A 72,089-nucleotide genomic window follows, 5' to 3' on the forward strand; every position below is an offset into this window, starting at 1 on the left:
AACCCACAATAAAATTTAAAGTGTAAGAAAATCCAATCCTGAGATGCTTGATCCTCAACATCTCTATTCTCTGTGTTTAAAGAAAGTCCATTTTCTAAAATTTTATCCTAATATTTCTTATACTGTCCGTCATAACATTTGTATGTGATATGTGTGTCAAACCACTCTGGGCTGGAAAAAGCAGGGAATACATGGAATAGTCTGCTGCCACACTACCAACTTTGACAAAAATACTGTTTGAGTCCCAGATTCCTCTGGGTTCAACAACATTTACCTGGTTGTTACCCAAGCCCTGACCCAGGCAAAACACAGTGCCTGATTCTATAAGTTTATCATCCACTTTGTTCCCAAGTTCCCCCATAAGTGGTATTAAAAACAGATGGTTTGTTCTGCTTTCCCTTATTGCTGTGTAGGTGTCAAGGTATTTGATCAACTGCACTGGCATGAGTAGGATTTACTTGTATTATAAAACTAATGAGCTTTTACTTACACTGAGGCAACACAGCAGCAGTACTAAAAATCTCACAGTTTCAACATACAATAACTAATACTGAAGTTTCAAGGCTTCTTAGAGAGCAGATCCAATCCTCTGGATTCAAACTTGACAACCTGCTTAAATCAAACTCCAAGTCTGGCATACATACAGATAAGCTTTCTTTTTGGCCTTCCCTGGAGAGGAGAGTCTAGTTCTCTATCCATATGAATAACACCAGCTGGGTTTGGGTCTTAAATCAATGCAAATTCCTTGGCACGTTGTATCTAGGTCTACATTTCTCATCATACCTTCTATTTAGAAATACAAGGGAGGAAAATGAAAACTACATGGATCCAGGTGAAACCAGATGAAAACTATTGACTGTTAAACTTCTGCTCCAATTTTTTTTGCTTATCTCTGTGGTGGATTAACATTGGTTGAAAGACAAGAACCCACCAAACCTCTATATCATCCCCCCTCCTCATGTGGGCAATGCAGAGAAAGTATAACCAAAGGCTTGTGGGTTGAGACAAGAAAAGGAAGATCACTCACCAATTATTGTAATGGGCAAAACAGACTTTACTTGGAGAAATTGGAGACGAGAGACCAACTTTATCTAGGGTCAGAGGAAATATTAAGTATTTGTTCTACAGATTAGTGCATAAGACCACACAAGGTTATTTTACATTGTGAGAAGTTTCCAACAACACAAATCATCTCTCTTCATTGTGGGATCCTTTGCAGGTAGGATTGTTAATTAACTTGGGATCTGCTTACAGAGAGGAGCAAGAGTTACTATAATGACAAGTTGAAGAGGTAAGTAATAGAAATATGAGAGTCTGAGAGTATGTCAAATCCAGGTGTCCTGCAGGGTATGAAGTACGGGTGTTGTTACAAAGAGAAACTCTTGAATCCCAAGTGTTATGAGACTCCAAGGTGGTAGAATCTTAATATCCAGGTCTTGAAGATGTCACACTGAAACCCAGAAGATTAAGTGTCTATTCATTTGGTTTGTTGAATAATTCTGTAAAATAGCGATGCTGTCATTAATGATCAAGGAAATCACATATGTAGGGATATAATCACAGAACTCTAAATCCTTCTTGGGTATATATCAGAGGTAATGGAGAGATAACTCACAAAGATTAGAAACAGATGAAAGTGAGTCTTAGAACTTATTGGAGAATATTCTATCCTCCTCGTGTCTGCTAATCCCTCTGTCAAAAATAATGAAAAATTTCACTTATATAGCCAAAGAACTTCAGAATTTGTGTGTTTGTCCAGAAGTGAATATTCTACAAAACCCAGATGTTTTCCTTGCACAAAAATCAATGTTTCGGGTTTTTTAATGTAGATTAAAAAAAAATATCAAAAGCATAAAATGCTCTGTTTTACTCAAGGTGAAGAGTAACACTTGAAGAAACAAAAGAAATGCAAAAGTTGATCAGAAACTAAGGGTATATTATCTGAACTGACATGCCTGTTCCGCTCTTTGCTGAGAAAACTTGTACAGGGTTACATTCCACTACCCAAATTTTCCCAAACTACCAAAACAGTGTGTAAACAAGAGTATTACCATTATGATTTTTGTCCATAATCTGAAGCAAAGGTATTGAAGTCTCTTTAGGGGGGAAAAAATCATTGAAAACCAAAAATGGATGGGAAAATAAATTTAGAAGGAATTAGGAGCTCAATTTTTTGTGTGATCCTGGAGGGCATGAATAATGAGGAACATGACCAGCAATAAGTATGTGTTGTGAAGAAAGAGGAATTACACACAGTGAGGCAAGAAAGGCACAGAGGGAATCAATGTAAATCAGTTAGGAAATTTTATACTGGTTTCAGGGGAATCCTCCTGACAGCCAGACCTGTTTGTCTATTACTGAGCTCCCAAATAAAGCCCCGTTTCTGAAGCCTGTCTCAGCTCTGATAGATGTCTCCTGGGAATGTTCATCTCTTGCATGGAAGTGAAGGTCACCTTAAGTAATATTTTTCCCTAGTTTGTTGATGTGCACTGACCAGAACCGTTGAGATATTTAAGCCTAAGTCCTGAGGGCAGCACTTTACATCCCTTTTACCATTCTAGAAGGACTGTTTAACCAAAAATTATTTCAACTCAAGACCTCATAACAAACTTGGGTCACCAAGATGATTAGTGGGGTGAAGCACCTACGAGGAAAGGCTGAGAGAATTGGGATTGTTCAGCCTTGAAAGGGAAGGCTTAGGAGTGGCCTAATTGTGGCCTTTCAGTACCTGAAGGGAGCCTATGAAAAGGAGAGAGATTTTTTTTTACAAGACCATGTGGTGCAGGACAAGTGGGAATGGCTTCAAACTGAAAGAGGGCAGGTTTAGATTAGATATTAGGAAGAAATTCTTCACTGCGAGGGTGGTGAGGCACCGAAACAGGTTGCCCAGAGAAGTTATGGCTGCCCCATCCCTGGAAATGTTCAAGACCAGGTCAGATGGGGCTTTGAGCAACCTGGTCTAGCGGAAGGTGTTGTTGTCCATGTCAGGGGGATTAGAACTAAATGATCTTTAATGTCCCTTCCAAACCAAGCTGTTCTATAGTTCTATGATTCTATGAACTTCAGATATAAGATAGGTGATTTCTGTATTAAACAGGATAGTTATACTTAATCTGAGTGAAGATCAATGCTTTTGTTGCTGAGGAACTCTTTTTTAAGGAGAGTCTAAATTTAAGGGAGATTGAAAAAAAATAATCCTTACCGTTCTTTGAATTCAGTTGTTGTCTGTCCCATGACAATAGTAAATTAAGCATCTAAAACACTACAGCAAATGTATTTAAACCAACTGAAACAGCAAAGAATAACCTCATAGGCTTCAGCTCACTCTTACAAGAGTCCTATTGCCCTTATAAGGGGCCTTAGTCCATGCTCAACTTGAAGGTTGCCTTTGTTTTGCCTTCTGACCCAGAACTGTCTCAGACAGCTCTGCTCCTTTTGTGAGCAAAAGCCTAACTGTACTTTCCCTATATAAGAAATGAGGATAATTTGTCATTGTCTTGCTAAGGCTCTATGCCCAATATTGTCTCTGACTGAAAGCTCATGAATTCAGAAGATTGACATTGGCACCATCATATATCTTCCCTTTTAAGTCAAATATTTTCCCATAAATATTTTGGAGAGTGTCAAGCCTAACTAGATTTTAGAAATTAAACTAAAGGGTGAGTAATTTAGAAAATGTCTATTTTAACAATTTTGATTGATATATTTTAGCTCTGACATTTCAAACTTTCTGAAATTAAACTTGTTAAATTTTGCTATATATATTTAAGATCAGAAAGAAATACTGAATACCTGCACTGAAGTTTTCCATAATTATGAGGGAGAGAAAAACCCCAAACCCAAAGAACCAACAACTGAAGTTGTATTTCAGGTAGAAAGACACATTATTTGGTTTTCATTTCATAACAATCATTGAATACCCCAGTTCTTTCACAGATTTAAAATTAAGACATATTAGTTTCACAGACAGAAAGGCTTCCTTATGTAAAATCCTGGAAAGACACCCAAAAAAGGCCATGTCTGAGGCTCATCCATTCAATATGTCTTCTTTTTCCAAACTACTTTGTGGTTGTTACTGTCAGAGAATGCCACATGGATTTTCAGAGGTGCAGATGCTTTCCCATTGCTTACTAAATCTGAAAGTAGTATTATTCCTTTTTTCAGCTGAGGTAATGGCTTTTGCCTTGGTAGAAGAAGCAGCTGGATATGAATACTCAGGTATTCCTTGTCTTTCCCAGCTCTAACCCACTGCCACCCTACCTTACCCACGGTGTTTGGATTTTGTTTGTTTTCCAGGACTAGAAAAGGGAGAAAGTAAATGGGGAAGGATTACACATGGGTAATAATCAAATCATTAGGGTGCCTGGAAAAAGCACAGCCCATGAGCCTGAAAAGGTCATGGAGAAATCTGGCCAGAAGTTATTCATAAAACAACAGAGAGGACAAATTGCCTCTAAGGCCATGACTTACCCTGCTGGACCACTTAGCTCTTCCTCATTCTCACTACCTTCCTACCATGCACCACTGTCAAAGAGTTTTGTACATAGAGCACATAAAAGCAGCTGTGTTCTTCTGGGGGTACCTATGGACATAGAGGAGCTACAGCTGTTTTAGTCTCCTGTGTCAACACTATGTGTTGACCAGTCATAGAGCAGGACTCCATAAATCCTTACACAAATTGTAGCTGCCTACACCCCTCCAGTCCTGAGACATTGGTAACCAGGAACCACCCAATACTTGTGCAGTCTTGCTTTTGGCAAGAACAGAGCAATCCCCAAGACATAGTAAGTGTCAAATAACCCCATGGTTACACAAGCCACTGCCACACCTCCGGCTCTACAGAGGGTATTGCTGAAGGAGGGATGATAAATGGATCTGAGACATGTCTGCCCCAACGTGCTGGAAGACTGAGATGAGTTTGCAGAGATACAGGGTGTCTCTTGAACACAATATTCATTAAATTTTCTTTCTTGTCATCTTTACCCAAGAAAATCTCGTGTGAATTGCTTAAAGAGATATTGTGTGAAAAGCTGGTTAAGTATTGCAAAATTGGTCTCTGAAAAACATTGTTCTGCATAAAGAGAAAATGGAGATGACTGTTTGCTTGGTAAGCAAAGGAGGAAGACTAGGTCTTCTCAGTTCAGGTGAGAGTTTTCTCTCTTTCTCTTTAAAAAAAAAACAACAAACAACCAGCTTGAGTTAAAGATGTTGTTATTAAAGTGGCAATTATATAGTCCCACTTTAGATTTAGAAGGGGTCTGTAAATTGCTTTCATGGTGCTTTCAAACCAGCTGGTTTGGCTATGTTGGCTGACTGTCTAAGTTATTAGTGAATGATTTGGCACACCATTTATCACTGTGCACTAGCATTGCCTGCTTTGGCAAGAGATTTTGCTTCCTTAAGGAATTTCCTGTTCTGCAAATCAGAGTTTAATACCAACCAAACACCATCCATCAAGACTAAAGTCTGCCTTACACAGCATGAATTACATTATTACATTCATTTCCAATGATAAGTCTCCTGAATGTCTTGGTTGTTTTTACCGTATACTCATTTTAGGAAAGTAAAGCAATTCTTCAGAATGAGTTTTCAATTTATACGCTTGAATAGTTTAAATTCCTCTCCAGCAATACATAACACGTTGGTACTATGCTCTGTATCTAATTCAGGCTGCTTGGATATTAAGACAGTAACCACTTGAGTATTGTCACAGGTGCTTAGAGATTGAGGACAATCTTAGAATTAAAATCACTCTCAACAAGTTTTGCATTTGATAAAGTTAAGGCTGACATGAAGACAAACCCAGGAACAGTGGAAAAATAAAATACTATATGCTTTCCCTTAGTATGTTCTAGAGAAAATAAAAGCTTTCTAAGTGTTTTCAGTCTGACCGATGTTGACACAGCACACTGTTTATGAGAAATGTCATTCTAACTGCATTGCAGTTACTGCCATCACCTGAGGTCTCATTAGAGAGTAACTCAGGATTTGAAGGAACAGATGAATTTATGTGCAGCCCCAATATATTTTCATGATGATAACTCCTGATACAAAATTGAATGACAGGCTTCCAGCACTACAGCATGCGTCACATGCTTTAAAAACGGAGTGGCAATGTAAAACCACCCCAAATACAGCAGGCTCCTGCAGAGTTGAGGCTGAAAGGGTCATGCAACATGCACACACTCAAAACCTGGAGTCACGGGTCTACTGAAAGTATCATCTTTCAGAGAACTGAAAATGAGATTGTTTGCCACTTACAGTAATTTTAAATTTGTCAACAAACAAATTATTGATCCTTGTACTGAGAAAAAATTCGATACAAGTCACCCTGCTACTTAAATTCATATTGATGTGTCAATTCTATGTACTGTTCATAGCCATTTTTTTGCCATAATGTCCCTATACATCTGGTAAAATTCATTTTAGGGATAGCTTCTTGAGACAAAGGAAGCATTCTTTCAAATGCAAAATGAATAGTTTTGAAATGAATTTATTTTAAACTAAAATAAAAAATAAACACAAACAACCCCCCTCCGATTTTCTATGCTGTTTGTATGACAAACAACTTTTTTTAATCCAGTGTTCTTGTTAACAGTGAACTACATACTCAATTTCCAAATAACAGTTTGGACCTTTTCACTGCAGGTCAGATATTCTTCAGGGAATTTTTTTGTTTGCTTTGTTTCAAAGCAAAATCTCAACCAAACCTCCCCGAATTATTGCGGGTGGTTGTTATGGTTATTTCTTCTGGATTTCAGAATGTAGAAATGGCAATGTAATTCAGTCTTTGTGTTGTAAAAGGTAGAAGAAGCAAGAAAGTTCTTCCTTCTTCGTGGAAATATTTAGATTTGATTCCAGGTTTGTGGTTGATGGCAGCATTTACAGTGAGGGCAGGACGCAGCTCTGGACCTGCCTATGACAACCAAAGCTCTCAGAATCTTCTGTTCAAAGTCTGTTACTCACAGAGTAGTGGAGGTAGATGTAGAGGAGTTCTGGAAATAGTTCCCTTCCCAGTGGAGTTCCCTACTAGTGGAGTAGTAGGAGAGGTAGACAGTTAGTGCCACTTCCGGGCAGTTTTTGACCAATGTCTCTATGTGCATGTACAAGGCTTTTTTTTTAAATCTGCTTTAGAAATACATTTATGTCCTTTGGTACTCAAGTCAGAACTCGAGCAGCTTTCAAGGATGCCAGGCAAATATTTCATTTTTTAAATTTTTACTAAGTTATGCTGTATCATAGGATACAGAGAAAGAAGAACAGAGTTGAAGAAATAGATCTGGATATCCAGATACTACTATTTTTCACCTCTACCACAGGCTTCACATAAATTTAACCAAATATTATTCTTTCTGTCTGAAAAATCTTCCAACGACCTGGAGACACTTAATAAGGAGATACTTGTACAAGTCAAGATAGTTGTAGAAATTTCTGATGGGTTGGGTATATACTAGGAATAGTCCAATTTGAAACCCTCACTGTATCCTCTGGCATTGGGGTGACTCCTCATAGGCGAGTTTTTATTTTTCTGTCACCTGGCTGACAGAGGACCCCAGTGTCCTCTCACCAGCCATTTTGATTATCCAGCTGCCCAGGTCCCCAGGGAACCCTGTGGATTAAGGTCAAGAAATTAGGAATGGGAGGAATGGGGGAAATGGAGAGAGGGAAGCAATCTTTCAGTTGCCCATAAAAGTGGTCATTACACAGTTTCCATGCTCTGATGTTTTATTCCCATTCTCAGGCAAGTTAATACCTTTCTCTGAACCAGCTAATACAGATGGAACACACAAGCAAACAAAAGTCAAATATCAAAATCAGACATGTTTGGGGGCATGTATGTTGGTATTATAAAAGTTGCTACCTCTCCTAATAAACTTTTCTCATTCCCATTCATAAACCTTCCCAATTGCAGACTCACTATTCCTGCTTCCATGCTTGTGCAGAGTGGAAACAAAACTAAATGAGCATGTACAGTAGTGCATAGCACACAAATCAGGTTCATGAACATCACCTGCTCATGTCATCAACACAGGGATTTTTTGGGGAAAAGTCATCTTCCTCTTCTCACAGTAAATGACTTCATAATGCCAACAAAACAGATAGCCTTATCAAAAAAATCTTGCAAACTGGCAATTTCAGTAACACCAAAGTGTTCTCAGGTAACTGAAAGCTCAGGTCAACAGTCTGCAAGAGCAGTAACATTTTATATTCACCAACCATTACTACTTGCTAGCTGAAGTTTCAAGGTGAAATGGAATTTCTTTTGTGATGTAGCCACAAACTTAATTTTCAAGAAACATCTAAGATAACCTTGCTAGCATATTACATCAGTGCTAATTAATAGCTATTACTTGTTTTAGTGGAAAATAAATCAAATCGAGTATAGACCAAATTTTTCAAGGGATATATATTCAAGTATCTGTTTTTACCACCATTAAATTTGTCTACTCTGTTTATGTATCTTCATGGTTCTCTTAATGAAGACCATAAAACAAAGATATAATTGAGCCAGTGGCAGGAAGAAAACTGCCCTTTAACAATTTTAATAGCTTCTGAGCAAACCCACACAGTGATAACCAGCCACATGGACAGTCCAGGACTTAATAGATAGCTGTGGTAATGGTATTCCAATAGCAGCACGCTGTATGAGACACTCCTGAATTCCATGATAACTGCTGAGTAGGCATGAGCTTTTAAAGGTCCAGCTTAGCAGAATGCTTTAAAGCATCCTTACTCTTAAGCAGTAAATTTAATAAAGCTGCTCAAATGCTTGAAATTGCACAAATAATTGCCATGCTAAGCCATTAACTGATGCACTACACTTAAATGCAGGTTTGAGCCCTAGGCCTTCAGAAAACGTGCTCAGACCACAGGATGTTGGGGTTTTTTTCTCCATCTATACTACCAAGTCAGTAGTGAAATGAGATAGCTCATATTGTTCTTAGGAAACATCACTCTCCGGTGGACTAGGCTTCCAGGAGTGTCCTGGAAAGGCAATAATTGCTTCCCTGGAGCTCTTTCCTCTTGCTAACATAACCCAATATGTAGTTGGCCCTATGTGACTCAAGGATACATTATTCATTTATGCTCCACTGGGACCCCAAAGTCCTCTTCTCTTGCTTAGTCAGTCATCCCTCTGCCTGCACTGGTTCACAGGGTCTGTGTAGGACTTTTCCTTTGTCTTCCTCGAATTTCTTGAGGTTCCTGTCAGCCCATTTCTTCAGCTTGTCAAGACCCACATGAGTGACAGTTCTACTCTCCACCATTCTCTCTAATTTGGTTTCATCTACACACATGTGACACTTGTATTCTGTCTGTCATCCAGGTCAGTGGTGAAAATGCTAATTGTTATTGGTTCCAGCACTGAGCCCTCATAATATGCAAGCACTAAAGTTCTAAACTCTGCTTTTCCCCAGATGGATGTAGTGAGGATTTGTGCAACAGAGCCTGAAGTGTTCTCATGTACATCCTGCGAGCTGTGCACCTACCAAAGACAAATACCTCAACTCATCTCTGCTAAACTGAGATGCATGCCACCTAACTTCACCTGGTTAAAATCAGAGTTGGTATTATCATCACACCTAAATTCAGTAGCAGAAGTTTAAGTTGCAGACACCTGATTTAACAGTCTACAATGCTATTGCTGTCAAAGGGAACTAGTCAGTAGAACTGTTGGAGCTCAGGCTGCTAGTCATGAGACAGGATGTATCCAAGCATAAACTGAATGCCAACAGCTCTCATCACCTGGTCTTCCCCAGTGCCAAAGAGAAGATCAAGATGGAGTGTTTGGATGCAAGTCATAACTAACCAGACCAAAGATACAATGCTTTAAGTGCCCATTTACATGTTGCCTGTATATCACCCTCCCTTTGCTGACTACACACTTGCCTTTTGGATGCACAGTCAAAAAGAATGAAACCTGCTCAGAGTCTGCCAGTGTGACAAATGGGAAAGAAAGTCCTACTTCCACATCAGGTCTTTATGAAAGTAACTGAGGGTGTTTATTTCTGGAAACACCTGCCTAGCGTTTATTTTCACGTATACGTCTGCATTTCGGAGGTGCTAATAACTTGCCCTCATTGTAATTTAGCAAAGCTTGACATGCATCCTCCCTCTTCTGAAGATGTCTTACCCTCTTTATTCAGGGCTCTTTACCTGTAGTGAAGTGCTCTGCTACTTAATTTAAAAGATTAAGCTTAATAAATAGAGTCATGTTTATGCTTAGTAGATTGTGAGATGGAAAGCTTCTTCTTTGGCAGTAAGCATAATTTGCCCAATTTTACCCTCTTGATAGGGAAGCCCAGCAATTTCAGCTAGAAAAGTCCTAGGAATAAACCTCTATCTCTTGCTAGAGATAACAGAATGGCAAACAGCTCTAGTGTTTCAGGATTCTTCATTCCCTGTTGTTTTCGCACTCCTTTGCAATCATTAAGATAACTGCAATGATTGCTCTGATTTTTATTTTTATTTTATTTTCTTTTATTAGGCACTATACAAACACGTGCTAAGTAGAGAGAAAATGCAAAATGTACACAGGAACAACTGGCCGTTTCTTACTATCTGCATGAGCTAGGTGAAAATACAAATAACCAGACTCCCTCACCATGTGTCAGGGACCAGGTTGAGTTTGACTGTAGTTGCTCCCCCGATTGCTGTGCATGTAGCCTCGGCAGCAACCTTGGCTTTGCAAAACTATCATCTCCTGCAGTTCACTGAGGTGAAATAAGGATGCAGAACTATCTCTGTTGCTTCAGATTCCAGACCTTTTTTGTCCCTCTAGCCAATAAAAATTTAATCTTACCTTGCTCTTAGGTGACACACGCTTTATTATTCCCAGTAAAAGCAAGAGGACTTAATTGGTTAATTATTATTGTCTATCACACCTTGTCTTTCAGTTCTACCACCACTTCATTCAGAAAATGAACATAGCTTTAATATAGTTCTAAAAAGATAAAGATGGAATGTGAATTATTTAACATTGATTTCTGATTCAGTAAATATGCATATTTTTAAAGATCTTATCACGAGCTATGCTTCTAGTTGGTCAAAAGCTAGCTAAGGTCAATTCCGCATATTTATTTTTCCTTCAAAATTAATTGAATTAATTTCTGTGTATCTATCCTGCACTACTCATATCTTTTCTATCTATTAAGATGCCAGCAGAAAAGTAATTGCAAACCCAAAACAGCGTTTTATATCTCCCATCTCACCCTACTTATACTCTGAGTCAGCAAAAAGAATTTCAAAATAAATCAAAGGCTTCCCACTTGCTTATGGCGAGGCAAATCACATTACATTAAAGCCATCTTTCAAACTCTTCTACTAACTCAGATGAGAATATTAAAATAAACCCAATTTCAAATTCCAGTCTTGGTAAGTCAATAAAAGGAGGTATCTTGGTATTTTTAAATTTTATTTTGTCATGGCATTCAAATGTTTTTTACTGAGTGTCTTATTTGTAACAAAAAGATGGGGGTTTTTTGTATGGAAAAATGTCTTCATACCATATTAAAGTATCTGGACAATGATTACTAGTTTGACCTTTGTAAAACGTCATCCCTGCAGAACTGTAATGATACTTCCTCAACTCCTACTATTTTTTGTTGCTCCTCTTCTTTTTTCCCACTATTTCTTCACTATCATAGCTGAGTGAACATTTAACAGAGCATCAGAGAGGGACAAAAAAGCTGTAGACCTTCTCTCCAAATTATGTGATGAAGAGATGTTCTGCTAATACACAGCCCTCCTCTTCATCTCCCTGGTGAAACAGGGAGTTGCAGCCTAATGTCATACCTGCTTTTTTTTTTGCCTCCAAGGCAGGGGCTATCAAAATCTCATTGACAGAAGTCACCTGTATGAGCCAACATGAAGAAGCAATGAGAATGTCATACATTTTTGCATTGAAATAGGTCCACAAATTTTGCCCAGCTCTGATATGAAGTCAGTGCTTGAACGAACACTGCTTTGCATCCTTAACTATAAAAGCTGTAACCTGCACAAGTCTGATAACAGCTCACAGTTAATGCTGAAATATTTTTTCCAGCTTGCAAGCAATTCCTTTAAAGAAGAAAATTGAAGAGCAGACATTAACACCAATAACTTTGCTTTCCATCCGTCCTGTGGCTTGGTGCTCACTGGCACTGCTAGAGAAGAAATCCCACATTTCTGAGTGCAAAATAAGACTGACTGCGTGAAATCAACAGCATTCCACTGGGATACAAGTCAAACCCTTTATGACAGCAGCAGTTAGCCACAGTGATTGTTTTTTTGTTAAACCAAAGTTCACCCTGTTTTATTAATTCGTTTTGCTCTTAAAGAAAAAGGTTTCAAGCTCATAAGAGTCCAAGTTCTGGAACACTCTTTCTCATCCAAATACCAAGATGACAGACTGAGCATCTAAAGGCTTTCCTCCCACTCCATCTCTCCAGAGACTTGCTAAGACTTTGCAGCTGAAATTAAACGAGCTACACCGTAGTTTTATATGTAGCTTGTCACCAGTAGCCTAAGTAATGAAGACACCCGCTGGTTGCTCACCACCCAGGCATCAGAGAGTTCTCTGCTGGCATCGATTTTAATTAGTTCATTGCAATGTCTTTTGTCTTCTCATACTCCTTTCATCAGGAAACCTTCACCCATACTCCTTTCAGCATAACACTCTGCAGATCTTGAACAGTGCTGAGCTGCAGCTGGCTCAGAATTGGACCCCTTGTGTTCAGAAACTCCACTACTGAAGGCAGAGCAATAGAGCAATTGCCCTCTCTTTTGCCCTACTTATTTCCATGAAGTATAAATGGTTCACATACCTTGCAAATCATCTACATTCTATAGAATCTACATTAAAAATATCTGACCTCATTGAAAAGCAAATATTTCAGTCTCTGATACTGAACAGTCCAAATGCATTACTGGATGAGTGAACTGCAGCTCCCCATCGTAACAATTTTCACCATGTGCCATGTATTTATAAAAGCCCTTTTCCTAACAATAGACAAGATGTGGTGCATTTGATCACATGCAAGCCACTTCCTTCCAGAAAAAAACTTTAGTGGGAAAAGAAATTTTGCAATATACAAAAAAATCTATGACCACCACAATCTGACACAGACAGAAAGGAACAAATGAATCACAGCATGAGAATACCTGCAAGAGGGTACAGTGATGCACAGCCCCAGTGCCTGTAGTCAAATACCTGTGAAGACTTTGTGGCTTGTTAACAACAGAGATATGAACTGTCTATGGCTGTACTTTAGAAAGGATTGGGAAGACCTATCTGCAGCCTGTTGCTTTGCTGTTTAAGGCTCATATTCTGCAGCACTAGAAGGATCAGGAATGCCTGTACTGCCAATTAAAAAAGGGGTCAAGGAGACATTTCAAACACTGAGCCCTGGCTACCCACACTTAATGATTTTGGACTATTACAGCTAGTTCTGCTATCATAAATCTTATTTTTTGAAGGAGGCTATTTCTAGCTTAGAGCAGACTGTGATGTTTAGCAATTGTTCACCTCCAGGAAAAGGCTTGTTCTGTCTTCAGAGACCTCCCCAAAGTGTTCTCCAAACGGTCTCTGGCAATGCCCGGGACAAGAAAGGATTATATCCTTGAAGAGTGGCTCCAGGAGGGCTTTCCGGAGACAGGCTATCAAATTAAAAAATACATTACCAAGAAGAATAAGACAATTAAAATCCATTTCAGAGACTGACGATTTGAGAACGCAAAAAACACAAACAAGGAAAACTTGAACACTGATGATGATACATGTGTATCTGCAAGCAGCCAGTGCCTGGGAAAGGAAGACACTCAGAAGCTGCTTTATGTAGCTGCCTTGGGCATTTAATAGCTTTCAGTTACCTCAGTTAGAGATGGAGAAATATAAACATGCATAACATTTTTGAGCAACACTCCCTATAAAAATAAAATTTATGAATACAGTGTGTTCTGCAGAGTGAAAAAAAAATGGAAGGAGCAGAGGGGGCTTTGTGAGTGATCTGGGGCTGAAGAGCCAGTTGTGATGTTTGTTAGTGGTTGACAGGAGAGCAGACCTTCCCTTGGTGCTGGTGTGAAATACTCAGGCAACAGCTGCAAATTACAGGGATCTGCTGGCCACGTTGGTAATCAGATTTATTTCTTGTCTGCAGAAGTAATTGTGTTGGCTCAATGGATGGGAGAAAAACTGCAATATACTCAGCAGGAGTCAGGATGGCGGGAAGCTCTTTTACCTGGCTTTCTGCCTATAGCTCCACCTGAGAAACGGAGAGAGATGGCGAGACAGGCTCTATCAGTCTCTGGGAGACCTGATGAAAAGCATTTCAAATTTGCCACATGAAGGAACTAACTCATTCCCATCTTCCATTTCTGTAATAGAGTTCGGAATTGCAGCCTGTTTTCCCCAAGCCTCATGCCAGTGACTCACTTAGAGGAGGAACAGATTTCTCCCAGAGAGGAAGAGCAGAACAGCCTGCTTCCAGGCAGAGCCATGTTACCCCAAACCTTCAGTCTTGTGAAATTTGATGTATATTCTTTTCCAACCATTTTTTTTTTTGATTCCCCAGAGGGTCTGAAAAGCAAAAATTAGTGCTTAAAAGGAAAAAAAAACTTCCAAGAATAAAATAACAGACAAAAATTGTTTGTTTGTTTTTTCATAAAACTAAAACAAAACAAGTCTGCTGTTTAGGAAAACCTCTAGGAGAGAAAACATTTTTCAAATTACACCCATGAGGTATTTTTGCTATGAAGTTGTTTCGGTGAAAGAAGGACTTCAGCTGTTTTGTCTTGAAGAACTGAGAGTTAGCGTGAAACCTCCTAAACCAACACAACAGACTGAATGGGCAGAAGTGCACGAAACAGAGCTGTTGAGCAGAAAAACCAGCAATTTGCTTATAGAAACTCAGTCATGTTCAGGCACCACAGTCTGGCAGCTGACAATCTGAAGCTGAGTCACCTTTTTCCAGATATCCATCGCATAGAATCGCAGAATCAAAGAATCATTTATGTTGAAAAATACATCTAAGATAATTGAGTTCAACCATTAACTTAAAACTGTCAGGTTCATCACTAAACCACGTCCCTAATCTCCTCCACCCTTACACTGGAGGTGGGTGTCCCCTCCATGAAGTATGGCTGTACCTGTAGCCATTTCATTCCCCGTTTCTGTCAAAACCACCAGGGTTAAGACAAAAACTAAACCATAACCAAAGCAACCACATATACTGCTTTTAAATATGTTTGTTACACTATTTTCTTTGGGCAGGAGTGGCTGAGGAGAGGTGAGGTGTTCATGCACGCCTTTGAGGAGCTAGCAACTTCTGTGGTGGGACAAGATGGAGTAGCAGAAGCTGGTGATACATTAACCTCAACCTCATCAATGTCTATAAGCATCTGAAGAGGGGGTGCCAAAAGGATGGAGCCAGGCTCTTCTTGATGGTGCCAAGCAATAACACAAGAGGCGATGAACAAAAACTGAGGCGTAGAAATTTCCGCCTGAATATGAAGAACTTCTTTACTGTATGGGTGACTGTGGACTGGAACAGGTTGTCCAGAGAGGTTGTGGAGTCTCTCCCTCACTGGAGATATTCAAGAGCTGACTGGACATAATCCTGTGCCATGTGCTCTGGGATGACCCTGCCTGAGCAGAGAGGTTGGACCAGATGGCCCAGGTGGTCCCTTCCAACCTGACCCATTCTGTAAATCAGTGATTCCGTGAACCTTCAGTAGCACGTGGTTCTGCCTCAAGGTGGTGCAAAGTTCCCTGGGTTTTTTTTTTTGACCCAGAAGTTAATATACCATGTAACAGACAGCTTGCTCCCTCATTTGGTCTTTGCTAGAAAGAATTCATCCCACTGGGTACAGTCTGATTTTTTCAGCAGACTTTGACATTTATCCACCTACCTCTCCCAAAACCAACTTAGCCTTCTAAGGATCATAATAAATCATCACAATAACAACTCCTTCTTTCTTGCCACCTTTGAGCAATTGGACCTTCTTCTGAGCCCTCCATCCCTACCCAGTTATCTCAAAATCCTCTAAGGATTAATCCAGGAGAAGAACTTCTAGGAAAGCATTAACAATTTTGCTATTATTCTAGGCACTAAACCCTTTCAATAGCTGCACTGCTTTTTGAGGACTATCTCATCATCTACCTTCATCAAGTACCCAGGGGGCCAAACCATGCATTAGGTGTTTTACAGAAATAGAAACAAATTCCATCTCCTACATCAGTTAACAAAGCAAGAGATATCCGATGGATACAGATGTCAACTGGGTATGAAGAAATAACAAGACATTCTTCATGAACACAATAGTGAGTAGAAGGTCTCTAGTAATCCAAGTACTAAATTAATTGGCAGAAAGGATTATATTCCTGTTCTTTAACCTGTCAGCCATACAAGTAATTCATCATATTTCAGACCTTGATTTAACTTATGAGACATATTAATTCCAAGCTGCAATGCTGTTCTGTATTAGTCACTGCTCCTAGAATTTCTTATGATACCAATTAAGCCCTGAGATTCTCAAATTCCCTAAGTCATCCACTGTGTTTATATTACGGGACATAGGATTTCAGTTGAGCTGCCAGATCATTATTGTTCACACTCAGACTATGGGATAACGAGCTATCACTGCTTGCCTCAGGTGATTCCTGAGCTAGGAGGCACCAGGAGAAGAGCTGTCATGTATAGCTGATGGCATTGCCTCACCATGGCAGCATTTAGGAGAGGTTGTCATAAGGAGAAGACCAAAACTCTAGGACAAAAACCAAAATGAAAATTCAAGGACAGAGTGCCAGGGACCTGAATTACTTATTTTCTCTTAGTAGTGGAAATAATTAGGCTCACATTTTTGTTAGCAGAGCACTAGACAGTAGATCAGTCATCATTTCTCCCAAGTAATATTTGACTCACAAAGTGGAAGAAACATCATCATCTCATGGGCAAAAAACAAACAGAAGTATCTTTTCAGTCTTGGATGTACTTACTGAGCTGGTACATTCTCCTGTCTTTGTACCTAGAAACAAGCAAACCCCATCTGCCAACAATTGGTTCTATCCTGCCTGTTGGGGGTTTTTTGTTTTGTTGTGGTTTTTTTTTTTCATAAACTCAGTCTGAGGTTATACGGAAGATACCCCCAAGACATCTCTTGTTTTTAAGGATCTTTGCAATTCTATCCTTTTCTATAATAATTACTAGGAAATGCTAATTCCAATCCTCCATTAACTGTTTTGTGACCTATGTGAATATGAATCACTAGACAAAAACATATCTAGGCATTTACCATTACAGTATCAGAACTCCTACAGCTATTGCTCACACTTTATCCTCTTTCTCAGAAGGCTCTGAAGTGTTATACCTTGCTTTAAAGGGAGATAGTGGTTGGGATAGGACACTGGGTAGGTGAATTTAGATACAGAACAAGCAACATGAGGAAATGAATTCTTACTCCCTTGTCTCCTGGATAGCTCCTTACCTCTAAAGTAATATTTTGTCCACCTCAAACTCTTTATTCAGAGTTTAAAAGACAACCATAAACAGCTCTCCCCACATCCTGTTACATATCTTTTAATAACAACATAATATATATTGGAACAGAGATAAGGATTTACTATTGGTGTGTTCTGACTGAAAATACTCGGAGGGCTGTAGGAGTGGAAGAACATCATCTACACTAGGAACCAGGCTAAGAGGATGCTGGAGGTCTCAGGGTTTGATGAAACACAAGTACAGAGGGAGAAAAACCATGAACACGTCTTCAGAACAGTTCTCCTTGGAGTGAGCTACCCCATCCCTAGGTTTCTCCTCAGGGAGAGATAGTCAGTTCTCTGCAGAGGATAGTCTGTTAACCAGTTAGGAAAGTGTATAAACCAGTTAACATATCATCATGATCAAGGGACCAAAACCTGAGACAAAACATATAGTTGACATATTTGGCACTACTGATGCCCTTAGATACTTTACTCCAGTAAGCAGTACAAAAAAAATTCCAGCACAGAGCTGAGATGATGTGCCCTGGGGTTTAACACAGAATAAAGCCATGGTTTCACTCATACCTGATATTGATGTAATAAGCTTGAATAATGTCCTATAAACCTGACTTCTAAATTGATTCCTACACTAAAAATCAAGGTAAAATATAATCACTTTTAAACAATATTTTCATCTCTGTTGCCAGGGAGAACATTACTTTTCATATAGTAAGTAATAGCACTAAATACACTTATGAAGACTAGAGGAAAAACCTGTGAGGAGGTTCTGTGTTATCTGGAAATAGTTTTGTGTTCAGTAGGTCATAGGGCTGATAGCCCTACCTGATCTGTCTTCTGTTTAATTAAATAAGACAGCCCCTTCCATTAAAAGTAATATAACACACCTAGCCCTCCTTTTTATCTAAATAAAAAGGTGTGGAGCTCTCTGAAATTACCACTAGACAGAGTGACAGCTTGGGAAAAGAGCCATTATGAGATTTCAGCAACTCCAGTATTTGTTTAGTTCAGAGAGACTTCTCAGAGCTAGAAGTAGTATCAGAGATTCTTAATTTTCCTTGGATCCTGGAACAACAAAAAATGTCCAACGTGCACAAAGTAAAGCTAACCTGAGGAAAATATTGTAAGAGCCTAATTCCCATTTCTCCAAGCTACTTTAAATCATTTATCTAGTACAATTAGATGAACTCTTCCAAATCAAACAAAGGCTGTGAATTATAGTCTAAAATAAATAGCTAATTGTATGAAATACCCCAGGCTGTAAACAGTGGGCAAAGTAGATGGACAATGAAAAAGAAGACAGAGAGTAAGCAAATGGGCATAAAAATGTGAGTATCCCAGGTGTAGGCACTGCTCAAAGGCAGTCAGCAGCAGTAATCACACCTGATAGAAACAAAATTACCCTGGAATCACTGAAATAGGGAGGGATGATTGACTGGTGTATGTGTTCTGTCTCTGATTGCTCTGTCTACTACTAGTAAGGAAACAATTATTAAAAATTAACCATTTATACAAGTTATAAACAATCAGCAACATTAAAAATGCCCACCAACTTGTCATCTCCTCAGTCCTCTCAAAATTCTGTCAAAACAGATGTTATCTACAGCATTGTCTAAAGGGCCAGCAATGTCTGCCTATTTCAAACAAATCTGTGTTATCCAATTTACTGAAATCAATCTGCATGTGCAGATTAATTTGGTGCTGTGGATCTGTAAGCGCATCTCAATTTCCTCAGTAAGAAAAGAAAATGAAATCATGTCAGGAAGATGGACCAACTGTAAGAAAAGAGCTAGCTGATAGCTATGTAAAGGGCCCTTTAGGGTTATCACATTTACCAAATTTAAAAGGCTGGCACTACAAAAAAGTGAGACGATATCTCCTTTTATGAAAGCAAAATCCAGAAATGTCTATCGACTTCAAAAACAGAAGATAGCTTTTGTCAAGCCTGATTTCTTACTTCTTCAGAAAACATCCTGAGGCTTCCTAGGCTGGAGCAACTTTCAAAATACTACATCTTTATAACTTAAGAACAAATAAGGAATTTGGCACCAAATAGCCCCTGAGTTTAGCACATCTCCTCGTCTTTCAGTCTGCTCTTTTGATTCACTTCTTTTAAAAAACCACAGTAAACCATTTTCTTGCTTGTCGAGGGTAGGTTTATTTTCCTTACCAAAGCCTCCTTATTCTCAGCCACCACACAAAGACATATAAACTGATGACTCTCCTTGCTTCCCTGTTTCAGTGCTGTGTTTCTTTCATTCTTTCCATACTGGAGGCTCTGTGAAGAATGATCTATCCCGTTAAAGTGTCTTTAAGCAGGCTGAATGTAATTACCTGAACTGGAACATATCCAGGACTCTGGATTTAACAGCCATTAAAAATCTTGTTAAACATTTGTCATACCTTCCTAAATCGCCACACGCAGTGACAGCTTGGCATCTGAAAGATGGTAGTTCAGCACAGCACTACTCTTACACTGCTGTATTTGCTCCTCAAACAGAGAAGTGAATGTCCCAGTCATGGGGACAATGTGATGGATGGTACATCAAGAGACTTTGCATTTCTCATATATTTTGCACCCAAACATCTAAAGAAGGACTAGATTGAGCTTTGGCAAACATTTAGATTTGGTAACTAGCTGTTAGTTTCAGTACAGGAAGGCCAGGAATGTGGCTTGTTAAAAGTCACAGAGAAAATTCTACTGCAGAGGAAGAATGGAAATATCCTGGAAAGCTCACCTCTTCTGCACAGGGATCTCTCCTCCCCATGCCAGAGGCTATACAAGAGATTTGAACACAGAAATAACCTGGTAAGGAGTCCCGTGGTCCCGACTTACCCTAAGGTGTGAGTGCAAGATTTGTGCCTGCAAGATAGAACTCCTGAATTGGTTAATTATTTCAAATAAAGACAATAATAACAGGGAAAGCTTTACAGAAATTATTGTCCAAGTCTCATTTCTCGTACCAGCCTTTCACCTCTGTGATGCTTCCAGGGTACTTTGCATGAGTGAGGAATGGAGACTGAGGCAGCTCATGGAATATATGGCCCAAATATGGCAGGGCATGGTGTGGAAGTGAATTGATGCAGCATAAGCTCTGGCTGCTTGATATTCTGGCAGTGGAGAGAGTCCAAGATGACCTTTCAAAACAGTGTTGCATGAGCATATTTGAAGAGGAGGAACTGTTGGGGAAAAGCTGTTTGTTGTGGAAATGTTGATATATATAAGTGGTTCTATTTGTAAATTAACATGCAGATGACCCCTTCATCCCTTCCTGCACAGCTGGTGCAACACATGCTGTGAAGGGAATTGACCTGTTATTGTTAAAGTGTAAGCTATCCAGTTAAGGTACTTACAAACAGTTTCATGACTGTAACTCATTATCAGCAGACAGCTTCTGCTTTATAGATTCATTTTTAATATGCATTTATATTGAAATGAGATACTGTACCTTTATCCAGTTTTCATTGCAAATTCAAATCTTAAAAGGAAGTCGATAATAAATCCCAAATTAAACCTCATAGTTACTTATGCCATGCCCCAAGTGTTAATGGGGAAAGCAATGTACTGTAGACAAATAAAACAAAGTGACTTTATTCTAAGAAAATGACTCATCTCTAGACTTGTCTTCTCTATGTTCTGAGCCTATGATAAGCATTACTAATGTAACACTCACTACTGATTCTTTAAATACTTTGTGCCTGTGGTATCTGCTTATATAGCTGTATTTGTTAATCCACTGAAGTCCTGCATAAGGAAATTCTTGATTACTCTTAGCCATGAGGAGCTTGTGACCTTCATCAAGACTGACTGCCTTCACCTGCTGACTGAAAGAAATTAGTTTAAGTGAGAGTCATATTCCCTTCATAGTTTTTCTTCTTACATGTTCAACCTTGGAAAAACCCATGTTTCTTTTAGGAAAGAGAAGCTCCAGCTGAGCTTGTTGCTTAGAGCATGTTGGACTCTTGATTTACTTTTGAGCCTACTAAAGGTCAGGTGAATGTCCAAGATTAGCTTGGAGAACTCTAAAGTCACGAGGGGTGCAATTTTTGGTTTCACCTTGTTTTAATATCAAAGTCAATATTAAATTAATTTTGATAAAATGCCTCGGTAATTTTGATAAAATAGTTACAGTGGGAACAGAAGTAGACGAACACTAAGCATTCCTGGTTTTCTTGGTACACATCAAGGATCCCTATAGGATTGTTTGCAAAATTCATGGATAATTTTAAAACCAGATTACCATCTGTAGTTACTTCCCCCATTTAGTCACAACAAAAATGACTGGGTTCAATCCCACCAAAGCATTACACTTCACCTCTGGAAAACTTTTACACTAAAGTCAATACTCTTCTAAGATGTATATAAGCAAAATTAGTGAGGATGGGGCTGAAAGCAAAGTCTGGAAGCACAGTAACATTTCCTACCATGAAGTCCCCAAACATCAACAGTTTTAATAATAATTCTGTTCCTGCAGTGACTGAATCAAGATATCCCACTAACTTAATCATCTAAAACCAAGGTAAATTAACGTAGATGGAATTACAATAACAGATGAAGTATAAACAAACAGAAAGAACTCACAATATTTGAAACAGTTTAATGCTGTCAGTAATGCCTGGAGCTCATTCCAAATGGGATCAAGCAGTACAACAGAGTGGGAAACATCTCTTGAGGAACTACAGAATTAAGGCCCTAGCTCAATACAGATAGATGCATTTAAGTCCTTCTTGGTATATCCACACTGCACAGGTGAAGGGGTTTCATTCAGACTCAAAATGTGAAAAAGAAAGGTAGCAACAAATTGATTTTAGTGTTGTATGTACCCAGATATGTGTGCATGGCAGAGGGGAAAATCAAATGAGGATTACTGAGAGGCACAGTGAAACTGCTGTAAGAGAAGTCATTGTAGGGTTGCAACAAGCAAAAAATGAGATAGAGATTTTAGCTGAAGAGCTCACTAGCAAATGGTTTGGTAGTGTCAAAACATGTATGGTGGCACTACCCTGAAGCTAGGGAGAGGGATTTGGTGTGGGACCTTTGCAAATCATTAAGAGTTCATTTGCTCTAGTTTCCATTATCAGTTGTTCCTCCAACAGGATATAATTTACTGTCTACATTTTGACTAATTTCCTGTCTTGAAAAAGATAACTGTTCACCATCTCTGTAAACCAAATCAGATCAGATGTGTATCAGGTCAGAGGAAAACAGCACTTGTGATGCTTTTCTATTCACTGTAAATCAGCAAGGTACATACTTCTTATATGGTCTGTTTCTGTCTCCTAAAACAATGGAGACCTACTTGATTTCCTTCACCACTGTGCTCATTGCTCAATTTCCTCCACTGCCTATTTCATACATTAATCACCTTGAGAGCTGGGACATTGTTCTCTTTTAGATCCCAGACAGCTCCACAGCCTTTCTTTCTCTTTCCCCTGTACTGATTAATCCCGGGTTTACCTTTACCTGGTTGGTAAATGGCAGCAGATCTAATTTGTTTCAGGCCAAATCCCTTGTAAGCTCTGCAAGACCCTCTCATAATATTTTCTTTCTTTTTTTTTTTTTTTTTTTGGTAAAGAGATTACATTATCTTTTTGTCTCGATGAGCAAGTCAGAGAAGGAATTATTGCTTTATCTTGCCTTGTATTTTTCTATCATCTGGGAAATGCAGGTTGCCTTTTCGTTCTTTTCCATAGCCGTATTGACTTTATTGGTGGAGAGCAGATTTTTGCTGCCAAAGTGAATACTCAGGACAAGCTCTGGCACAGAGAAGGGAAGCTCAGTGTTGATGGCCCCTGTTGTTGCAGTGACACAATGGATAACCTGAGGAGATCCCTGACCTGCCTTCACGTCAGTGAGATCAGAATCCAGCCTGCTGCAGATGTGGATGAGCCTCCTGTTGCTTTCCAGGAATTACTAGTCAGGGTCTTATTTTTTCTTTTAAATACTCAGACACAAATTGGTCTAAGCTGTTGATTTATGAAAATGTTTGCTTTTGGTACCTCATCTGTTTTCTCCACAACTACTGCTGGAGCAGAAATAAACACTAGCTAAATACATCAATTGATTTTCAGGTCAAAGTATAAGTGTCCTGGCAACAGTAGCCTGAGAGAGAAAAGAAATAACAAGGTTCATGCATTTGTGCCATGAGAAAAGCCACAGACTGTTCTTAAAATGATGACTTCAATTGGTTAATGTGTTTTCTGCCAAAAAAGAAATGTATGATTAATAACGTGTGAATCTTACACTACCGGCTACCAGACTGGTGGTGGAGATGCTGCATACTCAAATATACTGCTCTGTATCAAAATATCATCTCAAAAGATCCAGCAGAAATGGGTGCTCTGCAGTGCTACAAGCATAGCAAAGATATAGTAAAAAACAAGTAGAAGGGTTAGAAATACACAAAATGTGCATAAATATGAAGTGACTTGTTCCATGGGTTCCAAGCTGGGACCCCACACCTCCCAATGTCCTTTGGAAGACCTTACTTACCAGAGAACACAGCCATCTGCAACAGTGGTCAAATATAAAGGTTTCATTCAAAGCTCCAGCGCCTACCATTTCCTCCCCAAAATTCCCAAGATGAAAACATTCTAATGATATAAAGTTCATAACAGAGAGCTCTGTTCTGGACTGTCTGTCTGATGTGCCATTGTAAAGCCCTTTGTCTGCTGTTCATAAAAAGTCAGAAACCTTAATTTTTGTTCACACCAATTAGCACTTGCTTCCTGGAGCCACAGCACTGACACCAAGTCCCAAGTGAATAATGACAGCTTGTGTCACGCAAGCAGGCACCGAGCACGTCAGCCAAGCCTCAGGTAGCCTGTTAATTTTGAGCTTGTCTTTTTTACACTGGGGGCTCAATGGCTGGACTTGATGATCTTAGAGGTCTTTTCCAACCTTAATAATTCTATGATTCTGTGATTGTGCGTAGCACCTACACAGTATCTTCACACGTGTGTCAAGGCTGAAGTAGTTACTGAGTGTTGACCTACATTACTGCAAAGCCTACTTAAAAGAAATCAAGGACTCTTCATATCCAGCATGATTGTCGCATTTGGCTTACATTGAAGCATAAAGAGAGTACGACCACGAGCAACTTACTTCCCTGGTTTTGTACTGGTCTGTGTTCCATTATCCTTACAGCCCATTTAAATTGTGACTGTGCCAGATGCAGATGAATGTTGTCTGAGGCAGTTCTAGAAATTATATTTGGGGCTCCTTAGGATAGAAGCAGAGTGGCTTCTTTGGAGAGAATTTGAACACAGTCTTTATTGACATCCTCTGTCTTATTAAACAGCTCCATCCAGAGAACAAGGCTAGATGTTGTTTTGCTCTGCCCTCCAACAAGGCAGATTTTCCCCACCACAGTCCTTGTGAGCCAAAATTTTCTCAGTAGAATCCAGGACGGAAATTAGATTCAATATATGAACTTCAGCTTGATCTGAAGAAATTCCCATTGGCTTCAGTTGCACTTTGACTACTGATTCCATGTCTGTGTTTGGGTGCTGGTGGCTTCACTTCTGACTACAGTATTTTTTCCATGGTTCCTATTTAAATGTGCTGTCTGTGGTTGCATTATTTTTAATTGGATTGAGTCTGGCACTCCCCCTCAATTTTGCTGTGGCTTTACAAAGAATCAGAGGGAGGAAGAAGGCTCACATGCTGCTGGGCTGAACTCAACTGAACTGGATTGAAATCAGTTTGTTTGAAACACAGTTTAACATTTTAACAAAACAGTGGCAAATAACTGTAATTTCATTTTTATTGTGCTAAGAATAGGAATACATAGAACAGAAAATGGCATCTCCATTGCACCTGAGGAGCTGAGGGAGTAGGAAGGACAGAATCCATAAGCTGATTTTGATTTTGCATATAAATGCTGCTTTTTTCCCATTAGGGTTGCTGAATGCCTTCAATTAAAGAAGAGTTTTTATAATTTACATCTTGGCTTTCTGAGAAATAACTAGTTAGACAAATGAGAGGAAAGAAGCATGGTCTAGTCACAGGTTTGAGAAGGTTGCGTGTCAATAGCAATCTCCAAAATAACATTTTTATTTCTGCAAGACAGACCTCTTCCTTATTTATACAACTTCCTTAGTAATTATACATAATGACTACAGTTTTACATAATGATAACATTTACATGTAATCACTGCATGGCCACCACAACTTAACTTCTACTGTATTGGTCTCTTAGCTTTCAATTGTATAATATTTAAGGAAAGAGAAGACAATATACGCACCAGCAAAGAGCTAGCATTAAGGCATGTCTTCGCTCTTAAATAAAAAATGGTGTGAATCTATTGGAAGAGTGGGAATGAAGTTGTTTTCAAATGACTTCAAAATGCCAGACTTCAAGTGGTGGGAGTCACTTGCCAAGCACAGAAGTTGTCCTTGCTGTATGAGAAACACTAGAGCCTGGGTACACAACAGAAAGCCCCAACTCCAGGAGTTGTCCAGCTTGCATCCACTTGTGTGAGTCAGCTCTCCCAGAAAAAGCACCTTAGCCTTATAGGTGAGGCATAGATGAATAGCTTAGAAAAACAAGTGTTGAGCTAAAAGCTGTAAGGGTGAAATTCCTGCCTGTCAGGAAAGATGATGGTCTGGACACATGCAGGCCAGGAAGCCTTTTCTGCCCAGGAGCTGCTGACTGGTGCTCCTAGGCTGAATGGACATTTCCCAAGGGTTTCAGTGTTCAAGGTCGGTGAATGACCTTCCTCTCTGTGGTCAGGGTTAACAACTCTGTTAACTCAGTAAGTGCCAAGGGGATATAAAAGAAGCAGTTAGGCACCTCACCAGTTCTTCAGTATTGCCTCTGTGGTCCTTTTCATGTGTGTTGCCCACTTCTTTGGTTTATTGGAATGATTTTGCAGTTCCTCAGGAAGTTCAGAAAAGAGACTGAATATTTAAGGAAGCAGGAGTGGCTGAGAAAATGGGTAGCACTCCTAGCATCAAGAGGAAAGTGGATCCCAGCCTTGGAGGTTTCTAAAAGCCCTGTAAGAGATGGGAAGGGTTGCCTGTCCAGCCTCTAAAAAATCACAGAAAAAAACAAGTAATGTGTTGCAAGGATTTAGAACAATTTCTCAAGTATTTCCTTTCTGGATGTATGTACAGCTATTGGAACATGAGAGAGAGTACAACAGACCTCATGTCTGGCCTCCTTAGAGGGGGTGTGTGACTCAGATCTCACTGACAGCTGTCATGACCTTTTGTGAGGGGCACATCTTAGATCTCAGAAGGTGAGATATCTCTGAGAAAGTAGTAGCTCGATTCCATGGCTTCAGTCCCACTGTGAGGACATACTGCATTTGCTTAACAGGAAGATGTGCTTTTACTCCCTTAATTTTGCCTTCTAATTTACCAGTGTAGCCATTTCCTCAGCCTGGCACCAATTGATAATCTCTCTTTTGGAGTGCACTGCATCTGCCCAGCCCAGTGCAGACAGACCCACACTCCTTCCCCTTGTGTTTGAAGGTGACAGGACATGGGGAAGGATTACCCCAGGGGCCCTCTGTCTCCATTAGGCAGGTTTGTGCTCTTTCTGTGGGCGCAGCCACTTTGGATCAGAGCTGGCTGCGATCCAGCTGGCACAGAGAGAAAAAGTGGGAGAAAAAGTCCTCACCACTTTTCCTAAGCCTTAATAGTGCTATTTGAGGACCTTCAGGAACTCCATTAAGGTGAGGTAAATTGAGATAATTATGCACATTAATCAAGCTTATTAATGTGGTGTTAATGAGCATATAGGGTCCTTCTTTTTACCTGACATTAGGCAGGCACAAAAGAGCTTACTGACTAAATAGTGGATGTGGGAGGGAGAGCATGAGCCCTCTCAGATGTTCTGAAAAGATCTACCAGCAAAAGTTGTTTATTTGTTAGCAAGGATCTCCAAGTCTCTTCAATCACATCTGATTCCTACCAGCAAAATCAAGACTTCCTGTTGTCAAAACAAAACTGCCTCTCTGGACAGAGAAGTCCATTACCAATAGCTGATCACCCACATGCCAATGTGCATGTTGCATGATTCATAGCACAATATCTAGACCTCTACAGCACTCCTGTTTCCGTGGCTAGGACTAGTCCAGACAGTTATACAGAGGCCCATCCTGTACAGGTACCACATGATTAGGAGTCAGCCTCCTCTTCCTAGATGCCCACTGCCCTTAAAACTCAATGAGTTTTTAAATTCTTCATTCCATTGCTATGTTCCTTTGCAAGTACAGAAAGACAGCAGCCTATAAGAAATATTGTAGAGAATGTCTCTGGATGGACAATGTAAATTCATTCTCTGACCAGTTCTGGGCCTAATTGACTCTGTATTCCTTGTGGGATCCTGATCAGCTTTGGGTCTCTCTCCTGTACATCCAACATTATTCCAACAAGTTTTTAGACAGCTCCATGAGTTCTCATACTACATCTCAGGGTTCGTAACATTTGTTATGACTTTCTTATCACACAAATTGTATTCTGATGGGGTCCAGAACAGATATTTGAACTGAAGTCTTCAAATCAAGTCTCAGTAATGTTAGAGGGTCAGAGGAGCACCATACAGCATTCAGAGAATAGGCAGGACCATTTGCTGTGTGGTATCACCATAGACAAACCCCTCTAGCAGTCCTAGTCCTGACCAGTGTGGACTGTTATGCGCTATTTGAGGCCAAGCTTTGGGGTTAAGCTTTGGTGTCAAGGATGAGACTAAGAGAGATTAGGATATATGAAACTCAAATATAGTCACTTACAACCTTTGAGTAGAGGCCTATGAAACTGAACGGAGCCTCGTCAGGGTCCAAAAGCTTTTCAAAGAACCAGATGAAAAGCAAAACAATGAAGAAAGGGACTTCAGTAAGGAGAAGACTAGGATATTTTCCTTTACAGAGTTTAATACCTTTGTATTTGCCCTTATCTCTATTTTCTAAGGCAATGATTTGTGTGTGGTTAAGAATATGGGGAAAAAAACCCAACATAAAAAGTACCCAAAAAGTTTCCAATAACCTTTCACAAAGAATTTTAATTTGAAAAAATCTCCTGCTTATAAACAATACATCTGAAGGAATTAATCTAGATGTCATTTTCTTTTAGCATCAGCCTAGGTCATCGGTTCCCAGAGCGCTAATATCCCCAAAAAATAGAGTTCATTGCTAGGACAAAAAAAGAATATAAGGAAGTGGATTTTTAACTATGAATACAAAGGGTGCAGGAAATATAAAATAGTTTTTGAGAGCAGCCTACAGACTGGCTGATTTTGCTGAGAAATCTTGGAGAATGGGAGTTGTGGTAAACACATGGCAAAATGCAGGTGACAGAGGTTTGTTTCTCCATCCTGTCCTCCCATGTGACTGACAGGACATCCATTGGGGCTGACAGTTTTGTGCTCTGGTTGAGAATCATTGTATAGAAAGAAGGACTCTTTCCCCATTAACAATGTCAGCTAGTATAAACTCCTGCACCATACAAATCAATCTTTTCCTTTACATGCAGGGTGTAAATGCATCTACCACTGAGTGAGAGCAATGGAAAAGAACAAGTATGTGGGAAGAAAGAAGAGGATGTTAGAGGAGGGAAGGAGAGATGTTATTTTGCTCTTGCCTGTGAAGTCCCAGGGACATTCCTACTGGTTATCTCAGAAGCTCTTGTTACTCCACTGATTAATATCCCTTTCTCCTCTGGGAAGTCTGGTTAGCATCATCTACAGTAAACTTCTGGATGCGTTGTCAGATATTTCTATGAAGTCAAGGCTTTTTTTCTCTCTTGCACTTCCCTACTGCTCTGATAAACCTTTCTATGCCCCTCCAGGATTAACTCTGCTGGCTTAGTCCTGTGAATAGCCAGACAACGTACAAGCTGCGATGATCTCAAAATTTTCTGCTTGTCACCCTCAGCAGTGATGGAGAATCAACATCACCCAGTTCAAGAGGACAAATATTTACACTGCTCTGGCTATCAGACCCCAGCTTACCAAATATTTCACTATTTCATGCAGCACGTAGCATGCAAAGCTATCACCTCTTGATCTCCATCAGCTTATACAGCATCAGCGCTTTAGGTAAATGGGAGCTCCTCCACATCATCATTATACCAATCTGCCACCAATCCAGTGGTTTTTTGAGCAGTGGTGTACTCCCCCTGGTTCAGGTTCATAACCGTCATGAAAAGCCACATTAGCAGAAATTCTTCCTCTGCATCAAAGATGAAACTAGTTTCGCTGGTAAGGTTACAAAGCAGGTGAGAGTTGGAAATGACAGAAGGTAGATTGGGGAATTAAGTTGTTTTCCTCCTCAGGTCTTTCTCTTTCAATGAACTGTGCTATCCAATGGACACTACCAATACTCCAAGAAGTGACACCTCTGCAGAAGTCTCAGAGACCTTGCACATCCTCTGACTCCTCTCTCCCAGCCCTTCAAAGTGCAATTACTCACATAGGGGCTTCAGGAGGGTCCCAAGTTCTCCTGCAGTCATACTGTCTCTACCTTGTCCATTCACACAACTCCATTTGACAGATGATTGACCACTGGATTAATGTCAGTAGTGACAGACAGCCCAGCACATATCAGGAACCTCCCAAAGACTCATTACCTGCACTTAGCCAGTCCCTTGTACTGTGTAGTGCACAATCCCCTTGCTGATACCACTTTTGACTGTGTGCCTGTCAAGAGCTCTTCAATTGATTAATTACTTTGTAGATACACTGAGCATGGTGGCAAACTCGGATGCTTACCAGGAACATGTGTTTGGTTCATTCTGTGTAACCTGAAACAGTATGTTGAAATATTTCCTATTCCCCCCCCGTATTACCAAGAGGGGTTTGTACAGCTCTGATTTAGCCCTTGGATGGTACAGAGAATTCCTGCCAGCTAGTCTAGCATATGCCTACATTTATATCATTGTAGATTATATCTTCTTTGTTCAGGTACAGAAAGCTCACTGCTTTCATTTCACACATCATTCTCCTGGAAAAACCTCTGCTGGTCATCTATCTCACACCTACCAGCATTTTGGAGGATCCTTTTCCTTCCTACCACTGACTTCATGCCACTTGTTTCATTGTGTGCCACGGTTTCCATCGAGGAACCTTCAGTGAGTGCACATTGCTGGTATATCTCAGCTTTGATTCCTCAAACTGTATTGGATTTACCAGCACTTATTGAAAATCTGTACCTCTTGGGTATTCCCAGAAACCAGCAAGCATGAAACGCCAAAACCTATGGATCAAATATAACAAATATTCAAAATTCATGCACTATAATTAGCACATGTGGATTATGGTTATGTGAATTCTATTCTTTCTAATTAACATTTATATTGGTCAGGGACTTTGATCAGAACTGGAAAATAGGTTTGAGCTGTACAGGGAAGGAGGTAAAATGTCCTCCCAGACACTTAGAGTATCCTAGCTGAAGTTGTCCCGGAGTTTCACTGTGCTATGGTTAACCATGTGAGTAACTCTGAGAGGGTCAGGGATCTGACCCAACCACAGGTTTTTTTCTGGTTAATCTCAGAAAGAGCTTGGCTTGTGCAAAATTCAGTATAGAATTCACCTTAATAACTCATTTCATTGGTTGCCAGCTAGGATATGTGTAATTTTGTATTGAATTTCCTTTTTTCTTTTTCCTTTTTCCAGTTTCATGTATGACTTGTAGTGGTGCATCCCTCTCACTGCACTGTGATGTGAGAAATGTTTGTTAGGCCTCAGCCTTGATGAACAGCACCTGGGTTAAGTTCCTCTTGAGCTTATCAGAAACACTCTCTGTTCCCAGCAACTAGTTGTGTTTAATGAGCACCTGTTTTTTAATGAAAAGGTTTGGAAGCTTATTTTTCTTGCCTGAATAACAACCCAAGCAGAATAATATTTTTGTTATTGAACCTTCAAAGAAAGTTACCAAATTGTGGTCAGGATGGAAAATTACTATGACTAAAGCCAGCTCCCTTGTGACCTATAAACTGCAGTCTAAAGTGAGACCCTTGGAGCTCTCCTGGATTGCAGCAAGCTGCAACATGTAATCTCCCCTCTGAGTGGGCACCTCTCAGAGCCAGCAAACTCTCAAGTTTGCTGTACATGGAGGAACACCAAACTACGACAACGGATCCTGGGATGATACTCCCATTCCTCCAGGCTCAACCCTTCACCCATTAAGAAGATGCAAAGACAGCCCATGTGAGAACTTCACTGAATTTAAGGGGAATTTTCCACAGGTACCTTGTAGATACTGTTTTGGTCTGTGTTCATTAAAGTGTGGATAAGCTATAGCAATTGGACTATGAATGGAATGTTGCTCTCCTAGATTCTCAAGTACTGCAGATTTGCAAGTAAGTTAGGCCTGTGAGTTGCTGTTGTGGTATAGTGAATTCTGTATGAATCCTTTGTCAAATTCTTTGATTTAAGGTATCAATTGAGCGCTGTTAAGTTTAAGCATTGTTAAATCTTTAGGCATTAACTGATGGTCACATCTCAAATTAGCAAGAGGGCCTACTCTGAACCTTGTGACTCAATAGGAAGGTCTTCCTTATTCATTTGTATCCTTACCCTTTTCTACCCTTACCCTTTTCATCACCACCCCCTTTCTTTTTTTCACCTGCTTTTGCCAATACCTTTGCTAGTGATTTTTTAACTGACCTCAAAACACTTGTTTTTGACACTTCTCCTTACTCTTCAGCTAGGTATGTACACAAAAGAGAGAAGTCCTGACATAGATGTGAAGAGACCAGCCATGACCATGCTGTGCAATACACACACACAAATTTACATTTGGAGAGTTTTCTATATCCAGTTGGAAGAGAGAACTTTGGATCTCTGTTAGGAGGATACAGAGAACTTTACTGTTTGAAATGTGAGTTGGCATACAGACCCAGAGACATGATTCCTGTGTTTTGTTTAACTTGGGTTGTCTGAAACTCTCGTTTACCAGGCTGATTCTCACCTATCACAGGATATTCCTACAATGAGAAAGAGCAGGTCTTTGGCCTTCACTATCTGCAAGAAAGATCCATAGTTACAGCAGTTGCACCCTAACTTTTATTTTATTGCATTTACAGCAATGTGAGTTTGTTCATCTCCATGTTTCAGGATACTTTGAGAATAATTTTATTTCCTGGAAGGATTCTGTCAAATAAATTGCAAAACTTTTCCCAGTGGCAGTGGAGAAAGTAATAAAATAGCAACAATTAGCCTTAGAATAGCCCAGCAAACCATCAGTAGTGCAGTGTCTGGTCTACAGACAATAATCAGCAATGATATGGAAAAATATTGCATACAGCCACCTTTTTATTTAGGTTATAGCTGAGTTTCTGCAGTTTATCTCAACTTATACAATGATTTAATCATTCTTTAGATCTCTGAACCCTGGAAAAAGTTTCTTACATTTAATTTGCGGTTCTAACTTTTAAAATTCAATCAATAACACTTTGTTCAATGAGAAACTTTTAAATGCAGGCATAGCTGTAAGCTTGGGAATAGTCTAATTGACTTCAAAGGAATTAAAAGGTGCTTAAGTACGTTGCTGAATTAATAACTAATTGCATTATAACTTCAGGAATAAACTTAGTTTAACTTGCAAGTTCAGTATAGTTTATTCAAACTTCCAATTACAGATGGAATGTTCAGATCTGTATGAATAAACACAGTGACATACCTGAAATTGCAAATTAAAACTTGCATGAGGGAAAGAAAACTAGTTTTAGATATACAGTAAGAACCTACTCTAACACAATTTCAAAAGCTCATCCACAAAATTGATGTTTCTGCCTTTATTCTTGCAAGCTGAAAGATTATAAGGACTGACAGTGTAAAATTACAAAGATAGGAGAAATGAATGAACTACTGGAAAGGAATGAAGAGTCTATTCAAAAGACAGTTCCTTTTGCTTTTCTGCTGAAAAGGTTTCTGTTACTTCTCATATACAGAAAAAGCTGTAACTTTTTTTCTTCTGCAATATTATATGCAGAAGAAACAACAAAAAAGTTTTGATAGCACTTGAACAGATTTCAAGAAGTCTTGCAGTGTGCTATGAATAGAAATATATTTGTTAACTGAGGCAGAGGAACAAGATACTTTTTCTTTACCAAGCCAAGATAAAATGTAACCAAATTGCTGGACTTGTGAGATTATATCCTCTCGTCCTTTCTTAATCCAAGAACAATGGAAACTTTCTTCTAGCATAAAAGCTTTATTTGGCTGAAAACCTTCATAAAAGATTTTTATTTTTAAAATCCATTGAAAAAGGAAAATTTAATAGAAAACTTTAAACTGTGATGTTATAATAGGATCATGTTTTTAATTCAGACATGAATGCTTAAGGAATTGGCCTAGAATTGCCCTTTTAAATAAGTATTTACTTATTTACTTTATTTCTTTTGTATGCAAAAGAAATTCCTATCAGAATACACTAATAGTCCTTGCATCCTCATTTTCAGAAAAAAGCATTTAAAACAAGGGAAGATAATTCAGTTGATTTCAACTAGTGAATGATCACAGGGCAGTAAGGCTTGGGCTAATTCAATCATTTTGATGAGCTTACATCCAAGACAAATATGGTTTATAATAAAGAGCAAAACTGAGTTTCCAACCACTCTCTTGACTAAAATCCCACACATTTTTCATCACTGTTGCAAATACACCACATCCTCCCTGTGCTGTTGCAGTCACCTGCTGTCTGAACACAGCTATCAAAGTCATGTGTTATTATGATATACAGTGCAGTAAGCTGTAAGATTTTCCACATAAATCAAAATAGCTAGAGATTTGCAAGTTAACCTAATTTACATCGAGGTCCCAACCTGCAAGAAATAAAATTATAAAAATGTCTTTTCACCTTCTTCAGTTATTTCAAATGTTCCCATAAGCAACTGGAGAAAAACGCCTTTCCGTTACTGAAGACAAAACATGTGAACTGCTGAGTGGCAAGAGGCATCCAGAGAAGGGGCAAAAGTCTTTTACAGCATCACTTTGTTGTGATCAGAACCTATCTCAGTATCCTGTAAAGGGGAGATAAGAAAGGCCTATTGGGTATCTCCTGTCTCTGAGGAATCTCTTCGTGAAGTCTCTTTTCTTGTGTAGTAAGCACCTTACCTCTTACAGTCAACCCTAGGTATATTTCTTTTCTGCAAAATAGGATCCCAGCATTTTTGCTCAGATGAGATAGGTCTCTGCCAGCTGAATAAAAGGAAGGGCCATTATCCATCTGCATTGATGGATCTGACATTTTCTGTGCTGTAGTAACTTCTCTTTGCTTCTCGGGGCTAAGTGCATTACAGCATGAGAGTTAACAAGCAAGTAATTTAGTTATATAGCATTTATGGGGCTCCCCTTAACCCAGGATTCTCATGCAAGGACTTGAAACTACTTTGTAAGTAAGGAAAATCCCCACGCTGCATTGGGGGATGGGGCATTGAGTCTCAGAGCCTGGGTGTCAGCAGCACTGCCTTCAGCTCTCTAAGTCACCCTGAAGCACCTACCTGTTAGGTGGCACAGAGCATGTCTGGCTGGGGGACAGGTTCATGCTTTAGCATGTCCCACCACATGCTCTGCATTCCTGCTATCCTGGCTGGACCTGGCTGGAGTGTTCCACGTCCGCCCCGCTTCCCTCTTGGTACAACCAGGGCACGAGATTAAACAAACCCACAATGGAGCGATGGGGCTGGAAGGACACATCCCAGAATGACTAAACTGGGTTCCTGGGTTGGCAGCAGGCAGGGATTGAAGTCTGATTCAGTCAAAAAGTGCATAAGAGTCATTTCAATCCAGAAGCCCAGTTACTGCCAGAGCACTCTGGCTGGTGTGCACAGAGTAGAACTCTCAGGAAATGAAGACTGGCAGAGACAAGCCCTCTGAACCAGCACCTGCCCTGAGGGAACATCCTTTTTTCTTGACAATATGGCTTGCACACAATTCCTGTCAGGTCCCAGAGGACATGGGCAAATGACAAAAGAGCTAGATTAAAGGTGAAACCCCAATTGTGATATAAAGGATTTGCAAAAAATGGCATGGGGATAATCCCAGCAGTGTACCCTGAGTCCCTCTGTCTGAGGATATATTTGTAAGGTTTATTAAGAGCTCTCAGTTTGAACACTACCGTGCTTGCTCTGAACTTTTACTCTCAAATCTTAGGCTACAACATCCAGTCCGGGTCCATCCTGAACCCCTAAAAATGGTGTGTCACAAGGCTACATTTCAGGCTTGTCGCACAAACTAGCACTGGTGATTTTTCTGTCATAAAACAAGCTGTTAAGACCTAATGCTGGGATCTGAACTTGAAAGTTACAGGCTGCTTCAAGAAATGTATTGGGGACTTCACTCTCTCTTAAAAGCTGCAGAGAACACCAGGGGTTCAGAGATCTTCAGTACATTACGGAATAGAAAGAGAGGCTCAGTACTGACACCAAAGGACAAATAACGTGTGCAGCAGTATAACCTGTCCATCTCGGAGCCCACTGCCAAATGTTAATCTCTCCTTGGGAGAGTTAAATTATTTTTCAAAAATTATTTTGCTTTTTGTTTTTATCTGCAACTGGCTTTTGTTATATATCTGAAAAATAGGTTTGGGACTGGTTTTATTTTCTGAAAATATCTTTCCATGAACTGACTATGTTATTTAGAGAGGAAAAAAATATTCTGCAAACATATTTTGGAAACAAAGCTGTACAATATGTTTTATCTATTTCTTTTAAAAAGAATAGAATGAAAGTGTGGATGGACCTTTAACCCCCTTCTGGACTGTGACGCACTGATGAAACAGTATGGGAAACCTATTCAGTAGCATATCTATGTACAAATGAAAGAATTCAGTTTCTGAAGCTTCTTATTCTTAACACTAAATTCCTTTTCACAAGGCATATGTACATGCATCTCTAAAGTATTACCCAAATAATCCTCTTAACACTTATAACAGCTTTCATCTCTCTGCTTTCTGCAAGGACTAATCCATACCTACAGAAACAAGGGACCTTTTGTTCAGTTCCTTTCTTAGCATACTTTTTGTTAAATTTTTCCTCTGTAGAAGCATAATAGAATAAGGGCTAATATGGATACAAGGAAACAAAAACAAAGGCAGGTTTAACTTAAATGTGTGAATCTTGACTCTAAGGAGGATTGAATAGGCATGAGAATATTATCCACCTGTAGTTAATACAGATATTTCTGTGATAGTGCATTTGTGTCTCTGATTATCTGCTTTGGCTTGCCCTAGAACCACAATGACAGAATAAATTGAATCTAGAGTAATAGTGCTGTCTAAATTATATATCATAGTAAATTGAATATTTCTGGGACCAGCTTCTGGTACCAAGATGAGCTGGCATAGATTGGCCCCAAATTGAAGTCTTGGTCATCCTTCACCTTCAGAGTAAGTGTCTGCAACAACAGTGATTCCTGGGACCAGTTTTCAGCCCCACTAATCACCCACCTGCACCAGGATTTGTGCCAGGACCACATAACATGGGACAAAACCACCCCAGGGACAATCCTGAGAGAAAAAAAGGCAAATGCAACACCTGAAGGTGTTCCTGGCCTGATGTCATTTGTGTTTATTTAAATGTTTATGCTAGACACTGCACCTGTACCTGAAAGTCCTTGTTGTGCGTGTGTGATACAGATTTATTGTGCCAGATGGGGCAAATGATTCCCACTGCTGTTTTTTTCGATGTAACGTTTATTATCTCACAGGAATCATGACTCTGGATACTGCTAGGGTTAAACATAGTCAGGTAAGCTTGAGGAAAGAGTGTGGGGACCATTGATATCCAGATTAAACTACTTCAAGCCAGTATCCCTATCAAGGATTTTTAGTGCATATTTCCTGTTCATTTCAATGCCCTTCCAGACAAACTGTGATTTTCTATGGCTCATTTAACAGAATGTATAATTCACTGGTGAGCTACACACAGTCCCATCTGTGCCAGCCCACGGAGCATAAGGGCTGGGATAGCCCCCAGCTACAGAGCATGGCTCACAGTACAACCTCATTCATCTCACTCCCAAGCTCCTGGTTCACAAGCCTGTCCTGCCAGCTGACTCAGAGGTTTGCACACATCTGTCTATTAAAACTGGAATAAACTGGTCATCTCCAGCTTATTATAATGTTGCTTCATCTGTTTAACTTTTTCTTCTTATGACTGATCTCTGTTTTAGATCCAGAATCTACCTGGAGTCAGTGGTGGGTTCTGACAGAGCAGGTACTATCTTCCCAAAAAGACCTATGTGCAGAAATTGGTGACTGTTTTTTTTATTCAGCTCCAAAACCTTCATGGAATACTTCAGCTATCTCACTCCTATGTGTCCTTTTCCTTCCTCTCTGAAATTTGGCTTTAATCCTCCCTGCTTTTTTTTTGCATGCTACCTCATACTGTGATGCTTTGAGCCCAATCATGTTTCTTGCTGCAACTGCAAGATAAATAATACTTATATTTTACTCTTTCAGTACTTTACTTTTGTTATTTGTGGCAGATTTTATACTCACCCGCCTTTAATATGTCACCATTTTAAAATTAATAAAACTTTGGAGATGGAATGACTTTGTGCATATCCTGTGTGTCACAGTCACCCACCTCAAAGAAAATTCTTTTTATTAAAACTTAACCTTGACTTAAATATGTCTGGGATAAAGATTGTCTCAGAAGTGTGTATTCATTCCATGCAGCAATAGCAGGGGAGAGAAGGTGCTGGCTGTTTTCCCAGGTATGAATCAAATGCTGTATGATGCCAGAAGATCCTGCTCCCTTCCACAGGGCCGCTGGTCATTCTTTCCTTTCAAGTCACTCCCCGGTGCCTTTGACCTTCTCTAGTATCTCCCTTCATGCATTAGAGACAACACTTGCAAAGCCCTTAGCTTTTGGCCAAGACATCTAATAAGTTACAGATCTGAAGGAAGTGGGAGGGTAAAGTAGCACCATAGTGGGTGGTTGATTATATCCATGAGTTTATAGCCCTTGCAGTTTGGATGCCTTTCCGTTCAACCATTGTAGCAAAACGTGATTCATCACTGGGAAGCAGAGTGACAGTTCAGTCTGAGAAATTCTGAAAAAGGTGATTTGAAAAGCTTCATTAAAGAAATGACAGGGATGGGGTATGGGGAGGCTCCTAAGAAAACTTTGTAAGAGGTTTTGGTTTCTAATATAAGTCTCTATCAAAGTGAATGAGCATGAACTTTGCAGAGAAATGTGGCATTATGTACCATGAGATTTCATCTACCTGTCATTACAGTCAATGAAAGAACTTCCATTAATCAAAAAAGAGAAATATTTTCATCTAATAGCTGAAGGAACCTGAGGATCCATCATCTTTTTCACATTTGGTTTAATTCATATGCTTTTCTTTTCATCATTCTTTCCATTACCCTTATGTCTCATTAATGCAGAGGAAACTGTTTCTGTAAAAAGAGATGGCAAAAATTAAAGGTTTCTAGCATGATGAAAATATTAAGTTTCAAAATTAAACTTCAGTGCAATCCTCATAATTGTATCTTCCTCATCCTTTGCATACCTAACTCAGGCACTGAAGATCTACTTGTCAGAAATGCTCGGTATGTCCAGTTGTATTTTATATCAATAGTAAGCTGTGCTCCAGGCACAGGAGCTGTATCACTGGTATGTTCAGAAAAGCAAGGGTGTAGTACTTCATAAGGGATTTTCAGAGTGAATGTATGTACCAGATTTTAGTATTAGCCCTCTACAGAAGAAAACAGGTGCTGAAAAAGACAGATTACTTCTTTATTTCAATGTGTGCAAGTATAGTGAAAAATGCCATAGAAGAGCAGAAAGAATATTGGCCACATGATCACTAACCAAAAATGTCGAGGAAAGAACTTTTTGTCAATTTATTCAATACTTTATAATGTCACAGAAGGGGTTTGCTCCAAATTAAAAATGGTATGCTAATTTCTAATTGAGGACATGTGTACAAACAAAAAGGGTGAATGAAAAGTGAACAGGAAAATTAAACCTGAACAATCCCTAAATTCTGAGCATTTCAATTTGCAGTCATAATGTTCATTTAGTGTGCAATTTTGCATGTAAAAATTCTCGAGCATTAAACCAATGACATCAAATGTAGCTTTGCATCTAGACCACAAGTCATTTGTCAGTCTCTTTTCCCCAAAAAACTTAAAAGAAAATGTGAGTCACAGGAAATTACATAAGAAAATCTGTACAGAAAATATATTGGTAATAAAACATTTCAGCTTCTCAGACATTAGCAAGTCACTTAGATCTTCATTGAACTGTGTGTATGTGTCATGAGCAATGTGCTGGGACTGCTCAGGAGATCTCCAGAAGGCAAAAGCTGCTACAAAATGAATTAAAACTTTTCAGACAGTAAAAGAACAGAGCAATATCTCTAATGCTGCTGTAACATTCAAAATCAAAGTACTATTTGTATGGTAGCTTGAACAATGGAGCCTCAGTCTTGTAATTATAATAAAAAGGAAGAATGGTTTGTGTCCAGCAGGAGAGCTTTTCAAATGCACTCACTTTCCAAGAAAAGGTGGGGGAGCAGACATAAACCTCACAATCTATTGCTGAAGGTGCTTGGACTCCCTCAGAATTGGGCCCGGGTTGACAGCTACCTTTGAGGAAAAATGTATCATTTTTTTCTATCTAGCAAAAATAATTTGATGACAGCATCAGAGACAAGTCAGCTCTTGTCATTGTCACCGTTATATCTACTGGCTTTTCAGTGGGAATGTGGTAAAGTTTCTCTTTTTTTTAACCCTTCTCTTCTGAGGGTATTCCAAACCTGTTCCGTGCAATTATCCTGCGCTACTTTGAATCAGAAATACTGAGCTCAGGAGTTGGGAGCATGTTTGGCACTTGTACAGATTTATGTCATGTATTCCTTTCAAGTAAAACCACAGGAATGTAGGGGTGAAGATGATAGGAGACAAGAAGCTGACCGGGAGCTGTTATTAGACTGTAAGTTGCCATGCTGCTGTAGAAGAAACACAACACATTGACTCTTAGGGAATATCACCTTTCAACCTCCCACCCTCTCCTGAAGCTCTTGTGCTAATGGACATTAACCTGTGGAGATGAGTAAAACAGTAAACATCCCCCTGTGCCTGGCCTGAGCTTTCTGGTACACTCCAAAGTGCTACTGGAAAAAATAATTCACATTTCCTTCCTGCACTAGGTTTTAAAGTGGAGTTTAAATATGAGATTTGAGGAGATGTAAAGGCACCTGCTGTTGAAGGCTACAATGACGACAGAGACCTATTACCCATTATCATTTCTTTTTGGCTCTCATGTTTTTATCTTTGTGGTATGAAGAATTTGAAGCTGGAGCCCTAGCCAGTGTATATGTGGGATGACCAACTGTTCAGAACTTCTTTGCACTGATGAAATGTGGGCCAGAAGGATCTTTGAAAAGCTGCAAGGAACAAATTCACTGAAGGAAAACCAAACGACTTTTTTTTAACTAATAGACATTAGAGTTTCCAAGAAAGCCACAAAACTTTCTCTGGTAATGGATTATAATGACCTCAAAACAAGAAGATGCTTATGTCTTTCGAGTCCTCCTTCCTATTCCAGCATGAATTTCTGGATGAAGTTCTAAACAGACTGGAGGACCTTAGTTTTTGTCTCCAAAACTAGAGATTGTCCAAAGTTTGTCTTATCTAAATATTTCCAGTGAGTTTACTTTGCAGTCATACAGCACCATGGAGTAGCCTCATAAGAGGATAGACATCCTCCTACAGATCAAGCCTAATCCCATATCTACTGGGAAACAGTGAAAAAAAAAAAAAAAAAGATGCCTAGGGGAAAAATAAAACCAGGCAAGCATATATAAGTTCCCTCAAGCACTTTCCCAGTCATTGACTATTTCAGGGAGTTTGAGCTTAATGCGCTTTTTTTACTCATAGTCTCCAAAGGATATTGCCCTGTCTCCCCTTAAACCCACCTAAGCTCTTTGCATCTACACAGCCCTTTAACTATTAGTATCACAGATCTACCACTCTTTGTCAACAAAGCCTACCTACTTGTTTTGAACAGCTCTTAATGTCATTTAACGGCCCTTAATTCTTTAAATGCAGACCTATATGAACTTGCCTCATCAACAAGAGGCATTTTCGTCAGGTTCCTAGTTGTCATCATAAGCAGAAACTATTTATTAATGCCCTAATGTGACTGTGTCCTAGTGTCTCAGTCTATGTTCTGAGCTGTTTTCTCCACTGTGTTTCTTTTTCACACCTTATTTTAGAGCAGGAGAGGGAGGAGGGGAACTGTGTCCTCCTGTGACTGAAATCATGTGCTTTACTCAGTAAAAACGTGGAGAACAGGAAGATTTTATCTTCCCCTCTTTTTTACGATCAGCTGTTTACAATCAGCCTACTTTAGTCAGGAGGAGAAATCTGAAAGAGGCAGATTCTTACCATGAAAGTGACTCCCAAGCAGTCTGGGTTGTGGTTAAACTGCCTCCCACACACCAACGAGCAGCAAATCAAACAAGCAAGCAAAACTTTCCCTAAAAATGTAGCATCTCAATGAACTAGCTATAATGCTGCCAGACACAGGGCTGTGGAGCTGGACCAAACAGGAGGTACCCTTAGCTGAGCTGTGGAGAGTCTTACTTCCTGGGAGAAAACTAGCAGTCAAATGTGGGATTATCTGCCCTCCTCCATCACATTACAGTTTTCATTCTAATCTCAGTTTGTCAGAGAGTGACTCCACCCCTACCACTTGCACTGTGGTATCCCACTGAAAACCATTATCAGACTGAACTGCTCTACTTGAGCACAAGAAAACCAGAAAACAGGAGGTCACTATGAGGGGAAACATGGAGAAACTTTTTTTGCCTGCTCTGAAAGGGTCACTGGGGGTGGGAGCTGAAGAGGAGAGAGGGTTTTGTGTCCGCCTCCCTCCTCCTGAGTGACTCTTCAGCCAGGAGACACGGAGACAGCTCGGCAATTTGTCAGTTGTCAGTTCGCCTGAGCAACTTGACAGGCTGGAGAGGTGTGTCTCCAAAACTGACAGCTTCTGAGAGTGCAAGGTGTTGAAGGAAATGAAACTGGGTGGGAAGTGGGTGGAAGGAAGCCCCAGGCTCTCCAATCTGCGTGACATCATCTAGACTCTCCCAGCCCTGGGGCTGGCTGCAATTTCCATCTCAGCTTGGCTTTATTGCAGGAGAAACAGCAACTTCCAGCTCACCTCAAAGGTGTGGGCATGTGTTTATTGTGGGAAGATTTCCCTGCCCATAGCAGGGGAATTGCATCTAGAGGATCCCTAAGGTCTCTTCCAACTCAAACCATTCTATAACTCTATATCCAGAAATATCCTCACAACTGTACACCTGCAAAAGTTCTACTCCACACCCCTAAGAAGGTGTGAGCACAATCTTTAATGGTTGCATTTGCCCGTGATGGTAACTAGTGAGTGATCTCCCTGTTTAAATCTTAACCCATGAAGTCTCTCATCCTGTTTTCTCCCCCTGTCCTATTGAGGTAGAGTAAGTAAGCATCTGAGTGGGAGTTTGGCCCTTCACCAAGGTTAACTGAGCGCAAGTCCGTAGGTTTGAGCGAGCTTTTCTAAAGTGTTTGGAAAATGATAGCACCACAGAAGGTCCCCTCCATCTGAGGGCTTTGCACAGTTAAAAAATGTCAACATTATGCTACTGATGCCAGCAGAGTTACGTTCGATTGACGCCAATACGAATTGAAAACCATTCTCCAAGGTTTTGTCTTGTGTCAGGCAGCACACAAATACGAAATGAAAATAAAATGACCAGATTGCTAACAGACTGAAACTATGGCAGGAGCAGCTTAGAATAGATGTACCGAGTAGTGTTTTCACTGTGAAGATAATTGGATGACAGGCCAGATCAGTGATTTCTGAAGAAGTGGTGAAGGAAAAGCTTGGAAAAAAGAATATTTGGGGGTATAATTGCTGAGAAATAAACATGAAGAAGCTAGTTTTCTCTAGGTAGGTCTTTCTTTCTTGCCCATCCATGTTTTATGGTCAAATATCTCCAGCACAGGCATCCTGCAATACCAGAACATTTCCTGTTGCCCTTTTTGGCACAGTTAGCTAAAACAGTGGGGTCTTCTGTATTTTTTTCAGTTAGGAAAAGCTGCTGACAGAGGCAAAAAGCTGCTGATTAATGGAACCTCTTTTATTTTGCAGAAACATGGCACAATTTCAGTGATTGTAGTAATTCCTTTTGCCAAGTTCTCCCCAGCAGTCCTGCCCCTCCCTGTCTTACCCAAGTTGTCTCTAAGTCACACAGGTTTTTCTTCACATATCTGATACTTTCTTTCTGGCTTATTCTCTGCAGTAGTATCATCTTTTGGCTTCTCAGAGACCTCAAAAGCTTACTGAAAAATAGAGCACTGATTCTCACTGTTCATGTATGTTTTACAATGTCTTTGTTTGGGCCAATGCTTTACACTTGTGCTTGAAGTAAAACTGCTGTCACTGCTGCTAACTAGCTCCATAAAAAAGCCTTATAAAATCTTAAAATCCTTGAAAGAAAAGCAGTGTTTATACCTAATCTGTAGCATTATTCTTTCTTGTCTTCTTTTTCTTTTTTTCTTTTTTTATATAGTCTTATGTAAAAATCTTAAATTAGTCTTTATGTTATGTATCAGAACATAATTAACTTACCATCCTCTTAGCACTTAAAATAGAGCTATTGCAAGTGGCTGGCCTAGCTCCAAGGGCTTCAGTGATATTATCTGTCTACCCAGGAGCATCTTGAAAGTTTGATTGCAATTAGTGATTTCATAGATATGGTTCTTACTTTGTTAATGATTGTCTTGTTCAGCATTCACACAGATCCCAGGAGCCTGCCCATGGTCCATGTGGCTTGTACTTGGCTGCTAACTGCTATACTTAGGACAGATAGGTTTGCTTACCCATCAAAAAAAAAAAAGAAAAAAGAAAATAATTTAACAATCCACAGTAACATAACAAGAAATATTGAACTCACTCAATACTACAGTTAGTAGCTTACTAACTGTACAAGTTCATTAATGGACTGTGACTCCTCTGGATACTGAAGCTGAACTAGTTTCAAAACAAAAATTAGACAAAAGTTATCAGACACAAAGATATGCTTCCAGAACTCCTGGCCCTGCTGGTTACTAGAATATTGGACATAAGCTCTTATATTTGTCTTACTCTTCACTCTTGCACTTCCCATCATTGCCATGAAAGACTATTAGGATAGACGAACCTCTTTTGGGATGTAGTGTTGTGGCAATTTAAATACCGTGAACTAACATATCTGATTCTATAACTACATCAGTCCACTAAAGAGTGACACCACAAAGCTCAGGAATTATCATGTGATCCTCTATTTGAGGGAAGGTTAGCTGGGAAAGAACAGACAGGAAGGAAAGACCGCACACATGGAGTGAGATTTGACATGGAGCCATCACAGGAATTAAACAGTTAAGGATTCTGGCATTGGAAAGTGTCTGCAATCCAAATCTCTCCCAGGTTTTCAGTTTGCAAATTGCAGAACTGTAGCTGTGAAACTATGTCTGTGTTTGCCAGGAGATATTTTCCAGACCCCTTTTATCAATGGCAAGAAAAAATTGGTTTCTGTTCAGTTGCATCCAACACTACTACCTTGGAAATAAATGAAACTTTTTATGTCCTTCTCCATTCCAGCTGTATGGACATTGTTTTTGTTGGCACTTCCAGCACATATGAATGAGGTGTTGAAAGGACACCTTGCCAGTACGTCCTGAGAGGTGTCCCTGGACGAGTTTAGTTTTGTGCCTGACATCAGGGATCTCCAAATGAGAGCCTCTGATTAACTCCATAATGTTCTCACGTCTCAGAGGATTTTCTCTAAATGTCTTTTGGAAGTCTTTGCAGAGTCACAGTTTCATGCTAGTAGTTCATCTACTAACTTTCTTATGAAATTTTAACTCCTTAAAACTTCACTTTAATCTTTGAGCCCATCATTCCTCGGGGAAGCAGGTATGTTAGCCGGGGTTTCATCATTGCTGTGATTTACCTGTAAGCTTACTGTGCTATTTACAGTCTCAGATAAGTCACATTTGACATGAGGAATCTCATGCAGTACCCAGTGGGCAGTGGGGCTCTCCTGATCTCCTGAGGGTCTTTGCTAATACTGTCCACTCTTTTTCCACACATCAAACTTCCATCCAGAAAATCTCAGAACCTGCTTTAGAGTCAAGAATATATTATATGTTCCTGTGAAACACCTTAAGTGCATAGCACAGTCCAACTCACAATGTCTCCCAAAAGGCCTACATAGTGTTCTCAAATGTATGCTCTGTTTTTCTTAGGGAACCTGCTAGACCTTTGCTGATGCATCATGTGTAGAAAAATATTTGACTTCAGCTTTCTTTCCAGGAATTTTTCCCCAGGTAGAGAGGAGAAAGTGACTCCTTGTTATAAGCATATATATTTCTTTAGGGTCTGTACCAATGGGATGTTTTGCACTTGTTTTTTTGGAGAGGTTTTCAAATGGCCAGTGAGTTCATCAGCTTTACAAATTTTATTTTTTTCAACTGTTGTAAGCCCTACAGCAACAAACCAGCTAAGCTCCTCTGTCAGCCTCTACCTCAGGACAAGAACTGTGATAATGAGTTTAATAGATAGGGTGGCTGAGATCTTTCAGCTGAGCTCCATACACTGTCAACGGCTTGCTTATCCCAAGGATGCTCTTCAGTGCGTACGTTGCTCCCTTGACCTTACAGAGGATGAAAACAAGGACTTGGTATATTTCTTGTCTATGTGATTTCTGTACAAACTCCCTAAATGGGAAATGAGTTTACTATTGTATAATCTAAGCTTAACCTATTTACTGGCTAGAGCTTTTGTTTGTCCTGTTAGTCCTGCTGTCATTACTGTTACTTGACCTAACTTGGTTGAGTATTCAGCTTAGAATTAATAACTATCGCTTACTTTCTGATGTAAAATGCCTCACTCCCCACACTCCTTCTGTATAACCTCATGATGGATTACATCCAAGTTAAATAAAAACTTTAAAAATCAACAATCTGTTCCAACAATCTACTCTGAGAAACAAGTCTAATCTTGTAAACTCTGAGGGAAATCACAAAATGTCCATGCATGTGAGGACAAAGAAGGACAATTCCACCATATTTCCAGATTCTTTATCTGTCAAAGCAAGAACTAACTAAACAGATTATGTTCATGTCAATCATGTGTCAGCATTTGATGCCATACTGAATGGATGATGAGACCATACGAGAAGCACCTCGGGAGAGGTAAACCTGTCCTCAGCAAAGCAGTACCAACAGTAAGAAAACTGGAACTGGATATGACAAAGGAAACAAAAAAAAAGCTGTCATGACTGTGCTCTTTTACAGAGACTCCATTGGTATCCAACGTACCATAAATCCTTCTTCAAACAATAATACAAAGAGGCAGATTTGAAGAGAAAAGCAAGTGACAAGAAGAGCTAAGAGGGACCAAAGGTAACATCTAAGTGGTGAGAAAAGCTGAGATGTTATGTAAAGATCATTTTGAGACATCAAGTCAGATTTGAAGTGGAAAACAAACCTGAAACACATGTAGATTGTTTTCAAATGGCATGCAGAAGTGACAAACTGAACAGGCAAGTTTAGAGTGTTGAGCAGATCTAAAAGAGCTTCGGCTGGAGGAAAACAGTAGATTTGTTGGACAACTCCTATGAAAGTATCTTACTACTCAATGTAAGAACAGTGTCCATTCACCTGGGCTAATCAGAGGGTATCCAGGGAATCCTGGAAATAGCATATCTTTATGCCAGCAGATGGACCTCCTACCGAAGTTGAACTCATATGACACTGGATAAAGAAATGTGAAATGCAGAATAACAAGATAAAAATAACATCTATTTAAATATTACACTTAGATATTGCACTTTTATTTCAATATGTGTTCCTTGAGGGAAGGGCCAAGACATCCTGGAAGGAGTTCCTTATTCATGCCTTTCCTAGCTTATTTTGTTCCAAACCCTAAAGCAAAATTATTGTTGTTTCAAGTGTCTGGGCTGCCTATTTCTACCTTTAAGTTTTGGAGAGATGCTTGTCTGAGTGTTTATTTTTTGTCTTTTTCCCTCAAAGAAACCTAATGGTTTTGTGGTCAAGAGCACCTGACAGCTGGGTCACACTCAGATCATGTCCCATTTGACTGGACTATACTGCTCAGGCAGACAAAATGATTACCTGTTCACATTTTCTCCAGTTGTTCTCTACCTTTTCAGAGCGTTTTGTGTTTCAGGAGGCATTTGGTTACCTGATTCTTTCCTCTGTAAATATTTTCTTACGTGTACCAACCATGTGTTCTATTTTAAATCACTCTTAGCCAAAAAGGGCTGCTGCTACTGAGGTCTGCTTCATGCCTTGTCTAACTCATCAGCTGTCTCAGTGCAGAAATGACCTCAGCTAACTCGTTCGAGAGTACTTATGATGTCAAGTAGACAGATTAATGTATTTTAGGCTGGAGAACCTTCCTAACAAATATTTCTTGGGGGCCCATGCTGTGACACTGACCAGATTTTGAGGTGACACCTGATTTCTTCTACAGTTAGGCCAAGAGGAAGGAAGTTTTGAATACATCAGGAGCTTTCAGTTGTACCTGCATCTGTCTTCTTACAGAACCTCCTGCTAATACTTGTTTTTCTTCCTATGCCTGTATGGGTTTCTTCAAAGGAAATTAAGTCAGTTAATGTGTTTGAGTGTTTACTTGGTGTGTTTTCAATCATGATGAAATTTATAGAAGCACAAAGGAGAGTTGAAGGCTGAAATGCATAAAGAAAATTCACTGCTAAGTTTCTGTGGTAACAACTGGGTAAGCTACACCCATCCCATTCCATCATCTTTCCCCTCTGTATTATTTCAGGAAACCAAGTAATGTCACTGCTATGAAAAGGTTTTGGGATTGGAACTGGAAAATGGGACAGCAGTCATTGAGAATTTGTTCATTCTGATATGTGAAACACCCTGAAAGGCACTGTCTGATAGTTACCCACCACCTTTTTATCTGTGGTTAATGCCTGTATGAGACAGGGATCATGTTTCCCACAGAACTGTCCTCTAATTTATGAAAAGTGATGATTCCTAATGCCATTCATCTTAATAGGCTGAACACCTCCATTATAAGGATGAACAAAACCACTGCAGCCCAAATCTGAGCCCAAGTTGTGAATTTTTGAGTTGTATTTGGTCCTCTATGACTAAAAGAGAATGGGGGCAATGTGACCTCCTGAAGAAGAGGAAGTTATGAGAACTATATGAAAATGCCTTTAGGACCCAGCTTTGCAGTCTGACTGTGGGAAGACTTACTTCATGGACAGAGTGTAGTGCTTGTGCCAAAGGGTTCAGAGTTGATGAATTAAATTACTAACAGTGGAATGGGGTATGAAGGCATCCGTTGTTTACCTTGTAACAAGACAATTGAATAAAGGTATCCAAAGAGAAGGAGATTGTAAGAAAGCTTGTCTGTTTGAAAAAATATTAGCACAGAGGTAGAGAGTGTTGAACTACACAACTCCTTAGGTAAGGTACTTGAAACTGGTTGGTTTGGGTTCCAAAGGCCAAGTATGAAACAATTGCTAAATAGCAAACATTTGGTAAAGGTGTCTCATATTCCTTCTGCCAACAGGAAATATATGGCTGAAACTAGTAAATCCAAAGTGTGAGTACCACGAGCCTCTACAAGCATCAGTGATTTATAGGTAGCTCTGCAGTGATGGCCAAAATGGTATTCAAGGGCCTGAAAGAGTGCTTGTTAAATTCTAGGCATATTACCCCATTTTAAAGCTGAGTTGAAGAACTTGTGTTTTTGGCCAGCCCTAGTGTAACTTTTACTCCTAATCAGTCCTGTACTGATTCTTATCTCTTCTCCCTACCCAAACTTCTTCTTACTTTTTTCTCCTGATCAGTCTTTCCATCCATACTTCAAGTGGCAAAATGGGATAAACCCTTGGCAAGAACCACCAAGGCTCTGTGCAATGAATGATCTCTGGCATTTGAGCCTGAGTCTTTGTCTCTGGAGGTGAGGAGGTTGATCAAGCCTCTTGTTCAAATACCACTATGCTGACTGGGAGTGGAAATGCCTCTGGAATGCACATAACTGCAAATCGCTGTTGTTAAAGGTGTTCTGCACATGAACAGTGAGAGAGATAGGCAAAGATTGAACAAAGTTCACAAGATCATTAACTTCTCAGTGATTCCAGTGTGAATTAGGATCTCAGAGAGGTCCCATAGTTAGGCTACTGTGCCGAGGCACAACCCTCACTAGTCAACATGTCCCACAGTCTCCTTTACATTCACACAACAAATGCCCACAGATCTGTCTCAGTCCTTGTGCTTCTGATGGAGGGAAGTGTCTCCAGTGCCACATGGAATAGAAATCTTATTTTCAAGTTGGTGAAATTATAAAATACATAATGTGATTCCAGTTTTCACATGCTTGAAGGCAGCACCTTGGACTGTTTGAGGTATGTCTGAAGACTTCATCTGTACTTACACTATTGAACAGGTTACACAATTTAAAGTCTGGTTTGGACTGTGTAACTGGAAGGTTGCTCCTTGGCACAGCTTCTACGCCTCTTCTAGACAAGACCTGGACAGAGCTTGTGGGACAACAGGAGCTGGGATGTTTTCCAGAAAGCAGGATGAATGCAGTCACTCTTTTTTGTGAAGTAAGACACTCCATCTGTTCTGATAGGAGATTTATCATGTCTCTTCCTTCAAGCTCTTTTGCACTATTTACTACAAACATGAAATATTGGGGTGCACTGGGAACCTGGAGAGAAACCTGAACTTTTAAGGTATGTTTTGATTTTGTTCTCAGTGCTGCTGCTCATAAGAGAAAGAATCCTGAAGAAGAGATGTTTCTATCTGCTTGAGATCATAGAATCATGAAATCATAGAATGGCCTGGGTTGGAAGAGACCTTAAAAACCATCTAGTTCCAACTCTCCTGCCATGGGCAGGGACACCTTCCACTAGACCAGGTTGTTCAGAGCTCCATCCAAAGTTCAGTTTCAGAAAGCTGTTACAAGAAGGTCATCATTATTAACGTTCTTGTAGGGAGATCTCTATCTAATTCGGATGGTCTCTTCCTTCAGTGTGTTATTTGTTACAGGGTGCCTTGTTTTTAAACCAAAGTGAGAATTAAGCTTTTTTGGTATCTATGTGTCATGGTTTGAGAGCCTCAAAATCCAATTCCCTAGTCTAAGCCCCCTTCCACATCTCAACCCAATGTGAGGTGGGTTTTCCAGACACCACATGAGACTCAAAATGGGGGAAAGGGAATATATATATTACAATGACTGTACAAATAAATACTACAATACATTATATACAATCTTAATTATCTCTACCATGACATAAAAGTATTTACAATGGATCAAATCTCTTCTCTCCTCCAAATAAAAGTCCAGGAGGGAAGAAGGAAAAAATTCTTTCTGCTCTCAGAGTAGCAGTGTTTCTAAGGCAGTAGACATCTCTTCTGCAGAAGCTGTAGCTGGATCTCTGCCAGTACACATGAGGGGGTATCCAAGCCCTCGTGGCCCTTCGCCTCCAAGAGAGGGTCTTCTCTTCCGTGGGCTATGTTCACCTGGACACGGTCGTTTCACCACGGTCATACCACGAAGCTCAGGGGTCTTCGTGATGGTCCGTATCTTCAGGGGATTCAAACCCTCTTTGCAGAGCTCTGTGTTCTGTCTCAGGCAGCGGGGGGAGGCCAAGGTCACCTCCTCTGCATTCCTTCTGAGCTTTACAGCTCCTCTCTGCAGTGCTGTAGCACTCCATGAGTCTTTCAAGTAAGAGTCCATCATCCTCCTCTCTCTCGGAGGTCTCAGAGGGGTATGGGGTTTTATTTCAGTTCTTACTCCAACTTCCTCTCTCTCTCTGTAGAGCCTAATTCTCTCTCTGCTGCTGGCTCTCTCTTGACTCTCCTTCCAGGAGTTCTTTCTGTGTTGCTGCATGCCTGTCGTTGTTGCTTGGTCTTATCTCTTCTGGCTCTCTGCCACTGTTTCTTCGGTCAGTGCAGTTCTACCGCTGCTGCTGCTGCTGCTGCTGCTGCTGCTCACAGTGAAGAAACATCCCCCAACTCTTAGCTACAGATACTTAGCCCAGTCTTACACTGTTCCAAGTCTCTGTAGCCTCCCTGCCGGGGGCTGGGGGGGGCCCAGAGGCCCCAAGGGGCCCCGAGCCCCTTCCTCGTGGCTTTCACGACATGACTACCTCTTCAACAACAACTACAACTACCTTCTCTTCCGTTCTGCTTGTGATATGTTTATATTTTGCAGAAGCACTCATTGGGTAAAACCTCAAAACTTCAAGGGTCACCACCCCCTGGGGTTTTATCATTTTATAACTTCAGGGGGGAAACTGTTTCCCCCCACCACACTATGCAAATGTCCTGAGCAATGTGCTTGAATGTGAAAGCATTATGTCAATAAATGAGATGTGAAAACACTGCTTAATTAAGTACAGAAATCCTCTTACAGCTGCATAACATTATTTCTTTATTGAAGTAAAGGAGGTACATAAGGGAGAAGAAGGTAGTAGAAAGAAAATTATAGACAATGTACAAAAATTTTTTCCTTCAACCTGAAAGAAGAGGAAGTGTGCTTAAAAACTGAGTCACCTTTGAGAAAAAAGGTGGGAATGTACTACATAAGGGAAAGAAAACCAAGTTAGTGACTTCTTAAATGCTTTTGAGACCCAGTGGTACTGCCTGACATTATTTCTTTCCTGAAACCCACGACGGTTTAGTTCCCTCCACCATGGATGGAAAAAGCCCCAAACTCTTAGAGCTCCACATTGTCTTACTAAACAATTTTGTCAAAATTGTGTCTTGATCACACCCTCTCTGTTCCTGCTGTATTGCTGTTGTTACTCTATTTCAAAGACTATTGGCATACAGTACTGCAGGACTTTTTCAGTGAATGTATAGTTAGCACCTAATTGTATCCTCTCAAAGACAATGTCACCTTTCCCATTACTAGGACAGAAGATATAAATACCTGCTGAACAAGCTGCCTGACATTTTAGTGCTCCAAAATCTGCTTTGTTCGTTACCATGTTTATCTGAGGTGATGCAAGAAGTACATGATCATAAAATTGATTTTATTAGCAATACAGAAACATTTAGCCAAGTCAGTGTCTAGATTTCAACTCTTTAGTATCTTGAAAAGTAAATTTCTGAGGTGTTCTGAAATTATCAGGTTAGTTCAACTCCACATCCCTCCCCTGGGGTAATTAGATTCTGATAATCGCAACAAGATTTGTGTTCCATATGCTGCCTCTACGATATTCTTAAGTGTAATTTTATTATTCCTTATTTAAAACCCACCACTATTCTGTAAAAGGGTACTGTTGTTAGACTACAAGATCAGTGAAACTGCAATAAGTGAAGTCCATTCAGTCATGGCACTCAGATACAGATCTATCAAACAGCTCTGACAGGTATGTACAGAAGGTATTGGCAGCCACTCCCGATGTTTTTTGCAGTCACAGCAGCAGGAAGAACTATTATCTTCCTCCTACAGATCAGGCAGAGAGGGTTTTGACGTTTTACAAAAAGACAGTAATGGGAGGAGCAAGACAAAGTATTGAGCCTAATTTTACTGTGGTAAACATAAGGTTAACAGAATATCAAGAAAGGCAATCTTCTTAGATTTTTCCCCACAGCATTTCCTCTTTGCTGGTGAATATCTTTCCTCTTCTTGACTATGTGGAATAAAGATGTCAAGTAACATGTCAAGTAACAGTTTTGTGAGTTTCTACTTTGTTGTTCCAGATCCATAATTCTGTAGCTTGAAAGTGACAGGATCAGCAACTTTTCCCACTCTTCTTTTGTGCTCATTTAAGCAATTTTTTAAAAGTATCATCTTAAAATATCAGTTGAAAATTTTATTTGCACTTGTTTGATTAATCCTCCTAAACACAGGAATATCTTATCTAAATAGAATACAGTTCTGCCTTCCACCCATTTACTGAGTTTACTGTCTCAGTTCTTCCTAAATTAATTCTTTCTGCTTTTCTGGGTAGAGGCTTTTGCCAACCAGCTTCAAAATCTTTAATAAATGTTACCCAATATATTCCAGTGGATTTTTCACTCAAACCCATTAGCTTGTCTACTGTGACACATTTTTGAATATGGAAATGAGGGTAAGATGGGAGATGATAAGTCTATGCCTTGAAAACAGACATTGCAACCTGCTGAAAGCACCAATGCTGATTTTTCATCAGTTTACAGACTAAAGGTGAAGATGTATTAAAAAGCAACAGCTGACAAAAATGGAAACAATGTTTTTACTTGTAGCCACGTATCCACCTTCCTGAACGCAACTTCACACATCATCCCTGACCGAAATACAGAAGGAAGGCAAACCTCTCCTCTGGGGACGAGGTAGAATGATGGTCGGAGACCAAGAGCTGTCTCTGAAGAACACCTACAGGTTTTCATTCTGAATAGTCTTCTCCTGCTTAATGGCTTGTAGTGATCTGTGTTTGTTAGTGCAGTTCACCTTGAACATCCAGTGGTGATTCAGTTGTTGTGGAACCGGAATTTTTCCTGCAGTGCAGCAGCATGGCTTTTTGCTGGCTTCAGAAGTGGCAGGACAGTCTGCAGATGAGATCTTATTTTAAGACCTCCTGTTGGATGAAAATAGAACATTGTGATTTCTTTTTCCTGGAGCAGTTTCTTGCTTTTTTTATGTTTATACAGTAAGTTTGAAATACACGGAAAACCTTGGGTGGATGGGCATGGAACATACAGGCTACAAAAGATCGTTTCATTACTGATACAACACGGTGTAAAGGTGTGTTATTACATCATTATTTTTACTCGGGATTTAATTCTGTAATGCTAATAATGTAATTATTTTCAATTATATGTATTTACACCTGTGATCAAAATATGGTATCATCTGTTTCCTTCATACAAGCAGTTCTAACAATAACTTAGATCAAACAAAACATGAAAAGGTTTTTTTCTATCTTCTTTTTGGATTTGTGTTGTCACTCGTGCCAGGAGGTGGTGCCACAGAGCACGAAACAGTTTGGGTATGGTCTGGCATGCACACCTGGCATGATTAAGAGGTTAGGACATGGCTTTGCCTTCTTCCAAATTGTATTCAAGGATCCTAGCTGAAGCCTAACACCATTCAAATATACCAGAACAGAAATCAAGTATTTGTTTTCCCTTCTGTTTGTATTCCCTCCACACTACTCTTTTCTTTTTAGTCACATATTTTATCAGAGAATTCATGGCTTTCTTATTCACCATGAAATCCCCTCCATCCTAAACAAGAGAGATCTGTGACAGGATCCATCCTTTTTTCCCATCCTTTGCTACTTCCCTCCTTACAGGTCTTGCTTTCTTCTGAAATAATTAGAAAGCGTTCAAGTCATCCAAAGCATGACCACTGCTTTACAACTCCTAAACAGTTTCTGTTGTATCTTTCCTGATTTGCCTGGTTAAAAGCTTACAGCAGAAGTGTGGGTCTGCACAGAGCAAAATGAAATCCGCAAGTCAAAAACTGAGAGCTCTTTCATGTTTTCAGTCCTTTTGCAGTAAAATATGGATATTTATTATTTCTACAGAGAACCTTCAACTGCTTGCAACCACGTACAGAGAGAGTGACTCCCAGTAAACTTCCAAAAAATTAATTCCTGAAATATATACTCCTCCTTGTAAGTCACACAAGAACACACAAACCAATATTTTGAACAATTTTAGCTTGAGTGTGTTTTACAAGAACAACTGCCACTAAGGCGAGTAGAAAATTTATACATTCCTCAAACTACAGATGTGGCTTTAACCACAACCCTTTTTAATGTTTCGAAGTCGCATACTTTCAAATGAGTTGATTTTCAAACCAGTTCTCAGAATCTTGATCATGAACTTGATGTAACCTTGTTGCTATCTTCATTCTGTTGAATGACAATCAGCTCTGTTTTCTTTCCAGATATGTGTTTCCCTGTCCTACTCTTTCCGTGTCAAGCTCTCTTGTTTTCTTTCTAGGCCTTCCTAACATCTAGACTATGCATTTCACTTCACAACATGCCTTCTGTTCACTGTCCCTCTTAAGTTCTGTTTCATGCTGCCTTGAGTCCATAGTTCACACACTCAGCCTACTTAACTTGTGCATTTTCCCATCAAGTTGTGAGGTCTTTGCTGCTGGACTCAGAGGTATTCAGCTCTGCAACATAACCCTTTCACACACTTGTTTTCTACAAAGTATCTTTAAACTGAGCCTCACTCGTGTAAAAAGTCTCTGGCTAGTTGAAGTGCCTTTACTCCTTGGGATATGTCTCCATCTCAGGTAACTCCTGAAGTATCCCTATTCCCTTGGCAGTAGGGCATGGCCTCCTTGTTTCTGGAGTGGATTTTTCTGTCTGTAGCACTGTCTTCATTGGATTGCTGCGGAGGTCAACAAAGATAAGATGATCCCAGGGAGTCAAGAAGTTTGAATGCTTTATTGGACTCACAAGTTCATATTTAAAGGGTTTAGGGTCTATATATTCAACAGGGGGTTTACATATTCATCAGGGGACAGAACTATTACAGTTAGGGACTTTACAGGGATGAGGTAAAGGGGAAATCCTAAATTATAAACCTTTGGGTCTTAGCACTTACATCATAGGGGAAAACCCATCTTAACTTAGGGGGATTACATGAGAGGAACAGGTAACACAAAGGGAGAGATAAAACACAATAAGTCTTCTGCACTGGGTTGATGAGATGAGGGCATGGTTTCTCTGGGCTTGGGCAGGACATTCCAAACCCGTGACATCAATGGATCCTTGTATGGACTCTAGATGGAGGTTTTTTCCCAGTCTCTGTCAGCCCAAGGCTTTGTTTAAACCTAGCAGTTTTCTTTTTCTCATGTCCAAATTTTGGAATCCAACAGATTGCCTAGAGAGTCCCAGGGTTCTATCCATGGCAGTGTAACTTGTCAGGAGAAAGTTCCTGCAGTGAAGACCAGCAGGCACAGAACAACGCACGCCCATGCCACTGAACACTCCTAGCCTTGAAATAGGGTGACCACATCCAAAATGCCTACTGGGGCCAGTCCTGGCCAATACTAACTTTCCAACTCTGCATGGAAGTTATTCAGTAGAGGTTACTTGGCCAAAACCAAGCCAGACATTGCTCTGACAATTTAATAACATAGACGAATATGTCCTGGTGTGTTCAAGAACATTCCCTGATCCTGCCGAATTAATAGAGCTGGAAATGTCCAGGAGGACTTATTCTTTCAAAACCTCTTACCTTTATCATCCCTTAAAGTGTTTATAGAGTTTTTTAATGATTTCTTGCATTTTCTGGACTTTACTTCTCTGAATAACACAAAAGTTATCAGTTACAATCTTTGCATTTGGGAGGTCCAGGAAACACAACTGTTGGTCTGATCACAGGGCTTACCCCATACCTGCCTCTTTGGACATATAACAGTGAAACACTGTCATCCAGCAGAGCATGCTGATGACACTGGGTATGTTCTTAGAGCCTGGTAAAATTTACTAGTTGTATGAGCACTGCTGTCTACAGCAGCTTTCAACCAACTCAGATTTGCTGACCTGCTGGTTTCTTACGCTGCAGTGCTACCTTGCCTTTGTGGTCCTGACAGTTGCTCTTCTGTTAACACTAGCAGATCAAATGGATCCAGCCATTTCACTAGGCTCAGATTGCACTATTTCTAGCTCAAATTTGTCCTGTAGATGCTCATTGCTTTGAGAAATATGTTTATAGACAGAGATCATTCTAGCATAGAGGATATTTCTGGTCATGCTACCTGGTGTCCCACAGTAGTTCTGCACATTAGCTAGAATAAATGACTAGCTACAACATGTCTTATTTCCTGAGCTTTTTTTTTTTTTTTGTGACAGTCTTCACTTTCACTTTGGTTCTTAGCTGTGATCCTCAGGTCTTGTCTGGGTGTTTCCAACAGAATTTTGCTCTTTATTATGATTGATTCATAGTCTGTCTGGGATCAGGCTGGTTTGGATGCTCATGTACCAAGAGAAGGGTTGGCATCCTTCAGCAGTGTCTGTGCACTGAGACCACTACAAATAATCATGCCACTGATTTTTTCTGACTCTCTAGAACAACATCCCTATATTTTCAACTTGCCTATAGGATTCTCTGGTTTTCCTGCCTGGAGTACTTGGGTGCTGGGATGTAAGAGATGTTTATGTGACGCCACGTTTTTCCATGTAGTGAGTCTTTATTCATCTCTGAACAGATCAGACTGGGTGTCAAAAATGGTAAAACTATGTTAGTGCAGCACTAGCTGTCTATTGAGGGTAGATAGTGCTGCTGAGAACTCTACTGCACCCAAAGTTCCACAGCCTCCATGGACCTGCATGGCTGCCTGGAATCTCTTTCTGCCTTTCATAGTGCCATTGTTAATGTACTCACTGGATCATCCTCAGTCAATTTGTTTGTCATGTGTGTCCCATTTCTTTAGTTTAGCACTTGTATTCTTATTCTTCACAATAGCTCTACTTGTGTTGATGTCTTCCACATAGATGTCTATTGTACTTATTATTTCCTGGTATTTTTCTAGGGTTCAGTTCTGTTCAAACACATATTTACTTCAGTATTTTTTACTCTTTAACATAAACCATCTATTCCTTTTGCTAATTATTTTGTTTTGCTTTTTTTCCAAATAAAGTAGTACATCCCAATAGCTTTGCTCCATCTGCATCCACAGTATTTATCATGCCAGAAGCTCAGAAAATATTCCTTCATGACTTATTTCTTGACATTTATTTTTCTTTGGTAGATACAATAAAGCTTTAGCTCTGCTTTCCCCCCCTTTATTAACCATGATCATTCCTGTAGACTTTCCATCCTTATTACCACACTTGTTTTGTTCTGGAAACTGATGAATCCTGGTGATGAGGATCTTTTCACAGTATCTGTTTGCTGTACTTTTAGGTAGTGCTTTGCTACCAAGTGTAACTGCCTTATGATATTCAACCACCTTTCACATCACAGATCTTGTAGCAGAAGAAAATGCCTTCCTCAATCTGTCCCTGGCTGTGCATGATGTGGTGCCAGGCATTCATAGTATCGGGTATCTTATTCCTTAATGAAAGGACAAGGAACTCAATATCAAGATGCTTCTATCACTACATAAAAGAATTAATAAGAGAAAGGTATAAACCCTCTGACACATGGTAGAAGATGTGTGGTGTTGTTTGGTAGATTCTCATTCTCTATAACAGGATTGTTCAACATACGCACATATAGTTCTATGTGCATCAGACCTGTGATTCTGGATGGTTGTAAATGGTTGATTCCACCAAATTCTTCTCTTCAGTGCCCTGCATATCCAATACTTCTCCTTGTTCTCATGAAAGATACTTGGGAACCAACTGTTTCTGAAAATCAGAGTTTGTTTTGGTACCTGACAGTGGATTTTATGAGCTTGGTCCTTAGCACCATTTCTTCTGCTCAGTGATGTTAGCAGAAGTCCTGTGAGGCAGCTGGGCTGTCAGGTTCCATTTCTGCTGTGGCATTTTATAATTGAGTGCATTTTCATGCAGATCATTTTTCTTTGGGCTCAATCTGTTTCAGGCATAATCACTCCTCTGAAAGCAAATGCTCCCAAACCCATGTACCGATTAGAGTGACTGGTCATCTGGCACTTCATGGAGTTCGTAAAGATACAGGATGGCTGCATCTGAATTCCCCACTTATTCAAATTTGACATGCAGGGTCTTCATCCATGAAATTTGTTAAACTCAGAAATGCAAAATGCGGTAAATGCAGTCACTGGTTGTCAGCAGTTTGAAACCCACGTTTTGTGGTTCAATGTGCAAAACACAGATGGATAGAGAAAGAGGGCACTTTTAACTTGGGCTTCGTGTTTCCTTTGAAAGTGCAGGGCACAATGAGAATTGACTGGTCAGGCCATGACCGTGGCCCAGGTGGAAACAGCAAGTGGATAGAAGTGTGTGGATACGGGTTGTGAAGGATTAATGACTGGACAAGGAAGTAACAAGCATGCATGGAATTGGAGCATGAGGGAAGGTTTAGGGGTGGGAATATGAAAAACAAGTAAATGTGGTGGAAAACCACCATTTGGTGCTGAGTAAAATATGGATGGGATGCAGGATGGATCTTGAATCTGACTGCATCACAGACTAAATTTGGCAAGGTAGTAAAGCTCTATGAGATGAGCAGTGGTGTACAGCATTTCTCTCCTCCTCAGCCCTCCAGACTCCTTTCTACCATGTGAAGAGCAGAAATCTCCCTTGGCCTATATTCCTAGAGAACTTAAAAAAGGCAGTTTCATTACAGCATCTTCTCCTTGTGAGTGCTGGTAGAGGGGATGTATTTTGATAGGCCTATGAGGCAGAATATAAATATTAAAGACTTGAATGGTACCACACATATGATGGAAATTGCCCAAGCTCATAACTGGACATACAGAGGTAACTTGTCAGAGATAGATTTATGTATTTCTTCTGTCCCTTGAACATTCTAGAACCTTCTAGAAGCATAAAGAGATGGAGATATCTTGCAGAGCAAAAGGGAGTGAGTGGTACATGTGACATCATGTATTCCAGAAAGAATCCTCAGTAGCATCTTGACTTGGCATCTCCCTGTGATGTGGACAATTAAGGAGGAAGCTCCTTTCGAAAACTGCTTATTTTTCAGTGAAAAAGAAGATAGAGAAGATCCAGTGTCTCAGATGAAAGTTAAGTAGGACGCAAGTGCGCTGAGGCACTTCATCCTCTGCCTGCTTCCTGCATGTTCAGTCAGAGTGACAGTGCCCTAATTACAGCCCCTCTTTGCAGCTGCCACAGCTGCAGTGAGGCAGATGCTGGTTATGCAAAGGCTCCCTAGGGGTCAGAAAAGTAGGTTTGAGGTAGCTGAAACCCAACAAAGCAGGTACAGGATACCACTGAGCATCTAAAAGTTAGGCAGGTTGTTTATATTCATAATATGGGTTCCCTCCACCACCAACACAGAGAAAAGGAACAAAGGTGTCAACTTTGCTGAACTGCTAATTACAGAAGAAAATGAAGTGATTAGTTTACAGAAGGTGCCTGCTTTACAGGAGGCTGAAGATAGGTGAGATAAAGCCCCAGGTCTTGTCAAGATCTTGAACATTTACCTTCAGATAGCAAAATTGCTTGGGAGCATTTAGACAAGAATCAGGCACTGACCTTTAAAGGTAGAAGTAAAATGAGTTTGACTCTTTTGGTACTCTGTGCTCTTCAGAAAAAAAAGGTCCCAATACTTCACTTGCTTGTCTGCTTAAACACTAATCCCAGTAGTGCCTGGTCATTTATTTATTCCCATTTGTAACATGGATGCCTTTGCTTTAAGACTGTGTGATTGATAAGGCACACATGAACAACACTCTGCTGCTATTTAAAACAAGACAGAGTTTGCTCCTGGGCTTTCTGCAAATGCATCTGACTAGAGTGAGTTACAGAACTGGACAGATTTACAGCCACCAGCTGACCACTTGTCTCTTCCTTCAGTCTGGTGATGGATTGCTTGAACATGAATGCATGGAGAACTCATAAGATATATCATACTAGCATATCTTTTGTCCTGACTACACTTTAGGTTCATTGAATGCTCTCTTCTTTCTTCTGGAAATAACTGTACAAGTATTTTGAAGAAAAAGCAACAACTCCTCCTCCCAAATTAAACTGTCGGAAATTTCCAGTAACCTTGCAATGCTCTACAAAAATAAAAATGAGGATTAATTCTCCCTGTTTATGGGGTGAGTAGGTGTTTGGAAAAAGTACCTCATATATCAAACTGTATTATTATAGTTTGTTAAAGTAAGAAAGATTGTGCTTCTGTCACCCAGTCACCCCTGTATTACTAAGTAGATTTGTCCTTAGAGTCGTGATTTATTTAGTAAAATTTAAAGTAGATCTGCTGGAATTTCTTCTTGGTAGAAGCCTGGTCCTTATGTTCACTTGTACTTCAAAAATTTCTTTAAAAAATGTTGCAATTAAAGTGGATTTACCTCGGTGTTGCTGATGTAAAGTCAGTAAAATAAGTCCCTCATTCAATGCAAAGATCATCTCCACCTATCAGGAGATGTAACTGCAGGAGTGGTGCACAGCCACACCAGGACACATCTGGCTAGACCAGGCGACATTCCAGGTGCCTCCAGGCGCCCAGCCACACTGAGGTTTTTTCCCACTCCACCTCGATGGGGTGCGGATTTGGTGGAGGATGAGGATGTCAACAGTTGGTCTTGAAGGCACTTCTGACAAAGTTATAGGTACACTGGGCTCCTTTTAGATCACAGAGGTATCCTCTCCTGTCTGCTCTGCTCACATCACTGCAGACAGATCTTCCATTTTAACATGGATAAAGCTCCATGTGGTACCAAGGACATCAGCTAAACCCAAGCAAACTGCCATGGGGACACTGTTGCTTCCTTTTAAGCAAAATTACAATAATTGTTAATCTAGGGCTACAGTAACAGATTTTTCCCAATATAAAGGACAAAACTCCAAAGGAAATTATTCATAGGTAACACCCTCAGCAGAAACTCTCTTGGCTGAAGAGAGATAATTTTCATGCAGTTTAAAATTTTCTAGATTATGAAAAATTTATTTCAGTTTAGAGTCACATTATATGGAAGCTAAATAGGGTTTTTCCAATGAAATGTCCTCCATCAGTCAGTGTTCTAGATGACTAATAATATTAACAAGAGGGTTTCTATTGGTTTAAATTCACATTTCCAGCTAAACTATTACAATTTCATAGTGTCTGAGCCTTCATTTTATTTTTCAAAGTGTTGGGGTTTTTGTTTTATTTTTCTTCAGTACAGTGAAGCTAAATTAATAAAAAAGTGTTATAGTAATTTCGAGGTTTCTACATAAGGTTTTTTGGTCTACCTTAAAAACCCTGAAAGTCTCCAGCTAATATTGACTAAATAGATTCAAGACACTGCTATGAATTCTGCAATAGATATGGCCATACAGGGATTTGCAGAAAGTGTCTGTAACTGTATCTGCTTGAATTCAAGACTTTTATTATTTCTGATGCATTTCCATACCAGGAAAGAGCAAGGCAGATGAGAGACTGGGAAAATGGTGTAGGGAGAAGGCTTTTGAGTTTTGCCAAGATCCTTCAGCAACTCCTTCCCTTCCTCCCTCCCCATCATCTAATGCCCTTGGAATTTAGCAGTTCTCACAGAGTTCCTATCTGGTGAATTAATGGGATTTTCAGAGAGGAGGAAAAAGGAAGAGGGGTAGGGTGGGGGTGGGGAAGCCTTTTTGATTCAGTACAGGAAGAGAAATTCCACTTTCTCTGTGTTGCAGCATATCTGCTTGGGAGTAAGTCTGGATATGAGGTAGCAGCTCTCTTCCTTTAAATATTTATTTCAACCAGAGTAACTATATCCATGTATGGGTACAGCTCTTCTGGAATGAGAGCCTCGATCTTGTTCAACCTAAGCCTCTCTGGTACTGACAAATTAATTTGTAACTGGTATAAACTGTATCTCCAGTGAAACATATGCTTCACTGACCAGAACAAAAAAAGCACCAGCAATGGTATTCTGATATAGGCAGATGCTGCAGCAAAGAACTTGAAGTTTTTCACATATCACATTTTGTCCCCCCTATTTTGAAGTTTTCAGTCAAATCTCGATCTGATTTTTAACTGAGTCCTGTGAACTGTTCAAAACCAGACAGCAGCCTTTCCCAAGAACTACCTGGGGAATCATTTCCCCTGCTCTACTTCCACCACAGAATATCCCTGACACATGTGCTACTCTGGATTCAAGACCCTTTTTCTCCCACCATTTCCTCCACTGCCAAGAGGGCTTTGAATTCAGATCCTGCCCTCCAGCATGTGCCCTAAAATCTCAATTCCACAGGTTAAGCCCAAGAAAATCTACCTCCCAGGTGAAAGCAAACTCATGGAGACCTGTGCCTCAGCCCTACAGTGAAGTTCTCAGCCTTTTTAGAGGTAACATGAGGTTTTCTTAGCCCAGACTCTGGTTGCCTGCCTGACATTCCCTAATGTGGTGCTGATAGCTGGGTATGCAGGGCAAGAGAGGATACTTGAGTGAATAGGGTTTTTTTCTACCCCAAAATGCAAGGGAGACCAAGGAAGAGCACTTGAGAGTCCTTATTGAACTAACTGACCTGCTAGCAAGAGAAAAAATGGGAACGGAGTCAAGCAAACAATCCCAACGCCTGCACAAAGCCATGTGGCTCTGGCTTTACCTCTGACAGGGACCTGCAGACTCTTTTATATTCTGACAATGTTTTCGCAGTTTGTCATGACAGTTAAGTGTTCTCGAACAGAGAGCACAAATTACACACGCACACATGCTTCGCCCTCGTTGATCTCACTGCAACAGCGTCACTGAGAAAAGTAGACAGGAGACTCCATTTAATTGCCACAGAACATGAATAAATGTCGTTGATTTCAATGGGAGTTATTTGTATCCTGCAGTGGGAGACTAGCACCCTGGTATTGCTGCTGCTCTCTGCCTCTTGGTAGCTGAGACTCTGCAGTCATAGCAGGACTAATTCTGCTGCCAATTTTCGCTCTGTTTTTGTTGTTTTGTGCTCTGCTTTTATTGAACCAATCACTGACTATTAGGGAGAAACTTTCCCTCTGGCCTCTTATTCCGTTATTGTTCATTATGAGGGGTTTTTTTCACTTCATCTGACACATTTGATGCCAGACTCTCTCAAATATGAGTCTCTGGACCAGAGGGACTTCAGGGGTTCAGGATGCACTGAGAGCTTAGATCTGGAGGATGGGGAATGCTGCAGATGCAAAAGCAAGAGCAATGCAATATGCACATTCAGCAGCATGAAATACTATTCCTGCATTTTGCTCGCTCTCATTGCTGCAGCTGACAGGGGGATCTACAGGTCCCTCTGTGATCTCACAGGCTCAGAGGTTTCCAGCCGTTTCCATTTCAGAGGACTGTGCTCCCAGCTCTCTTTTCATCGATGTCCCAGCATGCAGGCATGTGCTAATCAATTTTAGCAGGCTCATCATTTGATTGACTTCAAAGCTGGGAACCCAGTTGCTGCCTCTCTTAAAAGATAAGAAAGGCCAGCAGGACAAGGGCTGTTTTGCCTGCCTTTAGTTTGTACGTGTCCTTTTTGGGTAGGTCAGAGATGAAAGGTGATCTGTTTCATGTAACATTTGTCTGATTTCTTTCAGCCACTGTTGGATTAGCTTCTCACATCTTTGTCCAGAAAATGTTTTCATCACAAAACCTCCTTCTCTGATATCACACATTGGTATTGAATAAGTGTTGTCTTTGCCTTTTGAGTGTCTAAGGTTAAATGACAATGATGATTTGCCATGGAATTCACTCTCTCCAAAGGGGACCAAAAACACAAGGTCCTGTACAAAAAGTACGATCTCCAGAACAATATCCACAGCCAAAAATTCCTGTGCAATAGGCTCTTTCCATGGCAACATCTTGCAGATGGCTGAATTTCAGCAGTTATCTGGGCTGACACGTTCATTATTCTGCACTGGAAGAACAGGCTTCTTACGCATGAAGTGATCATATATATGAACATAAGTTATGTTCTGAACAACTCAGAAATGGAAAATTTAAACAACTTTTTACCAATCATGAACTCAAAAGTGGGCGTTTCCCAAGGAGCAGTGACTTTTTTTATGCCAAGTAATTCATTCCAGGACTATTTTCTTATCTTCTTCTTTGTGAACTGATCATAAATATTTCTTACTTATTCATTATTCGTGCATTAGCTAAATACCTTTACCATCTGATTTTGCACACAACTTTTTGCGAGTGTTTTGCAAAAATCTGAGATTTCTGATCAGTGTTGCAGGGACTACTCTGAGAGAGGAATGCTCTCTTTTATACCTCTTGACTGAATGATTGTTGTTACTAACTCAGCCAGCTGGACCTGTGGTCAGAAAAGTGGTGTGTATCCTTTTTTAACCAATGCACTCTGTCTACATCAACAGGCCTTCCAGCAACTGAGCTTTGACTAGTGTCAGTATGAGTTCAAGTACCATAGATTTACCTCCTGACTTTGTTTCTCATCACGCGTTGAAGGCTTCTAAGTGATGGATGCTGTTCCTGTTCTTGTATCTCTTTTGCTTTTGGGGTTTTCAAAGGGAAGTAATCAACTTTAACTAATTTTTTTTTTCTCCAAATAGCATGCAGGAAAAGATAGAAAATTATAAAAATATTCTTTGCAAAAAAGGAGATTTGCTTAGCATGGAGTAATGCTATTTGCACGTGCTGCCTATGCCTACACCGGAAAGGGAAAGGGGGGACTATAGGTGACTGAAGATTTAACATCAGAGTGGAAAACAAAATCAAATGAAGCTCAGAGTTGCATAACTATGAAGAAATACATAAGATTTCTTGGGGTTAGTTACTCACATGTGTGAAGCTTAATTTTCTGGGTTGAGTACAGAGGAATTACACCACTTTTACCTCCAGATATGCTAGTATTTCTAGTCCCAAGTGATCCTGAAAAAGAAAGAGTTGTGAAAGAAAGATAGCCCAACTTTTCTAAAGAATGTAAAAAAAAGTTAACCTTCTACATATTTTCTTCTCTTTCCCCCTCTCCTCTCCCATCATACTCTCATCATTCACACCTATATCCCCTCTTTTAGGGAACTTTCTTTCTGCTAGGCTGTTCTGCTTAAAGGTTTCTTTAGCTTAACAACCTGGCTCATTAATGATTTTTAAGAATTGAGCCATACCCCTTGCTCAGTGACATATCTCTTCCCCTCAGCTCCCTTCCCCCATGCCTCCTCTGAAGATTTCTGGATGTCAATCCACCGGATGTTTCCAATCCAGAGCACAGCATAGGCATTGTGTGAATTACATACGTCAAACACTGAAGTTCAAGAGAGCTACAGTGTATTCTGAATGGTTGGAGTTCAGGAGTTATTTGACAGGAAACATCTTGATGAAGAACCTCTCCTTTCTGAAGTCTGCTGTTTTGTGTCTGCCCTTGGAGATGAACAGCAAACCCAGCCCAGATAGGGCCCCTCTGTCTGACCACTGAACCAAGCTACGTGCTTGTTTCCAGTTGCTTTGGCTAGACAAGAAACAGCAGAGTTAATGGGCAGAAGGGGATATTAATTTGCATTTGAATACAGCCCAACACAGTTACTCAATGTTACTGCTGGGTAATGGGAAAATTAAGCTGAAAGGGAGTTAGCATATGGAAAAGAAATGTAGCTGATGCTGAGAAGACAGACTGCAGTTGCAGTGAATTAGTGGCCACAGCTGTTACACGGGATACCGTGTTGCTCTCAGGGCAGGTAGTGTTGCAAAAGTAAATATTCCTTTTTATACACATTGCGGCACAGTGTGAAGTAGCTGGAGAAATAAAATCAACCAACAGGAGAAAAAAAAAGTCTGTGTGTGGGAAGTGATGTAGTTGCACTATTAAAAATCCAATGATGAAAAAGCCACAGAAGCAAAGGAATGCAAGGGGAGGTATCCTGCCTTCCTTAAAAAGCAATAAAACCCATAGAAAAGTTTCCTTCCATTTGCAGTGGCCCATCAATATTTTCCATGAGTCTGGCTAATCACAGCAATTCTCCCTGAGTCAGACAGAGCCCAGTGCCAGATCTTTATACATGTTGCTGTGTGTTATTATAGCTGAGAGCAATATGTGGTTACTGTATAAGACCTATTGCTTTCTTTTATTACTTCTTTTCTCAGGGTCTGGATTTTCTTTCCTGGCTGAGGACTGACAGAAGTGACCCCATGAGCTACCTGTTGTCCCAGGGAAGTCAGAGGATGGATTGAGACTAGAAAGGTTCATGCAAGCAACTCATTTGCAACTCTGGGTCTTTAATTTTATCAAGCCATGTCTTGGTTTGCAGCATTCACTGCTGTGATCCCACCGTGTCATGGACACAGAGAAGAGAAATGTGGAAAGCCACAATGTCTTCCTTCTATTTTCTTTAATTTTGGTTTTGGTTTTGTTTTTTTTTTTAAGTGAAGAGATATCACTCTGGAATAAGTTTTAAACACATACAAAGCCATGAACTGACATCCTCACCCCTTTTCTTACAAGATAAACTCTAGTCAGAGCATTGCTTTTCCGAACTCCCTAAAATTTGTCAACAACCCAATCTTTTTTAATGGTGCTAATGCCCTGCAGCGTTCAATACAGTGCTCACCTAAAACTCTCAGTACCCTTTGAATTTTGCCATGTGTTTCAGAAAAATAAAAAATTATGGAGATATTTGAATATTTTTTTTCTCAAAGAAATCCCTAGGATTTAGTTCCACATCTGCCAGCAGTACTGGTGTGTGGTTAAATGCACTGCATGGATTTGAACTTCTCAAGCGTGACTGTAAAAGGATATTGCCTGTGCTTCTTATTGGTTATATCAGATGAGTCTCATTTCTGTCCTTTGGTTGCATTGTTGATCTCATTAGAAATAATTAAAGTTTTTATCTGTTTTTCGTCTAGTAGCTTTGTTTAGCTGGGGTTTTTTTCGGATGTTTTGGTTTTTTTGTTTTTCTTTTAACAGATCATTTACTTCTAAGTCTGTTCCACTCTGCCATTCACCCAGCATTGTTATTACTGAATTCTTTCTGAGGGTTCACTACCTCACTCATAAATCATTATATTTCCATTTAGTGAATTTAATAACAGGATCTGGTTTCAATCCTCCCTACATGGAAAAGCCACTTCAGCTTTTCATTCAGACGAGGAACTTGATGGAATGTGCCTGGTGCTCGGAGCAGCTCCCAGCCCTCGAAACAGCTCCTTGCTGGGGCCAGCTGGGATGCCTGGGGCTGTTCGTTGCAAGGTTGTGGGCCTTCCTCATCTCTTCTCATGAAGAAATAAAGTGAAGACAGGAAGAAGAAGGGCAAAGAAACTTTTTTTTCAGTAACCTAAAGAAAGGGAAAAAACATTCAGGTTCCAAGTTGAAAAATCATAGAGATGATGAAAAATCATGGAGATTCTGAAAATATTGAAAATTTCTAAGGGGATAGATTTTGAATAATTACTGTGCATGCATTAAGACATGTTTATATACCAAACCAACACATATCTAGATATTTCACCCTGCCTGTATACCCTCAGAGAGGAAGATATACCAATTATCACCATGTGGACACAGAGCAGCAAAAAGACTCAGGAGCAGTTCACATATTCGTCACAAACTGCATGTGTAAGAATATGCTACATTGAGGTGAGGAAAAATCCAGCACTGAAGAATGTCCTTAATGAATGTCTCCCATCTCAGACACCAAGATATCATTTATTGCAGAGGATCATCTCCACAACACCCTGCAGCATGACTTAGCAGTGATGACAGTCTCCCTCTAGCAGAGGCTTGATTCAAATCCATTAAAGCCACTCTAAGATCCTCTCTGATTTCAAAGCCCTTTAGATTTAGGCTTCTTTCCCATCCAACAGGAGTCCCTTCCAAATCAGCTCCAAGGCACATCAGTGGGGTGCTGTGCAAAGGGCTTTCTAGTGTCAGTTTGAGCCATGTGGGTATTAAAGAGCACAACATCCTACTTGATTTTCAGTCAGTCACATTCTGCCAAGGGTTGTATTGTGAAACTGAGAGTGGAGAAAGGGGAGACGAACTCTCATGTTAGTGTATGAAATGTGCACCATTAGAACATAAGGACACCATAATGCTATCTTATTTAAACTATCATTGAAATGAAAATTGAACATTTACTTTGTAACCCATAATGCTTTCCCAGAAAGTGGTTTCTGGATATGATTTTCAATTTTCTTTGAACCAGATGCATCCCTGACAGCAGTTATTGTTATAGCTCACAGATGTTGCCACTTTAAAGCCACCACAGCAGAAGGAAACACCAGGAAGAGAGAGAGGGATGAAAACTGGTCAGAACTACAAGTCTGGTGTCCATAGTAGGACCAGAGCTCACCTCCACGTGCAGATGTTTGTCTTGCTAAGGACCTACTGACATCTCCATCCTGTGCCACTGCAGATGATATGGAGGAGCAGAAAGTGGGAAGCCCCTGACCTGGCAAGTTTTCCCATTGTACATCAGCATCATACAGCTGTCCTTTAAGCTCCAGTTTTATCCAGTATTTAAGAGAATTGTTGAGGTTAGTCAGGAGGAATAACTTCATATACCATAGTTAAAACTATTGTTCATGTCTTTGATCTTTATCTCAGAGTCTGGATACAAACAAATGGGAAGCCCACCTGGCTTGGTTGCGTTAGAAAAAGATCAAGAACCTTCTGAAAGCTCAGCTTTTCTGTAGACAACACAAAGACTTAATCACAAGCAAAGTCATCTCATCTCCTGACATGTAGGCAGCTCAATAATAACAGCCTAGGTGACACTGCAAACGAGATCTTCAGATCTTCCCTAAATGCCTTAGAGAAGAATAAGATGATGGAGGAATTGACAGGAGTTCAGGAAAAAAATTCACCTTTCAAGACCCTCCTAAGTCCAGGGAAGTTGTATCTGTATCTTTTCATGACTGGAGACTAAAGCAACACAAGGCAAGAGAACTGTGCAAATTACATGTTATATTTCAATGCACACACATGTACACACCTCATGCAGTCCCTAGTGCAGTTGGCATTGTGACATGGAAACAGTCAGAAGAGCTGTCCTTCATCAGCACCACATTCCTGCCAGCAAGTAACAGCTCTCTTTGGCTACCAGGAAAGACAGGGAGAGCACTGCCATTATTCCCAGCGCTGGACCTGGTACCAACTGCCTGTCTCAATCTTCCCAGTGCAGCTTACACAGCATTAATCCTGTACTGTCGAGAGGTGTGATTCAAGCCTGCATGGATTCCAACAGCCAGATAAAGCACTGTGCGAGCTCATCAGATGGCAGAGCTCAGAGCTGCTCCCTTGTACGGTCTCAAAGACTGGCTCACTCTGGAAGCGAGCACCCGCTGTCAGGATTTGTGTGCAGAGCCTGATTTGCCCATTTTGTGTTTCAGTGATCTGAACAGCTGTGTTCAATCACATCTGACTGCCATGTGAACTCTTGAGTACACAAATTATAGCGATGATCTGTGCAATTTCATCATACAGTAATTGGCATCCATACTGCCTACGGGGCTCTGAGCTCCTGACCAGCACTGGCACTTTCCTGAGCTCCACTCCCTGAAGCAGCATGTGCATGTGCAAAAACCGAGCAACAGAAAACTCCCTAAGGTGCCATGGTTTAACCTCAGCTGGCAGCTCAGCCCCACACACACCCATTCACTCATTCCCTCCAGGTGGGATGGGAGAGAGAATCGGAAAAGTGAGAAAACTTACGGGTTGAGATAAAGACAGTTTAATAGATAAAACAAAAGCTGCACACACAGGCAAAGCAAAACAAGGAATTTATTCATCACTTCCCATGGGCAGGCAGGTGTTCAGCCATCCCCAGGAGGGTAATGCTCCATCACATATAGTGGTGACTTGAGAAGACAAACACCATCACTTCAAACACCCCTCCCTTTCCTCTTCTACCCCAATGTTACATGCTGAGCATGACGCCATATGGTCTGGGATATCCCTTGGGTCATTTGGGGTCAACTGTCCTGTCTGTGTCCCCTCTCAACTCCTTGTGCACCCCCAGTGTCCTCGCTGGAAGGGTGGGGTGAGCAGCAGAAAAGCCCTTGGCTCTGTATAAGCCCTGCTCAGCAGCAACCAAAACCACTCTGTCACGAATACTGTTTTGGTCACATATCTAAAACACAGCCCCATACTAGCTACCATGAAGAAAATCAACTTCATCCCAACCAAATCCCATGCACACATGTACATGAACTGGGCAACAAAGACGGTCAAGGCTGACCCAAATGAGAGAGATTCTGTTTCACCAGGTTACTCCACTTCCAAAGAGCTTTGCAGAGATGACAGTATATCTTGCCCAAGGCAAGGTCAACCCTCCACTGACCATTTCTTACCAGCCATGCTGGGGCCCTAAGTCCCCACTGTCCTGGTTAGCAAAGACCCCAACCATTCTGAGAGTATGTCAATGAAAGAGGAAGTCAATTGAAAAGCAGACTCTGAGTTTTCATGTAAATTCAGGGTGAATCCTAAGTCACAAGAAAGCTTTCAGATTGAACTAACAAGATACTAAGAACTTTAATGGAGTTATACTATTTAAAATTGAGAGCAATTTATGAAACAAAAGAAGAATTGGAGAAAATTTTTTTCCATGAAGAAGGCCCCAGTTGCTGTCTGCTCATGGCCACATCACTGGTTTTTTTCCTCTTACACCCTTTCTTTGCACTGAAGCTGTATCCAGGTTTGCACTAGCTCAGCAAAGCCTTTGGCACAGCTGCTGCCCTTGCTGCTCTGACAAGTGACACAGCATTTAGTTTTTCTGTAATCAAGATGACCCCAAAAGTGATCCATGGTCAACTTGGTAACGTTTTGAAGCCCTTGCAAGCTGCTTGCAGCCACGTGAATCTCAACTCCCTGGTATACCTACAGCCTTGCTTGAGACTGCAAGCTTGCCCCAGCTCTTACTGCACAGGACTGTGTACCTGAGCTGTGGTAGAGACAGGTTGGTGATGAAATGTGCCCTTGTACTGACATGCCTTTTCTCTTCTAGATGGTAAAAGTAATTGCATTTGGTCCTCTCCTCTCTATGTCTCCATGCAATCTATTGCTGAGAGACAGGATGGGTGGGGAGATTTCAAAGAGGTGTTCTTCCTCACTTGTTTTCACTTTTCATGTGAAGAGATATACAAATCCTA

This window comes from Chiroxiphia lanceolata, chromosome 1 (assembly GCF_009829145.1).
Source record: "Chiroxiphia lanceolata isolate bChiLan1 chromosome 1, bChiLan1.pri, whole genome shotgun sequence".
Classification (NCBI taxonomy): domain Eukaryota; kingdom Metazoa; phylum Chordata; class Aves; order Passeriformes; family Pipridae; genus Chiroxiphia; species Chiroxiphia lanceolata.